At 35.1% G+C, this 72089-nt stretch overlaps 4 protein-coding genes and 1 long non-coding RNA gene across 6 annotated transcripts; 3 read left to right on the top strand and 2 right to left on the bottom strand.

The window, feature by feature from the left end:
* Positions 1 to 113: 113 nt before the first annotated feature.
* On the bottom strand, positions 114 to 1350 carry LOC113360974. 2 transcript variants are annotated; one of them, XR_003364894.1, is made up of 3 exons: positions 1279 to 1350; positions 972 to 1049; positions 114 to 856 (listed from the first exon to the last, which is right to left on the bottom strand). It is a non-coding gene; the product is annotated as an uncharacterized LOC113360974 (long non-coding RNA). The 2 variants fall into 2 exon arrangements; XR_003364895.1 differs by having other exon boundaries at positions 972 to 1036.
* A 28809-nt stretch (positions 1351 to 30159) lies between these two features.
* Positions 30160 to 36223, top strand: LOC113359080 (zinc finger MYM-type protein 1-like). Its single transcript, XM_026602771.1, has 5 exons — positions 30160 to 30603; positions 30991 to 31252; positions 31376 to 31799; positions 31893 to 31913; positions 35974 to 36223. Exons 1-5 carry the CDS (start codon positions 30160 to 30162, stop codon positions 36221 to 36223), a joined length of 1401 nt encoding a protein of 466 aa, XP_026458556.1.
* Positions 36224 to 36370: 147 nt separating this feature from the next.
* On the top strand, positions 36371 to 36931 carry LOC113359079 (F-box/kelch-repeat protein At3g06240-like). Its single transcript, XM_026602770.1, has one exon. It carries the CDS (start codon positions 36371 to 36373, stop codon positions 36929 to 36931), a length of 561 nt encoding a protein of 186 aa, XP_026458555.1.
* Positions 36932 to 39818: 2887 nt separating this feature from the next.
* On the bottom strand, positions 39819 to 44030 carry LOC113359078 (peptide-N4-(N-acetyl-beta-glucosaminyl)asparagine amidase A-like). The gene is made up of 4 exons (XM_026602769.1): positions 44025 to 44030; positions 43663 to 43779; positions 42193 to 42214; positions 39819 to 41572 (listed from the first exon to the last, which is right to left on the bottom strand). Exons 1-4 carry the CDS (start codon positions 44028 to 44030, stop codon positions 39819 to 39821), a joined length of 1899 nt encoding a protein of 632 aa, XP_026458554.1.
* A 14212-nt stretch (positions 44031 to 58242) lies between these two features.
* On the top strand, positions 58243 to 59823 carry LOC113359077. The gene is made up of 3 exons (XM_026602768.1): positions 58243 to 58668; positions 59207 to 59526; positions 59610 to 59823. The coding sequence occupies exons 1-3, from the start codon at positions 58243 to 58245 to the stop codon at positions 59821 to 59823; spliced, it is 960 nt and encodes a 319-aa protein (XP_026458553.1).
* The last annotated feature ends 12266 nt before the right edge of the window (positions 59824 to 72089 follow it).

The following is a 72089-nucleotide window of genomic DNA, read 5'->3' as shown; positions in this document are numbered from 1 at the left end:
ATATAAGCCATTAAGCCCCAAAAGTAAGCAAGAGACATCAAGATAACCTACATATCAAGAAGCAGTAATCCATCACTTTTGAAGTTTAGTACAAAAAATGCATATGAAGAAAGTGTCAGAAAATGTTCGTCCAACACTAAGAACTTCCGCCTAAGTTACAGAGCTAATTCTCACATTATTGAAAGTTATAGAGTACAAGGACTGTGCAGTTAAAAAACAAAACAACACGACCATTACTGGACTAACGGAAAACAAAAGACATAACGGCGAAACAAATAAGTTTTTAGGTTACAACTTACATCTTATCGGACCTTTCAGAGGACATGCACTAAGCAAAACTGCAAACGTGGTCCAATCCGGTACTAATCATTATAAGTTTCTGCATTGCGTCGAAGAGCTTAATTGCAGATTTCCCTCACATGCGCATAAACATAATACAATCCACAAGGTATGCACTTCAAATGATTTCTCTAAACACACACATTTACAATCAGTTCCACTCTTCCTTGTACGTTCCCACTAAAATATTTGGACTAAAACACAAAGCATGGACAATACTACCTGTATCATGTGAATACAATTTCTTACCCTGCTATTTTTTAGCCAGACCCCACAACAAAGTAACACCATCTTTACCAAAGACATGTACCAATTATTCTTTACATCTTAAGAAACCGAATCCCTGCCTGGCATGTTATCAAAATCTTCAAGAGCAATCTCAACCTTTCCACACTTGGTACCCATCAATTAGAACAATGCAAGAAAAAAATCCTTCTCAGGCTTTTTATCGAACAACATTTGAGCAAGTTCAATTGCTCCCCTCCTCACATACCCGCTTGTCAATTACTCCTCCATTCTATCAAAAACGTTTTCAAGCTAAATCAAATATGAAAACATTTAAAATCACCATATAGAAGACCTCCTAAAGTCCTCCGATAAATTTGAACCACTCAATGGAAATAGAAGCTTACAATGTCTCCAATTCTTTGATAGTGAAAATGGTATGTCCCCAAATGTCTCATTGAAAGACAAATCCCTGGCATGAAGAACTGACACTCAGATTAATATAACGAAGAAAATGCGAGATGATGCATTAATATATAACTTGTTATTCCTCTAGTTGTTCTTTGACATCAAATAAAGAACCAAGTGCAACATGAACTTAATCCTACATTAGAGATGATTACAATATGAAGATTTCAATATAAACTAGAAAGAACTGTATTTGGATTTCTCACAACTTATGAAGAAAAATTCCGCGGTGACATAGAGTTGTACCGGAAGTTACAGTAGAGATCTGGTTAACAAAAAAAGCCTGAAGTTTTCTGATATGTATTTCACCCGACCAAGAAGAAGAAAAACGAGGGGGAAAGAAAAAAAAAGGATGTGCACGGTTAAGTTAACATCTTAAGGGACTAGAATGTCATTTTGCACCGATTTTGTGCCAACCAGGAACACCCAGTTGACTCTGTCCGTCAATAATGGTTTGACCCAAACCTTGTCTGTCCACAAGGGAAAATGGAAATCCTTGGATTTCCATGACGATAGCTCAAAAATTAAAAGATGTCAGCCAAGGAAAGTGGAACGTGAGCAGTTGCGGGCCTTACTCCCTTCTCCCGGGAGATCGCATTGACACCAGAAATAACTTTGAGCCCCGCGCCTTCGGTTTTTGATCCCGGCGGAAGTAGTACAGTTTAGTTTCCTATTGTTCCAACTGGTGGATATTACCGTCTAACCCAATCTCAATCCGGGCAGGCTCACCTCCCAAAAATAATTACAATACTTGTCAATAAATTGGAGGGGAAGCCTAGCACTTCCGATTTTGTTGGGTGTATCTTGCTCCCAGTTCTAGAGTCAGCATACAAAAGCCAAGTTTAATGGAGAGTCCTGGAAATTAATTGGAGGCATCCCGCTAAAGGATAAACAAGTCAACCAAACTTAATTACAAGAATCGGAATCCCTTATCCAAATATTTTACGTAATGACTAATGTTCCCTTAGGGGTGTAAATATTACCCGAAAAAACTCAGCCTGCCCGTACCCGCCCAAGCCCGCCTGTACCTGAAATTGTCCAAAACCTGTTATGGCCCGTTGCGGGCAACCCGGCCTGGCCTGGATTAATTTATTGGGCGGTCTCGGGCTTTGCGATTAATTATGATGCCCGGCCTGATACCCGGCCTGGTGCCCGGCCTGAAAGGCTTCTATGTGCCATTAATCATTTAATATCTCTTAAAAAGACTTAAAAGTTACAATTTTATAATTGTCAATTTTGTGTCAAGAAAAATAAAATATATAATTGTTTTTACTTATAATTAACCTTTTCAAAACATTAATGGTAATATATTTTCTTATTAGAAAGTTTATTGTACTCTAATTAATTATTTATCACAGGCTAAAATTAAAAATTTGTCAGTGTAATTTAAATATAAAATAATACTATCACTTACGATATGTGATGTTGGAAAGGAAAGGATATTGTATTTAATACCGTTCATTTGAAAATTTAAACTTAAAAAAAAAAATCAAAATAGTTGCATGTCCGGCCCGATCTGGCCTGCCCGTATAAAAAGCGGGTTTGGGCGGTCTTTGGGTAGCAAATTATCTACTTGTACCCGGCCTGCCCGGCCTGAATTTATTTACGGGCTCACAAATATTAAGCTTGGCCTGCCCGGCCTGTCTTAGTTTTTGGGTTGGGCGGCCCGGCCTGCCCGAATTTACACCCCTATGTTCCCTTATCTAATTAGTGATAATCTCACTTAGTTAGTGTTAATCTTATTTAATTAAATTTCAAGATTTTTCTTTCCAATTTTTTTGTTTGCAATTTTATTTTATTTTTGTCCAGATTTATATGAAAACTCGTCATGGTATTGAAGCGTTATTGTAAAGTCGTTACTGTTTCAGTGATGCCTTTAAAGAGTCGTTATTGTTTCAATGACGATATTAAAGTGTCGTTATAGTAGAATCGACATTGAATCAATAACGACATTGCAAGGTCGTCAATAAATCAATAACGACACTTTAGAATCGTCATTCAATAACATTTTAATAGAATGGCTCTGAAGAGTCGTTATTGTTTCAGTGACGACTCTAAAATGTCGATATTGTTTCAATGACAATGCTACTAAAACGACGCTTGGAGTCGTCACTGAAACATTAACGACTCTTTAAAATCGTCGTTAAAGAATAACTCGTGATTTTTAAAAATAAATAAATTAATTATTTATTTATTTATTTATGGTGACATGTGTCATAATCTTATGGATCAGGGGTAATATTGTCTTTTCATTATATCTAGACACCCCTTATCCACCTTCCAGGGGTGGGGATAAGAATCTAGGTCCCCTAATTAATTCCCGGGGCTCCCAATTAAACGAGGCAAAAAAGCTACCCAAGTGAGATGATGATCAGATGAATAAGTAAGGAGTGAGGAGATCTTTGACGAGACTTTCGATGGGCTTGAATGATTTGAAACCCTGCTTTTTGCTTACTGCATTATGTAGTTTCTCGCCCAGCAAACGGAGAAGCCCCACAATCATCTACAGTTTTGAGTTCTGTATCAGATTCATGAACTCAGTAATGACAATACCCCAACTTAAATTAGCTTTACAAAACCAATATATTATCCTACTTAAGCTAAAAGATCCTACCAAGGTAGAAGACAGAAGATCTGACATAAGAATTTCAACCGTATGAATAAAAGAAATGAAACTTGGAATCGGTAATACTTTGATCGAACTCGACATAAAACTCGATCAGCATAGGAACAGATTGTTGGGGATTTGGCTCGACCCAAGCCCATAAGATTAGTCACACATGGGATAAATGGAGTTGTAGGTGGAGAATAATAAGGTGTGGAATCCCTACATAGTACCGAGGCCTTTTCGATTAAAATCCCACACTTGTCTGGCCAAAGGTGGTTAAAGTGGGGACAGTATCGGTACTATGTAATGTCCGTAGGATCCATCAAATGGTATCAGAGCTAGGGATACTAAGAGATCGAGTAATTATGGATGTCAACCCTAAGGAAGGATTAGGTACGCCAGGTGGAGTTAGGTGGTGCGGGAACACTTTAACTCGGGTGGAGTATGGCAAGCGGAAGCTAGGGCTCATGGTGGAGTTAGATCGTGTCCCTCTCTAACTCCGGTGGAGCAAGCTCGAAGTGGCGGCCAAGGCTCATGGGCGCATACTGACTGTAATCAGGTTCGACGGTAGTATACGTATGACGATCGTATACGGTAGATTGAGTTGGCATGCAGTACACCTAAGTGGTGCCAATCAATGTGGAGTTGTGGACATGAAGGAGCAAGGTGTACCTCAAGATGTTGCATAACGGTGATCGTACGACGATAGTTGGTGAGATAGCTTGGATCTCGCCAAGGTGGATATTGTTGGGGATTTGGCTCGACCCAAGACCATAAGATTAGTCACACATGGGATAAGCGAAGTTCTAGGTGGAAACTAATAAGGTGTGGAATCTCCCTACATAGTACCGAGGCCTTTTCGATTAAAATCCCATACCTGTCTGACCAAAGATGGTTAAAGTAGGGACAGTATCGATACTATGTAACGTCCTTAGGATCCATCACAGATACGAAACAACAAATCCATGAACTACTAAATTAACCAAGATCTAAATGTAAGTTTTTTGGCAGACACTCCAGACCCAGTGATGAAGCCAAGCATATCTCTATAAAAGACAGCGATACTATAAACCACTATACAAAAGAAAGTGACATGCCGCCAAATTTTTTCAAACTCACCATCGTACTCCCTCCATCCATATATGAAGGGGCAGAACGCATATTCTCTTAAAAATAAGGAAAAAATTGATATTCATAAATTTTATATTATTTTTTCTAATTTACTCATAACTTATCCCAATAAAAAATACTAATCAAACTAAGCAATTATGGGCAAGACAGGGAGGTTGAGCAAAAGATTAAGGTGAAAATTGAGATTCGAATCGAAAATGATATTGGTCATGAGATTAGTAAATCGATTCTGAGTAGAGAGTACCTAGTTAAGATTAAAATGTCCATATTGTAAGGAAACGTGGGTTTCCTAGTTTAGGTTAAATTCTTAGTTTGAGTTAATTACCATATTAAGATGGGATACTTAAATTGATCATGGTTTCCTAATATGAGTCGGTTTCCTAATTCAATGAGTCCAAGACTTGGGAACCAAGTTTGTAACTCCTATATAAGGAGCTCTAGGCAAAGTGTTTTAGTCATGGAATCCTCAATGTAAATCTCATAGAGATGTGAGAGGTTCATCCCACCTATTGAGGTGGTTACGTGAGAGACCTAATGGTGGAAGGAGTACATCATTATGGTGTTTATGGGATACTTATCGATGTTGGAAGATATGTCGTTATGGATTATTCATGTGGAGATGTGGTAAGACATCTTGTTAAGGAGAAGATTATCTTGGTGGTGCTGGATTAGATTATTGGTGTTGAGCTGAAGGTGTCCATGATAATCTATATCAGGGTGTGCAGAGAAGATCGTCTCGTTGTGGTAGATAATGTGGTAAACATTATCTCGTATGGGTGAAGACGCTACTTTGGATCTTATAGGATACTTGTGAGAGTTCTTGTGTTCGGTCACGTTGTGGTGAGTCGATGGATTGATTTAGTCAATCAGTTGTATAATTCTCAGTGGTGATCCTGTAATGAATAAAGATGTCGTACCCGTTTGGTGGATGTAGACAATATTACACACATTGTGTATATTGTTGAACCACGTTAAATCCGTGAGTACTTTAGTTCTTGTTGCTTTGTTTATGGATTGCATCTATGTGGTTCTCTTTTTCTTCTTCTTATCCTAGATCATAGTAAGGTTCATGGAGTAATCCGAGAGATCAAGTGTTTCTTGTTAGCTAATATGTTTCCGCAAGATTAACACGTAGATGGCTCTGAACCCCAACAATTGGTATCAGAGCATTAGGTTAGATACCAATTGCCCCAACAATTGGTATCAGAGCTATAGTTTGGGTAGATGATTTGAAGAGAAAGTTTTGGATTTTCTGGTTGGAAGAAAATTTTGAAGACGAAGGATTTGGTTTTATCAAGTATGTGAAGATTTGATGTTACAGCTTCCGAAGATGTAGAATTTGATGTTTTAAAGTTAATATAAGATTTGATTTCATCAGTTTTGGGAACAAAGCAAAGTGAAGTGTACTTCGAAAGGAATGGGATTATATCAGGTGATCTACATTCGATATGGTCAAGAATTGTTGTCTTGATGTTTATGGTGATCTACATTTGAGATTTGACATTGATACTTATTGGAGATAAACCCTATGCATGGCTTCAAGTAAGTTTATTTATTCTCTATACTTCGTACTATTCTTGGAACTGTTTGAAAGACCTGCGTAGATTGGTTTTCAATTAATCGGTGTTTGCTTGGCAAGACACAAGAAGGAAAGAATATTGTAGTTGGGATACAAATATTGATTTGTATGTTTGTGGAAGTAAAGACGGAATATAAGCATGTCAAAGTCTCATTGTTGTTCCAAACCAATGAAACAATAAATTGGTTATCAATCCTCATCAATTGGATTATGTTGTTGCTTGCATTTAACCTGAAGTTGAAGAATGTGAACATGGATTCATACTCGTTCTGCCTTAGTTGTTTGTTGCAATAAGGATTTGGGGAAATCTCATAGTAGGTTTCGTTTTGGAAATATTTTCCGTTGGACAGGGTTTGATATGTTCCAGAAGTGAAGAGTTTGATTTTCAGTCTTAGTATTTGAAGCGTATACCTACAAATAAGTTACAGTACATGAATCATTGGATGATATGTGATATTGTTTGTGGTGGAGCTATGGATTCTTATTATTGTATAAGAAGCAGTTTGTCGACACAGTTTGTTAGGGTTTATTTGTCTGTGTTGAAGTTTGACATTGTTTTGGGTAGAACAATGTTTTGGAGTTTCTCTCGTACTGTTTCCGATGGATAAGCTAGATAGTTTGTGATCTTTTGATTCTTGTCGATGAAGTTCAGTCGAAGAGTTATTTTTGGTTGTTGATGTAGTATTTCGGTTGCGGTAAATAAGAGTTCGTTGCTCGGACTCATAAAGATTTTTAAAACAAAAATATATACACAATATTTGTCACAGGATCAAGAGATACTGGGACTCAGGATTTCACCAATTCTTATACTCATGCGATTCAATTATTAATTCTAGACAATTAAAGCTTATATTGATAACAAATATCGACTCTTACTTTGCCAAAAATAGATTTTGTAAGTATTATATGTAAATCATAAGCATGATGCATCAAGAATCTCATGGATTAAGCATACATCATCAGACAAAATCACAAATAATCAATAAAAATCATAATTCCATTCATAATAGTGCAAATAGTCATAAAAGAATTAAATAAAAATTACTCATGCATAAAGAATGGTTTCTTCCATCATCCCAGTATTGGGGTTTAGCTATTCATATTAATCATACACTCAAAATATTAATTCAAAGATCAAAGTGTGATTAAAAGAGTCAAAAGTTGTAAAACAGTGGTTCTGTGACCCACAGAATACGTCCAGAAAGAAACGATACCAGGGAACTGCAGTAAAGTAACGACACTTCGCTGCTGCTGTTCACGCTCCGGAAAATAAGACTGCTCTGTGCAGTCTGTTCTTCGTGTTCTTCAAGGTCCTCTAATGGCAGCAGCAGCAGGTGGGAATTGCTGTTAATCCTTCTTCTTCGCTCCTCTGCGTCCCCAAACCTTCCCCAAACTCTTGATCCCCTTATATGAGACTCGAACAACTCCTTTTATACCATCTAGATCCACCAAGTCCTCACCAAGAATCTCTTTTATCTCCCAATATATTTTTTTTATTCTTCACGTAAAGTCTGGTATTTCTTTCCCTGTTAAACTCTCTTTACGCGTCAATGCTTCATCCAAAAATCTCTCCCTGTTTACTGCGTACTATTCTAAAGATAGAAAAGAATCATGAGAAGATATTCTCCTCCAATATCACGCATGTAATCTTCCAATAGGATCCGATATTCTCGCAAAGATATTCTTCCTCTCTGTTTTAGCTAAGTCCGGCTATTCTAGCCCAAATTCATTGATCAAAACAGACGTACAAGGCCTGTTAACTCCATTCAAGACCAGCCCAATGGTTTCCAGCGATTGAATCTCGCTCAAAGCTGCTCAAATTCGAAGTCCAAAATCTGTAACCATCTGCATGCATTTTCCCGCCAATTTTTGAGTTTAAAAAAGGGTGTCCCCCTAACAACTGTTGGGTGTCCCTTTAGCAACTGGGGTGGAAACATCCTTTTTGGGGGGAATAGTATTTTTTTTGGGTTCCTCCGGGACATTTTTGGGGCGCTTCCGGCATACTTTCGGGGTACTTCCGGTTCACTGTTTACAGAGGTCCAAATGCCACATATTCAGTCACTTTCGCCACAAAACCTTATTTTTCCAAAAACACCTACAAATAAATAAAATACCATAATAAGTACAAAAATGGGTACTAACAATATATACAATTGGGCTATATTAGACACATAAATGCGTCTATCAAATACCCCCAAACTTATTATTTGCTAGTCCCGAGCAAATCAAATAGAAAATAAAATCCTAACTCATTGTCGCAGGCATCGTCGATTGCATTTAGCGTATGCAACAAGCCTTTAAACCCCTAGGTGGCCCTAGTGGCCGAGTTATAGTCTCGGGAGGGATTACAAGAGATATACCCACAAAACCTTAATACTCCAGACCCTAGCTATCTACAACGAACCTTGGAAGGCACTAAAGAATCTCCTTGGTTGGCATACTTATTGACTACAAGAGGAAGTACCCTGATGCGAAATTCCGATTGATGTACACGAGTTTGCACTCAAGCATACTAAAATTCATATATAAGTGACAGATCTCTACTCAGATAGTTGCACTATGGACATCATATTCGGAGTCAAACTAATCACATGGAAAGATTAAGAGATGGATATAGAAAAACATAGATGGTTTTGATGTTTACTAAGTAAAAGGTGTTTCCCATATATGTCTGAAGGCCTCCGCCAAAATGAACCTATCCTAATAGATTGAGATACTAGTCTGACTAATATCAACACACTGGCATATACAAGGGTACCAGTGGTCGATAACCTAACTCTAGGTCAACACAACTGGCATATACAAGGGTACCAGTGGTCGACTTTATTGAATTTTCCTTTTGGTCGAATGGTCTGGTCTCATTTTTTTTTTTTTTTTTTTCAACTTTTTTTTTTTTGGTAACTCAATCACTCTAATTCAACCTAGCATTGGTAACAACTTGAATCGTGGGCCCCACCTATCACTTAGAAACATATTTGAAAAGAAAAATAAAAACAGAAGTGAAAAGGACTCAACGAGATATGGTGAAACTATCATGTTATTTCTAACACCTGAGCTCTGTGCTTTTATGAATAGACTCTTCTAGATGTTTCCATCTAATCAGATTGGTTCCTCAACTCCTACAACCAACATGCTTCCATCCACTTAGATTAGTTAGTGCCTACCTCAATACGCATAAATTTCTAGGCTCTGGAGTTTATTTATTGCAACTAAAAAGTTTCTCCCATACCCCCAAACTTAAATCTAACATTGTCCTCAATGTTCTAAAGATGAAATTAAAAGCATGAACAAGGAGAAACTGTTACCATTTGAAGCAAAAGAGATAAGGAAAGATATTACCGTGTTGCATGAGATTGGGTTACCTCCCAAGAAGTGCTAAGTTTAATGTCTTCATCCAGACTTAGGAAAGATTAGTCACCTCGAATCATATAGTAACAGTCGAAATAACTGTGGTCTTCAAAACCAAATAGAGATGACCAAAGGAAACTGCAATGAACCAAGCAAGTGAACAAGACTAGCATGCCCTTACTTAGTTTCCTGATTAATAAATTTATATCTAATTGTGGTTCAGGTTCAGGTTCTAAGAAAGGGTCTAAATAAAAAAAAATTCATTGGTTGCGTTTCTTCATAGGTGGGATCCGAATCATTAGGTAGAGTCTGGAAAAACTCAAATATGATCTTAGAAGCGCACAATAATAACCTAAATAACTGAGGATCCTCTAAGTCAATAAGATTTGACTTACAAAATTGACCACAATGAGAGTAGTGGTCACTCTTAAGCAAATGTGTTGATTTTAATTTCCTAAAGCATTTAGGTTTAGTCTCACAACTTAATTTTCGATACATTTGGAATATAAACGTTCCCACATTTGGAAGAAAACTATTTGGTGGGAAAACAAAGTCAATCTGGGTATTATAGCCTGGGCAAACCACATCAACCAGAGGATGGGTTTCTAACGACTGAACTTCTTCTTGGACATCATTAGGTTCGGGAAAACGAGTATGAAGGTAATCTTGTAAAATTGTCGAGGCACAGATATCAAGTCATAAGTGAAGGGACTTTCTGAGAGTTAAAGGTAAGGCACTAAGAAGGTGATAATCACCCCCCAAACTTAGAGTTTTCAGTGTATCTAGATAGACTAGTTACAATCTCTCTAATTTTTGGATCATTAGATTCTTGAAAATGGTCAATTGATTCTTCTAATTTATTATCAGGTAGTGCATCTTTACTCATCTCTACGGGTATATATTCTTCATCTAATACTATTGTTTCTAAGTCGGTAGACTCTAAAACAGCATTTTCGGAATAAACCCATTCCTCTAAACCACTATCGGCTTCGTAATCAAAAGGAAAAACTACATCGTCTAAAACGGTGGTATCCCTAATCAAATCCTCGTCCTTTTGAATAGGTGAATAATCATAAAAATTATTTGGATTTGAACTAGAAATAATATAATCATTATAAAGCTCAATTGGATTAATAGATTCCTGATCACTATGCCTACATATTTCAGATTCTTCATTACTACTATCCTCATCATCATAATAGTACAAAGATGATTGAACCTTATCTAAATAAGTAGTGTCTTTTATTCTAGACTCGTCCTCTAAATTAGGAAAATATTCACTATTGATATCAAGGGTAGAATTAGAAACCCTATTTTGGAAATTTAGATTATTTCGAGCAGCATTAGCCAACTGTTCATTTTCTGCCTCTAGACGTGCCTGAATTTCACTGAGCATAACACTTATACATTCACCACTCTCGTTTATCATCTCAGAATATCGTGTACACTCTTCTTTTGAACTATTCATTGCAACTAAACGTTTATACGTCCTTTCAATCCGTTGGTGGGTCTCTTTTAGAGATGGAACAGGTTCAGAAATATCATAATCAGGACTAGTTTCCAAAAACGAGTAACCAGTACTATAGTGTTCCTGATTTTCTTGCTCGTAAGACCAATTCGCGTGTGGATAGTAATTGGTCTCACCATGGTATGAACCATAACCTTGAAAAGGTTGGCGTTCCCAACTACTATTCCCACCATGGCCATAAAAATGATGATGTCCGTATTCAAATTCAGATCGATACTCATTTTATTGGCTTCTATCATACCAGTTCGACATTCTTAATTGCAAGGGAATTCTACACAATCACAAACAAGGCCGACTTGACTCCACCAAAACAAACCTAAAGATTTCTAGCAAACAAAAATCATGATGGCTCCACTTAGATTGTTTCTAGACCAGCTTCTATATTTCGAAAGGGAATTCGTTGCAATTTGAGCAAACCCCTGTGGAATCAATCCGAGTCAAAGTAAGTTGAATAGAGGCGAGGGAAGCTTAGTAGAGCTTTGATACCCAAGGCCTCGCCGCATTAGAAGGCGGCGCAGTCACGCATTCAACTCACAGAAACCATCATGAACTTTGAAGTGTGCTTAAAGAGCAACCAATATTTTTCGAACGAGTTTCCTATTAAGCTCGTTACTCTATCGGTCTCTTTCTAGTCAAAATTTTAGGCTTAGGTTCGCGTTTGGTTTCGTTTTCCTAAGACGGGCAAGAAGGGAAGGGTGATGAAATCCAAACCCTTATCTTGTATTGGCCAGGCCTTGCCCTTTACTAGGAATTTAAAAAAATTCCAAATTCGTCCTCAATCAATGAATCACCTTAAGGAATACAGTAACTCGCTTACAGGAGATTCGCAAGTGTTTCGATGGACTTACCTCTCGTACCAGACGGGGGATGAACCGTTGAAGTCGACTAGGGCCACGACTCCTATGTCATGTACGAACCCGAGGGGCCGAGACGATATTGTAATCGTCGTCTTTCCCTGCAAACAGTTTAATTTTTTTCTTATTAATAATAAGACCCTTCCGTAGGGTTAAAAAAATGTCCAAAAGTCCAGAATAAAGTCCAAATAAAAAGTCCAAAAATTACAAAAATTATGAAAAATAAAGCCTATTTACAAATTCTAAAATAAATAATAAAAGCTATATACAAAAAAAAAATAATAAAAATTAAATCCTAAAAAAAAATTATGCCTTTTTTTTCTTCTCTTTTAGCTTTTAGCTTTAAGCTTTTTTTTCTCAAGTCCTTAGTATTCCACTTCGAACTTGTAAATCAAAGACACAAAAAGAAACGTAAAAAGGAACAAATAATAGTAAAAAATAAAAAATAAACCTAAAAACAAATCTATAAACAAGTCCGCGTCGGCGGCGCCAAAAATTGATGTAGTATTTCGATTGCAGTAAATAAGAGTTCGTTGCTCGGACTTGAAAAGATTTTTAAAACAAAAATATATACACAATATTTGTCACAGGATCAAGAGATACTGGGACTCAGGATTTCACCAATTCTTATACTCATGCGATTCAATTATTAATTCTAGACAATTAAAGCTTATATTGATAACAAATATCGACTCTTACTTTGCCAAAAATAGATTTTGTAAGTATTATATGTAAATCATAAGCATGATGCATCAAGAATCTCATGGATTAAGCATACATCATCAGACAAAATCACAAATAATCAATAAAAATCATAATTCCATTCATAATAGTGCAAATAGTCATAAAAGAATTAAATAAAAATTACTCATGCATAAAGAATGGTTTCTTCCATCATCCCAGTATTGGGGTTTAGCTATTCATATTAATCATACACTCAAAATATTAATTCAAGATCAAAGTGTGATTAAAAGAGTCAAAAGTTATAAAACAGTGGTTCTGTGACCCACAGAATACGTCCAGAAAGAAACGATACCAGGGAACTGCAGTAAAGTAACGACACTCCGCTGCTGCTGTTGACGCTGCGGAAAATAAGACTGCTCTGTGCAGTCTGTTCTTCGTGTTCTTCAAGGTCCTCTAATGGCAGCAGCAGCAGGTGGGAATTGCTGTTAATCCTTCTTCTTCGCTCCTCTGCGTCTCCAAACCTTCACCAAACTCTTGATCCCCTTATATGAGACTCGAACAACTCCTTTTATACCATCTAGCTCCACCAAATCCTCACCAAGAATCTCTTTTATCTCCCAATATATTTTTTTTTATTCTTCACGTAAAGTCTGGTATTTCTTTCCCTGTTAAACTCTCTTTACGCGTCAATGCTTCATCCAAAAATTTCTCCCTGTTTACTGCGTACTATTCTAAAGATAGAAAAGAATCATGAGAAGATATTCTCCTCCAATATCACGCATGTAGTCTTCCAACATGACCCGATATTCTCGCAAAGATATTCTTCCTCTCTGTTTTAGCTAAGTCCGGATATTCTAGCCCAAATTAATCGATCAAAACAGACGTACAAGGCCTGTTAACTCCATTCAAGACCAGCCCAATGGTTTCCAGCGATTGAATCTCGCTCAAAGCTGCTCAAATTCGAAGTCCAAAATCTGTAACCGTCTGCATGCATTTTCCCGCCAATTTTTGAGTTTGAAAAAAGGGTGTCCCCCTAACCACTGTTGGGTGTCCCTTTAGCAACTGGGGTGGAAACATCCTTTTTTTTTGGGGGAATAGTAATTTTTCTGGGTTCCTCCGGGACATTTCTGGAGCGCTTTCGGCATACTTTCGGGGTACTTCCGGTTCACTGTTTACAGAGGTCCAAATGCCACATATTCATTCACTTTCGCCGCAAAACCTTATTTTTCCAAAAACACCTACAAATAAATAAAATACCATGATAAGTACAAAAATGGGTACTAACAATATATACAATTGGGATATATTAGACACATAAATGCGTCTATCAGTTGTACACCATTTGAAGTCGATCGGAGCTGGTTGAAGTGCAAGACCATTGTGAGAAACAGGTTGGTTTATTTGTGTTGCGGATACGTTCTTATTTTGGTAAAGACCCATTGTGAGGAATTAAAAAGGTATCGCTTGGACACTTCAAGAGTCTGAAGAATAAAGATACAATACTACAATGTGTATGGTGGTGTGGCTACGGGAGCTAGCGCATACTACTTGGAGAAAACACGGTGCATGAATTCGAGTGGGCTACAATTTCGGCGTGTTTTTCTATCAACCTTTTATTATGCGTTGGCTATTTGATTTCCTGATGATCGGTGTGATACTTTCTGTTGGAGAGAGCAACATTATAGCAATGATAATATTTGGGGATTTTCTCATCTGCTATAGTTATTGAAATTGATTTCAATAGTGACAGAGCCTGTAGAGATGAAGGTAGAAATTTCTATTGAGAAATTTTGTTCAGCAACGATATAGTTTCCTTCAAGTTATAAAAACAACAACGTCTTGAATTTCTTGGAGCTTGAGGAAGTTACCGAAGGTTTCAGATTATGGCTGGGTGTGATTGGGTCTTTGTGTGAGGACGGATTATCATATTTTGAATGTTGGTGTACGTTTGGAGCAAGATTGGAAAAGGGATATGCACAAGAGAGAATGTGTGACATTATGTATTGTTACGAGGGTAGCAGTGAATTCTTCGACGATGGTCAAAGTTCTATCCGAGTCCGATTATGTTGTGGTTTGACTGTCATGAAGTCGAAACTACATGATTGCTTAAGAAATTGATAAAAGACTATGTTGAAAATTATGCCTGTAAAAGGGGACATTGTTGTCAAAGCCCGTTGAGATTGCTGAAGTGGTGTAGTAAAACGATTGATGTGTCAGTTGTTGAAGTCTCTGTGAATCTGGATACGTGTTTGGTATGTATGCAATGGTTGGAGATATTATGAGCTTTTTTAAAGGAGTAAAACTGAATTGAGGAAATATGATCGTAGAATCATGATCCAATCGGAATAGGCTCGTAAAGCAAGATTCATAGATATGAGCTCGAGATTGGCACCCAGTGGAAATGATCCATGGATTGGTTGTATTTGGTGTCAGTTAGAGTCATGCTCAATATGCTTTGGTACATATAAGATAGTTAGTTTCTTGGAAGCTAACATGGAGGCTGGTTTATTATAAACTAACCTGAAGTATCTCGTTAACTCGCTTTCGTGGACATGCTCGTGGAAAGGAGCAAGTGTGTGGTCAGTTGTTTGAAGAAGCAATTGACTTGGATGGAGTTTAGAGACAAAATTGAACATTGTGGTTATGCTAAGGTAATGCTTAGGCAGACGCATGGAGGCTACTATGGTAGTTTTATTTTATAATCGATTAGTTATGGATGTCAACCTTAACGAATGTGGTGCGCAACTTGGAGTTAGTGTCTTAGAAGAGCGGAACATTAACTTAGGTGGATCAAGGCAGGTCAAGACGGAGTTGTGTTTGTAGTATGGAACAAGTTCGAATGTGGAGAAGGCTCAAAGGAACATAATGACTGTAACTAAGTTCGATTGGTAGGATATGGACAACGATCGTGTATGGTCTGATTGAGTTGGCATGCAATACACTATAATGATGTCAATCAATGTGGAGTTGTGAACAGAAAGGAGTAAGGTGTATTTTCTCAAGATGTTGCATAACGGGTGATCATATGATGATAGTTGTTGAGATAGTCAGATTTTTCACCGTGGTGGAGATTTGTACAATCACCGGTAGGTTGGATTGTTAAGTCTGAGTTGGTGATGTTAAAGTTTGGTTTGCTCTCTTCTGGTGGAGGTTCTACGGAACAAGTTTGGGTGAACTACATTTCGGTTTGATTCATATTGAGGATATGTAGACAACCAGTGATGGTGCAATCGATGTTCAGAAGGTGGAGGGATAAAAGTTGATCGTCTCATGCATGAATGCATGATCCGAGGTGGAGAATTGTAAGGAAACGTGGGCTTCATAGTTTAGGTTAAATTCTTAGTTTTAATTAATTACCATATTAAGATGGGATACCTAAATTGATCATGGTTTCCTAGTATGAGTCGGTTTCCTAATCCAAGGAGGCCAAGACTTGGGAACCAAGTTTGTGACTCCTATATAAGGAGCTCTAGGCTAAGTGTTTTAGTCATGGAATACTCAATGTAAATCTCATAGAGATGTGAGGGATTCATCCCACCTATTGAGGTGGTTATGTGAGAGACCTAATGGTGGAAGGAGTACATCATTATGGTATTTATGGGATACTTATCTATTTTGGAAGATATGTCGTTATGGAGTATTCATGTGGAGATGTTGGTAAGACATCTTGTTAAGGAGAAGATTATCTTGGTGGTGCTGGATTAGATTATTGGTGTTGAGCTGAAGGCGTCCATGATAATCTATATCAGGGTGTGCAGAGAAGATCGTCTCGTTGTGGTAAATAATGTGGTAAACATTATCTCGTATGGGTGAAGACGCTACTTTGGATCTTATAGGGTGATTGTGAGATTTCTTGTGTTCGGTCACGTTGTGGTGAGTCGATGGATTGATTTAGTCAATCAGTTGTGTAATTCTCAGTGGTGATTCTGTAATGAATAAAGAGGTCGTAGCCATTTGGTGGATGTAGACAATATTACACACATTGTGTATATTGTTGAACCACGTTAAATCCGTGAGTACTTTAATTATTGTTGCTTTGTTTATGGATTGCATCTATGTGGTTCTCTTTCTCTTCTTCTTATCCTAGATCATAGTAAGGTTCATGGAGCAATCCGAGAGGTCAAGTGTTTCTTGTTAGCTAATATGTTTCCGCAAGATTAGCACGTAGATGGCTCTGAACCCCAACACACATTACCTGGAGTTGAAGCAGATACATTTGTATCGATTACTGATGTTTCTCATTCGACAAAAGAGAAACATACTCGTGTTTTATCATCGAACGACCAAATTTAAGTTGATTTGGAGAACAGTCAAGAATCAAGCGGATGGATGCTTGTCAAAAATCGTTCGGTTTTGTCAGGTTCAGGAAGCACAAGCCTGACATACAAATATCTGAAATGGCTTTTACTCTGCTTAAACCAAGACTAGTTTGCATAGTTTCCGAGAGAGCTCTATCTTTTGTTGTTATTTTCCAGGCGAACTATTTGATTGATCATTGATATAATGTTCTACTTGTAGTAGTTTATAATTTTAATCACAATGTATGGTGCTATGAATATTATCAGTTTTGTGCAAGACATTCTTTCGGAAGGGTGAATCTGAACCTATGTTTGCAATATGTTGTAACTGCCAATTTGGCATACATTTTTCTTCTTGCATTTGGATGTGTAAACTATGATTTCTCCATTCTTTCCTATTGTGAAAATTATGTAAACAATAAAGAATAGCAAGATTTGTAAACAGATTACTAGTATTCCATTAGGTAACTTCGTGAAACGAAAAATGCTTCATCATGATTTTCGATTTCTAAACTCAAGCCTATATTTGGTGGTCTATCATTGGAAAAGTCTTCGAATAAAATGAATGAAGAAAATACATACACTTTGATTTCCGGGAATTAAACCTTGTTAAGTATTAATTGACAAATGTAAAAAAATCAACAGTCACACATGTGTGCACATAATGCTGATGAAAGCTATGCACAAAGAATTTTTAAAATTTGAACTACTGGAAACATTTAAAATATGGAGTTGTTTTTTATAAGACTTATGCTATAAACCAAAATATGAATGTTTTGTTTTTAGTATTCTCCAAGATCTTATATTATCTCATTTAGAAAAATAATGAAGAAGAGAACTCTCATATTACTTTTATCTGTTTAAATTCTCTTAACCAAAGTGTCTTTGTATCCGGTATCCTTATAACATTTTATATTTCAACATAAAAAAAGTAAGCAAAATGTGTAGTTATATTGTTTTATGCTCTTAAGTTATAGTTGTATTATTTCTTCGTAAAGCAAGAATTAGATGACAGACAGCAAAAATAACATGAGTCTCTTCATAACTTTTACTCCCTAAGGCTTACTATAATGGTCTTCCAACATTCAATATCCAACGCAGAAAACGTGGTTTTTTCCTCCCAATTCAACAACCGCACAACGCTAAACCAGATGCTTTATGGGTGCGATGTGTGAGAGATAGATACTTCCACAAATATTTCTTTTTATACAGTGTTTGGGACCGAAAATCTTATAATTTTTGGGGCGGTGTTGACTATTTCATCCTAAAAGATACTCCCTCCGTCCCAAATAAGATGAGCTAGTTGTAATTTGCACAATTTTTAAGGCAATGAGGAAAGGGTAGTATGTATAAGTATTTTTTACAACTATACCTTTATGAATAATAACTAGTAAAATATAGAAATGATTTATCTCTTAAACTATACCACGATTTTTTGTAAATTTTATACCGTTAAAAACATTTCAAAACACCTACATAACGAACATAAACATGACTATCAAATTATACATATTTCTCATAATAAAAATAATCAATTTAAAAGGTAATTTTAGAAACTCTTGATCAGAGATAAAGCTCATCTATTGACGAACACAATTTAAAACCAACTAATTTATTTAATTTGGGATGGGGAGAGTAATATACAAGTGTGTATCACTGGATCCCCTTTAGCAATATACTAAGATCTCCTCTAACTTCTAGGGAAACTCATTTAATATCTTCCAAATATAATATACAAGTCTGTGTCTTCCAAAGATAATATACAAGTGTGTGTCACTAGATTCGCTACTGAAATGGACATGGTTCATGGCATTTTCAAGAGATGAGAAATTTGGGATTTTTCTGGTATCACTTAATTTGATACCAAAAAAATCTCCGTAGTGTAAATATTTTATGACAATCAAAACACTCGATCTGTCAATAACACTGTATATGCATGATTTTGTTGCTCATCAAACTGTCTTGACGTTACACTCTCCAATAGCTAGAAACTATTGAGTATCGACACTTCCATCCTTTTCAACAGCTATAATTATTCTGTATCTTTCAGGGAAGACTTTCAGGAAGGAAAGACAAGGCTAAATCTTTTATAGCATACATATATATATATATATATATATATATATATATATATATATATATATATATATATATATATATATATATATATATATATATATATATATATATATATATATATGTCCAATATTGGTGTTAGATGTAATAGATTAAAATGAAAAAGTGATAGTAATTTTTTCTCCAGAAAAGAAGCGTCGAATAGTTTATTCTTTATAATACATGAATCGAAGCCCAAAACTTTTTGATGCTAAAAATCATGGAAAATTCATTAGTTGGTAGTAACTGGAACAACAAAAAAATCTGCACTAATCTTTAATCTATTAACAATGCTAATTACGTGCCATATTCACATTATTTTTGTAAAATGTTATACAATTCTTACTTTAAGAGATCCCATTTAAAGAATATACAATAATTTTATACTTTTATATATAAAGTCCAATTTAATGTTAATAACGCAAAAAAATACATTTACGTACAATCTTGAGATATCGGAGTATACTAAACTACAAGACGCTTTAATCTCGACGTATCTTCAATGTTAGAGTTGTGGAACCGTCACAATTCTTGTGCATTTAGATAAATATCAATGGTTTGTGGTTACTTGCTGGAGGTAATTTTGTTGATCATTATTTGGAAATTACTGATAATTATAACATCTCAAATTTTTGGTGAAAAGTATAAATCTTGGAACATTTTAATTCAATACCAATGATTAAAATAAAAAAAATCTTCCTCTCCCTATTGTTACAGAGAAACCCTACTTCGATTTCTCCTCCTCCATTCTACTGACTATTTTTTTTTCTTCATATTTTGTTTTTATTTCTATCAAAGTTGATTCAATGGGATCCCTAGAATAAATAGGTGATTCAATGATAGCTAATTAGATGGATCCGATAAAAAGGTTTTCGGTGGATGCAATACTACAAAGTTGTAGCTTATTGATGTTGATATTGAATACAAACCAAAAGAGGTATGGAGCTAATCAAAAACCATATAGTAATTGTTTTAATTGATTGATCATGAGAGTTTTTTGGGTTTCTAATTACATGATGAGGTTAATTGATGTATGTTGTGGTTGTATTTTGTGTTTTTATGTGTGATTGATGATTACTTCGATTTGGTATCATGGTTAGGGTTTGATGGACAAACATATAGAATTGCTTTTTGTTTTTCTTTTTCAATTTAGATTTAGATGAATGAGTGTTGCTGATTTTAATGTTTGGGTAATTTTTAAAAAATTTAATTTAGATGAAGGGACGCGTTCGGGTGACAGGCCCTTATCTCACAGAGTTTAACAGGGTGACGACGATCGTTGGATCCTGATATCTAGACGGATAAGATTTTTTTGATGATATGGTTAATTCGGGTTATCCCCGTGACCCATGTACAACATTTGTACGATTTTCTCCGTCTTCTTTTCATCTTTACCTAGAGAAGTCTCAAGACTCTCAACCGAGAAGAACATGAAATTATTGTTTGTGATCTATAAATTGAATCAAAATTTTGTAACTATCAAGTATCTAGTGTTTTCCTGATACAATTAAGAAAAAATTGTGAAAGAAAATGCTAGATATCAAATATGGCAAACGGATCTACAAATTGATTCCAGTAAATGATAACAAAATATCACTTTGTTTGATTTGATTGGTAGTATTTTTGAACGATGGTATAAAAGTAGCATTAATCCCATAAACATGATGCTCTATTAAAATGATGGATTGGCAGAAGTAATTCAAGTCCAACAAAAGATACTGAAACAACCAGATTTTGAATGACATGGAAATCTTTACCTTCAAAAATTTTATCATATGAAATTGTTTGAACTTTTTAGTAAAAGTTCAATTTATTGACTTGGGTTTCTCTGCTAATGTACAACAAATTGTTACCTCTCAAACAAAAACTTCAAATATCAATAGCAAAATCTAGAGAGAAAACGGGTTGTGTTTGATTATCATGTTTCGAACTTTGGTTTTGATTTTTAATGTAGGATTTGGGTCCGATTCTTTCTTATTATTAGACTTATGAATGCATCAAGTATGATCAAGTAATAAAACTCCTTGATTTGGTCATACCGATTCGAGAAGAAAAAATTCATCACGGTTGTGTTCTTCAAAAGTATCGAAGGAAGAGAAAAACAACATTCAGAAAGGTATCGAAGTTATTATGGGTGAGGGAACAACCCGATTACCCAGATCATTACGGAAAAATCTCAGTCGTCTAGATATCAGAATCCAACATCCACCGTTACCCTGTCAAACTCTGTGAAATAAAGCTCTGTCAGCCGAACGTGCCCAACCTTATAGCGCGTTTGATACACATCCAGAAGTAAGCAAGAAGTCAGTTTGGTTGTAGAATTTCAGAAAGACTTCTAGAAGAAGAAAAATTGACTTACACGATTCCTCTAAATATAAAGAGAGATTAATTAAAATATTTAAGCTCCAAAAGAATATTTATTCAAAGAGTACTAGAATTTCTTACACGATTTATTGGCTTCCTCCCCGTGGAGAAACTACTACATTATTACAAAATAAAATTAAAAGATGAAATAAAAACTGTACCATTTTTCTCGGACTCCCGAACTCACCTTTTCCTGGTATCCACAACGTATTTATAGATTTCAAGGAAACCACTTTGTTTTTCTATTTACCACCACATATCGCCCAATTAGAATGCGCCACATGTCAAGACAATGAAAAATCCTCCAATAAGAAGGTCACGCGTCAAATAATATAATTCTTGAGCAGTTACAATTTTCTTTATTTTAGAATTATTTATTCTTTATTAATCTCCCTTATAAAGCATAGTGTGGACAACTTAGGAAAGTTAAAGAGTGGTCCGGATTCATTTTTGGGAAAGCTAAATCCATGGTTGTGGTTTGCTTTAATCAAAATTAATCATTACGAGTGTTTTTTTAATTAGTGTCTCATTAATCTCTCGTAATGAATGATTTATTAAATTTTCATCATTTAATGTCCTCTTAGTTAATCAAATAAATATGTATTTTTACATTAATAAATAATTTTAATAAAAATTATATAAATATAAATTAGTGGTTAGAAGTGGAAGAAATAGTGGCTGGTATAAGTGGTGGTGGTGGAGGCGATAATATCAGTGGTGGTGGAAAAAATAATGACGAAGGGTGGTTTAACGGTGGTGATGTTGGTGCATAGTCGTGAACATTATTAGTTCTGTATATTTACAACACATGCAACATTGTGTCGTGAAAGATGTAGTTGGTTATCACGATTGATAAAAACAGATATCATATTTTGTGAAAATATGAAAATTTGGCTACAAAAATTTGTGATTAGCCAGATTATAAAAATTTGGCTATCACAGGTCCTCAAAATTTCAATCTATTCAAAACTTTTTGGTCTAGAAATGTGTGATTTTCTCAAGAACCAAAAATTCGTTCATATTTGTTTAGACTTAATAGAAATAGAATTTTTATTTTATATTGATTCAAAAACAGGTTAAAATAAAATTGATTCCAATACAACAAAGTATATAACAATAAAAAATATAATTGAATAAATTAATTAACAACCTAAGTTTGTTCAATTAAAACTTTACTCATGGTGTGTGTGATTTAAAATTAGAAGTACGACAAACAGCCAACGGGAGGACGCGGCAGTTGTGGTGGAGAAATAAATGTGGTATTAGATGAGTAGCAATAGGCTACGTTAATTTTGTGTCGCTACAAAATGAGTAACATTACAAATTAGAAGTTGTGGTTGATGGTCTTATTAATAAAATAATCTCGGTTAAAATACGTGAAAAATCAAAAAAAATAAGATAAACCAAAAAATGTCATGTTATATAATTACTACAAACAATCGGGCACAAGGTAAAATCAATACACAAAAAATTACTTATTATCGGGAGGTGTCGTTATGGTAAGGGATGTACCCTAGGTATGCATACTTTTCTGCGTATTTCTTTGTATTGTATTATACAATGAAGCTTTGCTAAGTTAGGAAGATAAAGACGGGTCCTGATTTTTCCTTCCAACTGGGAAATTCACGGTTTCTGTCAATCCCATGAATACACGTTTCTTTGAGAAAAATTCATTACATATTCTTTTATTCTCATCTCAAAAGTCAAAATCAAAATGGAAATATTTGATTAACTGAAAATAACAAACCTACCTTCCCATAAAATTGACCAATTGATTTGTCGCTCACATTCAAAACTCTAATTCCTTAATTTGGAGCAAACGGAAATCAGAAATAAAGTTGGGAAGGGAGATAGATTGCGGAGTAGAAAAAACTCAAATCCAAGAGTATATTTCCGCTCAGTATTGATTCAATTTTCTCTTAATCTTCGTCCACCAAAACGTACATCTGTGACCTTAAACTACTCTGAGCTAACAACATTTGAGAAAATCCTTTATATATATATATATTATTTCATGTATGATTTTTTGGAATTTCTATCATTTTCTTGAATATCATTTGTTGTATTGTATATTTAGCTGAAGCATACATTTTCAAAGATAACCTTATTGATTACAATAACCTGATGGTTGAAATTTAGGAGTGCCTGTATTTTGTGAATAGTCAGGTTATGAAAATTTGGCTATCACATGTCGTCGGGGTTTCAATTATTCACAACTTTTTTGTATAGGTTTAGACATTAGAGGAAATAGAATTTTGATTTCATCTTGATAGATAAACAAAGAGAGAAACTTATAAGGTTATTCAGATTACACATTATAATTTGACAATAGATTGGTATTTACAAAATAATCTTACATGTATACAAAAGCCTCTGTTCTCCGGGCTTATGTTTCAAAGTACAGAATAATTTGACTAGAAGTTATTTTCAAGAAATAATCTAACATGATTATATGTAATTTATATAACACCCTTTCCATTATGAAAAGATAAAGAGTGGCCAAGATTTGTTTAGGTAAAAGCTAAATCAATAGTTGTGGTGGTTTACATCATAATTGTATCAATAATTTCTCATAATAAATATTTTATTAATCCTACATTATAAATATCATATGATTATCTTCATAAATAAGCTTTCATTAATCTTACATTATAAATATCTTTTTACATCATAAATATCTTATAATAATCTTTATAAATTAACTTTCACTTAATATTTTATTAATTTTTCATTATAAATGTCTTATAATTTTTAAACAGATTTTCCTTTAGTGGGGAAGAGTATGATGGAGAGTGAAACATATTACAAGAAATTGGATGGGAGCCTTGCAACAAGATGGGCACCAACCTATTTTTGAATGGCAACCCTAAGTTCCTAACCTAGGGAAAAGAAAACCTCACACTTTAACATTAACAACATTAAATATTCATCGTTAAATAAATATAGTTTCATTATTAAATATTTTGTTAATGTTTTATGATTATCTTAATAGATACTTTTATTAAATAAATAATAAATTCGTTAATAATCATATCAGTCGGGTGGTGTTTGCGGGTGGTGGTCCATGGAAGCTGGTGACGATGGTGATGAGGTAGTGGTGGTGGAAGTGCAGGTGGTCAGTGTGGTAATTCGGTAGTGAATAATTCTTATTCTATGTCGTTAGAACAGAAGTAAACTATTACGGAAGTTGTGGTTGATTTTTTTAAAATGAAAATGGAAGTTGTGGTTGATTTTTCTAATGTGAAAATAAGCTGATTATAATACAGAAGAAACAATTGTACAGGCTGACCGCAATTTTCCCTAAAAACAACCTTAAAAGAATTCAAGGATGTTAGGGTAATAATCTACTATTTGGATAGTAAAGGTTTTCAGTTGGTCCCACTACATGTTTCACTCGGTGGTTTCTTCGAGACAGCTATTACGGTCAACCTAGCAATTCTCAAAAAAAAAAACATCAAAAAATATTGTCACTATATATATCCAACAAAAAATTACAACGGTTAAAACTGACATATTCTTCTTTTACTTATTATGAAGACCGTGCCGTTACGACATGGTGAAGTTCTAGTCATAACCATAAAGAATAAGATTCTTTCCATACTCTTCACATATTTAATTCCCATCAATTTCTCCGTGTAGATTTCTTACTTAGCACTTTTATTTTATTTATTAATAAATAAAATATCTGCAAATATATTTTTAATATCTTGTAAACTATGTCGACATAATGGGCTCCACATTTTCTACACACGCCTTGCCATGTTTATCACACTCCCATATCCAATTAATTGGACCAAATGAAATAATTCTCCATCTTCTTTCTTTTGGGCCTAGCCCATTAAATTGTAAATCACTTCATTTCCTCCATTTTACGAGCAAACTCCACATTTTGATCTATTGAGATTTTTTCACCAAAACACCTACAAATACACAAAATAAGTACTCTCTCTGTTTCAAAAAGACTGACCTCTATTCCATTTTTGTTTGTTTCAAAAATGTCTCCAGCTTATCTTTATAGTCATATTTTTCCAATAAACTCTCTAATATACCCTTAAATTTTTTATACTCGGAAATTCTTTTCTAATGAGACTCAATCTAAAATATTAATAAAATACGTATAATTAAGGAAAAAAATATAAATCCTTCATTTATTTTTGAAGACAATATATATTGTTCCAAATTAAATTCCTTATTAAGATTATACTCCATAAGTATACAATCTTTAATCTTTATAAATTTTTTTATCTTTTTTGTTTTCCAAACACCATTTAGGCAAGTAACTAATGGTACGAATGTAACCTACTGTGGTCTCCTTAATATCTTGACAAAATCAAATCGGACTGTCTTTTTGAATCGAAGGGAGTACAAAATAAGTATTAACAGTACAGACAATTGAGATCAATGTAGACATATAAACGTGTCTACCAGTTATATACACGGCCAAGATTTCATTAATTATCGTCACCGTACTATTTTACATCACAATTTCGGGAAACTTTGAGGACAGGGTGATGACCCAAAATACAGAGTTGTTTGTTTTAGCGTACTCCAATATCTCATATTATCTTCAAGAAGTGAGAACCATTATATTTTTTCTTTATTTTAATTTTCTTAACCAGGAAAGCGTCTTTGCTATCTGCGTGTTACTGTTTTCTAAGTTAAAAGATGTAAGTATGTGCATGGTTTAAGTGTTCTTATACTCGTAACTTATATTGTTCTGGTAATTTTGAAAGTAAGAATTGAATGATATCCAACAGAAATTAACATGAGTCTCCTCTTGAGCAAATAGACATGACCTCCTTGACAACTTAAAAAGAATGTGGCCAAAAAATTAAGCGCGACTAGTTGTGGCATCGGTTATTTGGTTCTTTCCTCACAGAGCAGTTCAATCCCAATCTCAATTCAGGTCAGATCCGAGAAAATTTTTGATGGGGGCAAAATTCGAAGGGGACGTGGGGACTAATAAGAAGCCTACATTTATTCTTCCATTTTAGGCAGTTTCCAACGGATTTTAATTAAAATTTTAAACTCCCAAATTACCCTAGAATGGAAGTTCAGTCTCACAACTCCCGTTTTATAAGATTTTCAAATGAATAGAAAAAGAAGATTGTAGAAGTACCTAGCTCTCAGGCCTTGCATCCATAAAGATTGTGGCATTAAAAAATATCTTGTTTGAATATAAAGATGCAATATATTTGTAGTTGGTGGATTGGATGATTAGAATTTTCATTCAAACTTTTGGAAATCCATTACAGATGCAAATATAAAGAGAAAGGATGAAGTCCTTGTTCTGAGAGCAGCTTGAATCAGTGTAAATCTGCCAGCTAATTGAATAATTAAGCTTACTCTGCCATAGTATAAGATAGACCCATTTGCTGCATACGCACGCATCAAGTGTAGAAGAGGTCAATAATTATCAATGCAGAGCAAGATTCGGTAACAAATTACCGTGCACGCCAGTTGTTTAAAGTAAAGCAAAACAAAACAAAAAGATCATTCGTCCAGAGAATAGTATACACTTGATTTTAGAGGACTCTTGTTGACTTTTAATGAAAAATACTGCATAAATATGTGCAATTAATGAAAATCAATTAGCAATAAAATGAAAATTCTAAAAAACCTAAATACTGTACTTAAGTTTCCACGGTCTGATGTTTGGTCCATTCCTAATGAAACTTACGCGAAAATATTTCATAATATCATTTCTTCACATCCCAAGTAGAGTGCTCCTTGACTTTGTCAATTGGTTTTTTAGTGTACTCAAATATCTTATTTTTCCAGAATTCCAACAACAACAACAAAAAATCTCATAGTTCTTCTCTCAGTATAAATTTTATAAAGAAATAAATTATTTTCGATATTCTTATATCACTCTTTTCCAAATCAAGAAGTAAGTATGTAAACTTTTTAAGTGTTTTTATACTACTCTGGCATTTATGGAAGTAGGAATTAGATGATAGCTAACAAAAGTAACATGAGCGTTTCCCTGAGCAAATAAAATATGACCTTGTATACAGATTAAATAAAATGTCCAAGACCCTAGATGAACCGACATTGCTTCTCTCCACTCGAGGTATGCGCTGCTACTAGGATCCTCCGGAAGTAAGGGGTGGACGCCCATAATTTTTAACTCTAAGATCAGCAACTTAAACGCGTGAATTTTCATTGATAAAGTTTTGACCTTCGGAATAACTATAAAAATAAAGTCAGTAAATAAAATCTAGTGTAAAGTCATTGAATGATGATATAATTGACCTGAGCTCGAAACTCACTAGTACCAAATTCTTTACTGATCAAAAAATATAGTCAATAAACAAAAAAGCAAAACAATATTGGAAAACAAATTATCATGTCAATCGGTAAGAATGAATTCTTTACCAATCAGGAAAAAAGAAAGTCAATAAACAAAAAAGCAAAACAATATTGGAAAACAAATTACCATGACAATTGGTAAGAATGAAAATAATTTTAGATTTGTAAAACCAAATCATATATTCTTGGCCTATAATTTGAGAAAACGAGTCAGTGAAATCTAGTCTATTTCTTATGACTGAGGAAACATGAGAAAAACAAAACAAAATATATACATATGTAAAAATGTTGTTCATCGATAATAAGAAGAAAAATTTGGAAACCGGAATACTAGCGCCAACAGTTACAAGTTTCTGGACTTCATTTTTTAGTATGTTCCAACATTTCATAGTTTTCCAATTGCAATAACAAATTCTCATATTTCTTCCCTATTAATTTTTCTCTTAAATAATGATGAATAATAAAGCAATAAAGACTGAAATAACTTGTTTATTTTTTTTCACCACAAACATAAGCGGTTATCAAATAAAATAGACATACTGCCGTAACACATAAATGCAAATGATTGATAAATATTCGTTGTTTCATTTATGCACATAAAAATTAATAGTATATATATTATTCCCTCCAATGTATTCCCTACAATGTTTCGATCTAGAAAATTCTGTAAAACTGCAACACAGGGCCGGCTTATACACAAGGCAGTATAGGCAGCTGCCTAGGGCCCAATTTGCTAGGGGGCCCAAAAAGGTTGGGTCATACTACCTATACATACGTCAAAGGAAAAAAAAAATTCTTTAATTCCACGAGGAGTCGAGGACAACAAGCACAACTTCCTTCCTCTTCTTTATCTTTCAGAAACACTAAATCAGATCTTATCATCTCGATCAAAAAATTCACAACCAACATCATCCATCATCTATGATCTATTTGTGTCTCATAAGGTAATATTAACTTACTCTTGCAAATTTAGAATTTTGAATGATTAATGATTGAGTAATTTTGTTAGGGTTTGAGAGTTGTGAACCAAAATTTGGGGTATTTATAAATTTTGATTGTAAAAAGGAGGTTAAGGAACAACCAACAGTTAACAATCGTGGGTTTAGGCGTTAATTAGAATTTTGACATGAATTTATCTTGAATTGTGTTGTTAATTAGAAATTTAGAATTTTGATATGAATTTATCTTGCATTTAGGAAATTGCTAAGCCTGTTAGGATTCTCTGCAGTGTACTTTTTTTACATGAAGTGGGATTTTGCCTTTTGCCAATTTTAATATTTTTATCATGTATTCATGTGTACTGACACCTTGGTAAACAATTCATTTGTTTATCTGTGTACAAGGTAATATAAGCAATCCAAGCCGACAAGGCGAAAACCATGACTGGAAAGCAGAAAAGTGGTCATGCCAAAGCGGTAATACGACAAAGAAAAGATGTCGTAGAAAGGTCTCAAACCGGAGATATGAATAATATTTGGTACCAAGAATCGTCCAACAGGACCAACATATAGTAAGCGACAATGAAAGCGGCGAAGACAAAACCGAAAATATTAACAGTGATGAGGAGTATGAAAACTTGGTAAATAGTATGTTAGAAGAGGATGTTTTGCTGAATGGTAGGGTAAACGATGAAAATGTGCAAGAAAAACTAAGTGACCAAGAATTAAGTGCAGGTGAAGATGACAATATGCAAGATGACTTGGATGAGGTTCAAAATAGAGATTTTGGACCGATAAATATTCATGATCCAGGGAACTGGAAAGAGATTAACCAGAACTTGAGAGACCTTTTGGTAGAGCATGGTCCTGTCAGAAGAAATAACCTTGATTTTATTTTTCCCAAAGGTGCAGAAGCTAGATGTTTTGAGCATCACCACTTCATAAGGCATTTGAGTAATGGGGAAACCGAAGATAGAAGATGGTTAGTATATTCAAATGTTTTGGATCGAGTTTTTTGTTTTTGTTGCAAATTATTCAAGCAAGGTGGACGCAATTATCAGCTGGATACAAACGGCAGTAGAGATTGGCATAATATGGGTGCTAAGCTTTCACGTCATGAGTTATCTACTAGGAACTATACTTCCATGCATAAATGGAAAGAATTGGAAATTAGACTTCACAAGAATGAAACTATTGATAAGGAGATTCATGAACAAATCAAGAGGGAGAAAGAATATTGGAAACAAGTATTGATAAGAATTTTTGATGTTATTAGAACCCTTGCTAAAAATAATTTGGCGTTCCGTGGAACAAACGACAAGGTTGGTTGGTGTAGCGAATAACGGTAATTTCTTAAGCTTTATTGAAATGATTGCCGAGTTCGATTTGGTAATGCAAGAACATCTTCGACGTATTAAAAACCATGAAGTTTATCATCATTATCTTGGTCCTTCAATCCAAAATGAATTAATCGCATTGTTGGCACGTCATGTGAAAGATAAAATTGTTCAGAAAATTCAAGAAGCAAAGTATTTTTCTGTAATACTTGATTGTACTCCGGACATAAGTAATGAAGAGCAAATGTCTCTTGTCATAAGATGTGTATATGTGTCCACGTCTTCGACCAAAGTTGAGGACTACTTTTTGGGATTTGTAAAGGTGGACGACTCGACGGGAAGAGGACTTTTTAATAAACTGGAAGAGCTCTTGCAGAACCTGAACCTTGATATTCGTAATGTTAGAGGGCAAGGGTACGATAATGGAGCTAATATGACCGGAAAGAATAAAGGGGTGCAAAAGAGACTACTAAAGGTAAATCCTCGAGCTTTTTATATGCCATGTGCTTGTCATAGTCTTAACCTTGCACTTTGTGATATGGCCAGTTCATGTCCTAGAGCAGTCTCCTTTTTCCAAGTGGTGCAACATATATAACTTCTTCTCAGGATCTACAAAACGTTGGACGGTGTTTAAGAAACATGTAAAAGGTCTTACGGTTAAACCATTATCAGATACTCGGTGGGAGAGTCATATAGAAGCTATCAAAGCAATCCGATTTCAAGCTCCCGAAATACGAGATGCCTTAATAGAGCTGTCGACTTCGGCTGATTTTGATGCGAAGACAAGGGGTACTGCTTATTCCATATTGACACGAGAGATTGATAATTTTGAGATTATACTTGGTATGGTTGTTTGGCATAGAGCACTATTGCGGTTAACTCAGTGAGCATTAAACTTCAAACCGAAGATATGAATCTTGATGATGCCGTTACTAAACTAAAAGATCTTGTTTCTTTCTTTAAGGATTACAGAAGGAATGGATTTGAGGGGGCATTGGAAGAAGCTAAAATACTTGCAACATCCATGAATATAGAGCCTATTTTTTATGAGGTACGAGTACGAAAAAGAAAAAAGCACTTTGATGAAATCGATGAGATAGAGGAAGTACAACCACCACTGCAAGGTATGGAATCCTTCCGAATTGAATACTTCATTTTTATAATGGACCAGGCTATTTCTTCTCTCAAACGTAGGTTTAAACAATTTCAAGCATACGAGGAAACTTATGGATTTTTGTTTAATATAGAAAAATTAAGGTCTCTTGATGATAGTACCTTACGGAATTCTTGTGTGAAACTTGAAAAGTACCTAAGCTATGAAATGGAATTCGATATCAATGGGGATGAGTTATATACGGAGTTGAAGGTTTTGCGAAGTTTTTTGCCTAACGAAACAAAAAAGGCTATTGACGTGTTGAGTTTCTTAACAAATATGGGTGGCTGCTATTCAAATGCGTCTATTTCATATAGAATTTTATTGACAATCCCTGTTACAGTTGCATCTGCAGAAAGAAGTTTTTCGAAGTTAAAGTTGATCAAATCCTACCTTCGATCAACGATGTCTCAAGAAAGATTAAACGGACTAGCGATGTTATCCATTGAAGCAGATATGCTAAGTAGTATTGACTGTGATAGTATTATAAATGAGTTCGCATCCGTAAATGCGAAAAGGTCGATCTTTACGTCCATTACTAGTATTGTATCTTCTTGAACAAAATGATAAATGTTTGGTAATATTATACTCATATCATCATGTGTTATCAGGTACGTCTTTTGTGCTATCAGGTAAATATTTTTGTGTAATGCATCGGTTATTCGGTGGTCCAAAAAAGGCCCAATTTTTATTTGTCGCCTAAGGTACCCAAATACTGTAAGACGGCCCTGCTGCAACATGGAGATTTACTCAAAATATGGAGTTATGTTTGTAGTATGCTCTAATATCTCATATTTTCTCATTTTTTACTCAAAATATGGAGTTATGTTTGTAGTATGCTCTAATATCTCATATTTTCTCATTTTTAAGAAATTTTCTCCCATAATTTTTCTCTTTGTTTAAATTCTCTTAACTAATAAATTGTGTTTGCTACTGTATCATCCTTTTTAAAATTAAAAGGTAAATATATGCCCAGTTTAAAATATTCTAATGTACACTCATAAATTATAATGTTCTGGCAATTCTCAAAATAGGAATTAGATGACAAGCAACAAAAATGACATGAATCCCACCCTAAGCAAATAAACATGATGTCGTTCATAATTGACAAGAAAATGGCATAGCAAGTTGAGTACGAGCAGTTACGACAATCATATAAATTGCATTTGAATCCAATTAGTTGTGATTGGGATGGAGCCAGAAACTCTACTAAAGGGAAGCAAAATATTTTTAGGAGTGCAAGATAGGAAAAATAAGCTTAGGAGTCCAAAATTTCAGAAAATTTAGATAAATTTAAGTTTGAGATCTAATTTAGCAGGGTGTGCATTGTTTTTAACTGTCCTCGCCACTGAGTTGTGACACTAGAAGTAATTTTGGATCCCACACTCCAACGGTGGGTCCCCTATTTAGTCCAAATGGGGACTCCAAGGACTTGGTTGCACTCTTTTCATGGGATGTTTTTGCCATCAATAAGTCTGGATCCATCGGGATAAAATCTCGTGGAATCCATCGCGTTACACAAAAATTATGGGGTCCACAGTAATAAAAACCCCACCCCCTAATTTTTTTCTTATGGGCCCAAGGGTTTCTCTCACTCGATGTATTTTTCAGTGGAAAATAAACGGTGTGTATAGCACAACCGTTTTACCATTCCTTGTGATTGCTTGTACTGAATCCAGCATAGAATATTTAGGAGGTCGGTATTTATGGGACCTCTGAACCCGGAAGTGAGGGGTGGCCAAAAATATGAGTTGCAAGTTGCAACTAGTCATTTAAGTTTTCATTTTAAAACTAACCATAATTTTGAACTCTTGATTAGCAACATGAGAACTTCATAAGTTTTCTTGCGTATGGTTTAGAGTTTTTGAGCTTTCGAAAATACCCGTACACTATAATCCAAGATTCATCTATTACAATAAGATTGGTAAGCCAAAAATTTACAATAACATGATCTTGGGGCAGAAAAACAATCTTCGGACCGGAGTTGCAACGGTGAGGGAAATTAGAGTCCAAGTACGGAAGGCCTGGTCAATGCTCTCTACAAGAAAACTTGTATTTTGGTAAACACCGCAGAGCATCTTTTTTTAGTAATTTGTCATGGAAATTGAATTATTTTAAATTTGCACAATTTTTAAGAAAAACACGAGAGAGGATAACTTTCTAGTAAGTTTTTCTTATTTATACTTTTGTATTAAAATTTTTAATCGATATATCCCTCACTTTCACGAACTAAAAGGCGGATATCTCTGAATGTTATATGCATAAAAATATTTTTAAAAAACCTAAAAAATGAGCAAATTTTGACTCGATAAATTAATAACTTTGCTACAATAATAATGTTTTTTTCGGTCCCAAGGTTACTAATTTATCGAAGTTTTAATGTATATGAGGCTTCTTGTAATAACAAGTAAAGAAGTACTAATCAACTAGTAATATTTGTTAAATGTACTATTTTTAGCTGGTATTTGAATTTGGGTTTTGAGGATTTTTTAAGTTCTTTAATTTGTAAATGAGAAGTTGTCTCACTTTTAATATATTTTTCCTTCTTTCTTTCGAAAATACTTGTTCGGATCTATGTTCATATTATCCAATCAGCGGAACTTGCAGTTCGCCAAATATATCAAACTTCGTTCGGTTGATAATTAAGATAAGCATACTGCCGAACTGTTCTTAAACACCTTCAGGGTGACGAAAAAAATGAAGTTCGACTGATAATTATTCTCAATTATAAGCCGAACTTCACTCTGTAATTGCAAATACTAGGTTTTTTTTTAATGATTAAACCTATTCTATCAATAAAAAACAACTAAATAAGATATGGATTTGTAGAAAATATCTTCTTATCCTCATATCAGGAGTCGATTCTTCACTCGGTTGAATTTCTGATTCAATTTCAGTTCCAACACATCAACTTCTTCTTTTTCTTCAATTGACGGATTAGAAGAAGAATTTGAACGCCTACCTATACTTGTTTCTTTTTGTGCGAGTAATTTATAACTATGTTTAATCGACGATCAAATTTTCATGAATCGATAATTAATTGTGGCAATGAAAAAAATGTCAGTTTTGATTTTAAAGCTAGAGAATAAGAGAAAATGTTTAAGTTTAAGGCTTATTTTTTATTTCTGATTTTAGTTTAGGTTGGAAGGTATTTTAAGTAATTTAATCTAATTAATGGGTAACTTAGTAATTTCATCACGGCTTGGACACCTCTTATAAGCATATTCTAGATGGTACACCGTATCAGTATGCCTCAAAAGTCTGAACAAGATTCTAATTTTAGAAGCATTTTTTTGGGCATTATCCTTTTTTGGTGGGGGACTACTATGTGATAAGAATATCACCCTATAATTGTAAGGGGTGTCCTAAAGTGTGGAAATGACTAACCTATCCTTAAAATAATTTAATTTAAAATCCAGCCTAATAACCACTTATATATATATATATATATATATATAATTACCTCCCCCTCTCACCGCCGCCCACCACCACCCACCATCACCTACCACCTCCGACTACCACCACCACCTCTATATATAATTTAATTTAAATCATTAACAAAGATATTCTCACAAACCCATTACTTCTCATTTGTTTTTGGTTGAAAAAATGAGAAGTAATCATCAAAATCAGTTGAAAATGGAAGTTGCAGAGAGAAGCTCGGTTAGGAATTATGTGAAAAACTTTGTCGAACTAGCCGAACTCAACTTTAATGAAGGTTTTTTCTTTTTCAGAGAAAAATTCGCTTACGTCGCAAAAAAATGTCTCAGCCGAACTTTTTGTTCCGTTTCGTCGCAAAAAAGTTCCGTTACGTCGCAAAAAAGTCGGCTATGTCACAAAAAGTTTGGTTTCGTCGTAAAAAGTTTGGTTGCGTCACAAAAAAGTCTCAGGCGAACTTACAAATGGGTTCGGATACCTGTTCTTCAGATATCGTAGCCAAACTTTATTTCCAAAGTTGAAATCAGTTTATAAATTTTTCATTTTCTCGAAAGTTTTGCCAATTCAAGCAACATTAACTAAATTTGAAGTATACCTAAGTATCCAAAACCGTCATTTTGAAATCTACCATCTTAAAAAAGAAAAACAAAATCCCCTTCATCTCAAAAATTATTCTTTCAAAAACACCCAACTAATTAATCTAAGCTCACTAATTAATCGTTACGCTAACACTAATTAATCATTACACTAACTAATTTAATTATCAAGGGCAAGTTTGGTATTAAGAAAAAGTTTAGATAAGGGGTGACTTATTATTACTTATAATATCCACCCTAAAAATTGAAGAGTATTCCCCCTCCATTTTTGACTAGTCCCAAAAAAACGGTTCTAATTTTATGTCGATGATTTGGCCGGCCCAGCCCAAGTTACAACGATAAAATGGATCAGTGTCTATTCTTTTCATTAGTCACTACTCACTAGCCCAACGTTCTCTCCCAATTTCGAAAACTAAAAATCGCAGCGAACCCTAGAAATCAGAAGAACAATGTCACGCTATCTACCCGAAGAAATCATAGCAGACATCTTATCAAGATTACCAGAAAAATCCATACAACGATTCAGGTGTGTATGCAAATCTTGGGTTAAGTTATTTAGCAATCCTGATTTTATCAAAATTCATCTCAAATATGCTAAGGAAATGAACACAACCAATCTCTTAATTAGAGGTGATGATAATTGTATGTATATATCTAGAGACATTGATTCTTCTTCATCATCAAGAACTTGTTCTAAGGCTAATGAGATTGATATTAATTCTTTATCATCAAAAACTTGTTTAGGGTCTTGTAATGGTTTAGTGTGTTTGGATGGTGATGATGCTTTGATTTGCTTTTGGAATCCAACTACTAATGAATATAAGAGAGTATCGAAACCAGAATCTTATTATTCATCCAAAATTGATGGGGATCCATGGGGCTTTCTATGTGGGTTAGGTTATGACTAACAATGACGATTACAAGTTTGTCATGATTTCTAATCCTAGAGGTGATGACGGCCTTAGCGCGAGTACAGAGGTGAACTTGTATTCGTTGCGGTCGAATTCATGGAAAATTATTGAGTGCAATGTATGTTATTATCTTGCTACACCTCAATGTGTCGGGTGTTTCTTAATGGAGTTCTTCACTGGGGACGAACACGCATAACTTCCACTGAAACTGGATTCGCAATTCGTCATAGTATTCTCTCTTTTGATGTTGGTACCGAGGCATTCAACTTAGAGTTGCGAAAACCCGAACATTTGGATCGGTACTATTTTCCAAAATTTGGGATATGTGTGTTGGGAGATCGCCTTTGCATGTTTTTTGAAATGATCCTTGGCAGTGAGCACTGTCTTGATGTGTGGGTGATGAAAGAATATGGAGTTAGAGAATCATGGTCCAAGTTGTGTACCGTTGTTACCAACAAATTACTTGAGGTTGAGGATGAGTCACCCGTTATACCAATGCATATTTTAAAGAATGGTGAGTTTCTATTGGAGAAGGATGGGGATCAGAAGACTTTAGTTTTGTATGGTCCAGTGCATAGCAGTGCAAGGGTGCTTGAAATCAATGGTGTTCCAAATTGGCTCGGGACGGAGACTTGCTTAGAGAGCTTAGTTTCGCCAAAGTTAGGTAATCACACAGGAGCTGAAGAAGACTTGCAAGAACAATGAATAGCTGAATATCCTCCTGGCATGGTCAGTCCTATTACTAAACCCTTCTATACCATAAGGATACGTTTCCCTGATCATTTCGTAGGTTCTGTAACTCTGTGACGTTTTCCACATTGGATTAAAAAAAAATGGGTTGAAAACTGGGAAGATTGTGTACAATAAGAAGATGTAGGATTTTAGATAGGTATTTTGTGCCTGTTTAAAATTTGGTTACCAACTGTTTTCTGTTTTGACATGTTTTATCTGGAGAAATGTTTTGACTCGAACGCTGAATACATACATCTTGTTGATATGATTTCATGATTGCAGTTACTTCACTTTCAGTGGATTCATATGGAGTGTTATTAGCATAGCATATTTGTTATGTTCTGTTAAACATCTATAGATTGAACTCTAAAATGACAGGTAGCTGTTGTTTTAAGTTTACCTTTATCGAACTTTAGTTAGAATGTTTGACTTGCTCGGTTTTGTGGTTTGGGTTTGCTTACCTTTTTTTTTCTTACATTGAAGTAATTCTGTCTGATTCACAAGATTTGTCCATTTTTGTAAACCACTATCTAAGAATGCTAATAGTATTGACCTCATGTTATTTACTAGGGCAGATAATTCTAGGCAACCAGAATCAATGAACATGTTTAGGAATGTCTTTTAATTGGAATGCCTTCACTCGCGCCAATAAATTGGTGATCTTGTAACTTTGCTGCTTTTGATATTGAGTCCAAGAAATTCAAAGAAGATGTTCTGAAACACTTTTTATTAATAGTCCATCAGTTGCTCCTGCCTTTTCTTTGCATCTATATTCTAGAATGAAAGCCTTTTTTTTATGGAAATGTACACATGTGACATGACGCTGTGCTTGTCAATGATAGACTAGCTTTAATGAATTGTAGATGTTGATTGAAACTAGAAAAGACATTACTGTCATGTGTCGACCGAGGTAAGATATATTATTAATGTCTGGTACTGGACTGATACTAGTTAAGATGTCCCAATTGCTGGTGCTGGCCTGTTAACTGATGTAAGATACTCCAACATTTTTGGTACTGACCTGGGTTGTTTGGCATGTGCTAAATACCTTTCTCTGTTAGGCACTTCCATAACCAACTGGATTTGTGAATGGTTTGGGCTTAGTTTCAGAACCTAATCAGAGGATCCGATAAAATTTCTGAATGTACAGTCACCAGAGCCTATGAGCTCCTCATCTTTTGTTGTTGATAGTCCTTTACTGTTGTCTCTCGCTTAGTTTGTACTTTTAGCTTAGCATTTGTCTTGCACTGTAGTTGGTTTGTGGTTGTAGCTGTCTGTGAGATTTTCTTGTTCTATTAGTGGTTTGTAGTCATGATCTCACAACTTTTTTAGCAGCTAGCTTAATTTGTAATTACTGGTTTTGTTATAATAATCTTTTTCCATTTCTCTCTTTGTATTTTTAATTTCTGGGCTTTAGTATCAGCTACATTCCTTACTGCTTGGCTGTGCTAGTTTTTTTAATTTTGAGCCTGACAGTGATCCTGTAATTTACCTGGTACAGCTGCATTACTGATTGAAGTTACGTGCTATTGCTATTCTTTGGTTCCCTGAGCTTAACCATTTGGTGTTACTACTCTCTACATTGTAGTCTGCTTGTTACAATTACTTTGCTAGCTCTACAATCCAACTGCTTAAATTGTAACTCTCCGATTGCTCTAATCGGGGTTGTCATTTTCTGTTGCAACCTCTTATCTTGCTTTCTGTTAAGAGTCTTATAACCTCTATTTCTCTTGGAAGCCCTTTTATCTAGCTGCAGATCTGCAGTATTATTTTTACTTTGTTCTCAGGCTTAGTTAACTGTTACAGTGGAATTACTGGTTGGTTTACATGCTATTGAAATTCTTTCTTTCCCTGGTTTTGCTCTTTCTTGTTTAAATATTGCCTTTAATATTTGATTCTTAAGGCTGACATTAACATTTGCTTCCTCCAACTACTTTAGTAGCTCTTTAATCCTTTGGTTCTTACCTGCTCCTTGTCTAGTTTTAACAATTTTCTGTTGCAATCTTTATCTTGCTTTCTATTAAGTTTTTAGCAGACCCGAGTGGTCAGTGGAGTTTATTCTGAGCTTTTAAGGCCTTGGGTTCCCTGCTTTCCTTCCTGTTAGTTGATTGTGTGAATTTTCTTTTCTCCGAGATTAGTATTCTGCGTAAACTTATATTTCTCTCACTCCCAAGTCCCACCTCCTCTCTAAGCTTTAGAAATAAACTTCTTGTTCTCTCCTTGGTTTAAACTTTAAAGCCTGGTAACTGAATGTTACATTTTAGTTCTGGAATGTTCAGGGCATTGGTCCCGTTTTACTCAAAATCGTTTGTGCCAGACTGAGTAATCCTGAATTCAAGACTTCTCAAAATCATTTAAAAGAGTTGTGTGATATCATTTTTTTGCCTTGACTTGTGCCAATAAATTGGTGTCCTTTGCTGCTTTTGATATCGACTCCAAGAAATTCAAAGAAGATGTTCCAAATTGCTGGTTCTGGTCTGTTAACTGAAGTTAAGATCTTCCAACTTCTTTGGTATTGACCTGTGTTGTTTGGCAACCTTTCTCTGTTAGGTTCTCCCATATAACCAACTGGTTTTCTGAATGGTTTAGGCCTAGTTTCAGAACCTAATCAGAGGATCAGGAAGTGTTAAAAGAATGAAAATCTAAACTTATATCAAGGCATCTTCATTTATGTTCCTCTATTTAAAAGTATTTCCAGAGGTTCTGGATTCACACCACAAAACACAGTTTACCATATCCACAGCACCTTACATTGTAAATTAGGACTATAAGTTACTACAGATAAAGCATTAGTTCAAACAGTAATTTTATTCTGGCAAAAAATGCCAGAAAGATTAGGTTCACACCACACTCGCACAAACTAAGCAGAAACCGATGACACCACACAAGTAAGAGTAGTGTTGTCCTGTAAAATCTTACCATTTGCTGCAGTCACATTTCTAATATAACAACCATTCTGATCTTGGTAACTCAATACCTGGGATGTGGTTCCTGTCCCTGACAAAACAGCATGATCCTTAATAAGCATCCATCCACCTGAATCTTGACTATTCTCGACAGAGATTTCAATTTCCTCATTTGATGATAAAGAACGAGTATACGTCTCTTCCAGCGAATGGGTAACATTAGTGATAGATAAAAACGTATCCTTTTCAGCTCCGGGCAAGGTCGAGATCTTGATTTCCAGTGGGTAATTTCTACTAATACTCGATTTGCTAATCTCCTGGCCAATCTCATTCACCGTTGTAATCTTTGTTTTCACCTTAATCTTCTGTTCAACCTCCTTCTCTTGTCCATAGTTATCGAACTTGATTTTATTCTTGAATTTGAATTTCTCCTGGATTGTAGTCGTAAAGTTTCCAGCCGATGAATTAACCCAACCAGAGTACTCGAATTCTCTTTCTCCTTTAATGCTGAACTTCCCATTGAGACCTTTGGATTTAGATTTAATCTTGAACTGAATCGGAGGAGTTAGAGACAAAACCGATTTCGCCTGAACAACGTCTGACCCATGATCTAACCAAAGATGTAGATTTGCATCAACAAGCCAAAATGAAATACTGTCAGTAACACCAAGACCAAAAAAATGATTCTTTCCATCTAATAACAACCCGAGAAACGGAGTCAAATCAATATCATAAGTAGGCAGATTCAACGCTCCGATCGCAACAACAGGCTCCCAGAACAATGGGTTAATCCCACCAGTGAAAATTACAGGAAATGGAGTCACAGAACCAACCGTAACCCCATCCACCGTCACAAACACTTGCCGGAAAGCTCCATTTCCTCTTTGAGTAGTCAAATGATTCGACTCAATGTATTCATTTGGTGGATTAGAATACCAAAATTCATCATTCCCATGATATGAAACATAAACTTCTAAAACAGCTTTTTTAGTATTCTGTGGAATCTGAATCGTTTTGGTATGAACATCAGATTCATTCTGAACCCTAAACCAAAAACCTTCACCCCCATCATCAGAAACTGGAATTATCAAATCTGCTGATGTCTCATTAGCATTGTACATGCCCTTGACACTAGTCTCAGATAAACCCCCAATTTTTCTATTCAATTTGAGTGCTATGGGCTCAACTGGATTTAGATCTTGATCTCGATAATACAATAATGAAACATTAACATGATAAATACCAGTAAACTCATCATTAACAAGATTTTCAAGCATCACAGACAATGTTAAATTAGATTGATTGAACAATGATGAATACCTAGTAACATCTTTCCTAACCTTCCAATAGATTCCAGAAGGATTTGGTTCAGCTGTGCTTGTTCTCAGAATCTCAACTCCGTCAAGCCAAACACCTGAAATTCTATCATACTGTTCACCTTCAACACTCACACTGTACTCTAGGAAAATCTGATTCCATGGACCGGTGCAATTAGAAGGTGGAGAATAGATTGTTGAAGCCGGTGGTAATCCGTATGTGTTATTGAAATCGTTTTGAAGAACAAGGACTGTGCAATTTGGATTGATTGGATTTGGTGGTGGTGGTTTTGTGATTTCAATGTACTCTGTTGCGTTTGCTGTTGTATTGGATGATTGGAATTTTGTCAAGGATTTGTAGTAATGATCAGGATGATTATTAACTGATGATGCTGATGATGATGAGAAGTAGATGAAAGAGCAGAGGATGAGAAGGAGAAGGATTGGAGTTGATGATGAAGACATCATTTTTTGTTTTTGGATGAACTGCAAATTTGAAATTTTAATGGTGAATATAAGTAGACGATGAAGGAAGGAAGTGATCTGTGTTGACTTGATTTAGCAATAATACTAATTTAACTGAATAAATTTCTTTATCTCTAATAATGTGGAGGTGGTTTCAGAGAGGGTATGTGTCAAACAGAATTTTTAACCTTTCCAAATCCCCAGAAGGTTAGTAGAAGAAACACTACTGAGTAAAAACATTCTGAAAAGGGTCAAACCTCTCCGTCGACAACAGTGACATGTTTGGATAACAGAAGTAGAAACTACTTCAAGAAACGAAGTAGAAGCACTTATAAGATGTTTGTATGTACATCTAAAAATTGTTTTTCGACTTATGGAAATTGAAAAGTTAAAAATCAGTTTAGCATTAATTTTTTAGAAGAATTTCTAGAAGTAGAAAAATCAGTTTTTCCTGAAGCAAAATATTTTTGGTTCTGGCTTATATATTTTTGGCTCCTGCTTCTGGTATCCAAACGCATTATTATACTTCTCTGGAAAAAGAAGTCACCTTCCGGAGCATAAGCATTTTGCTTCTCAAAAAATTAACATTTTTTACTACTAAAAATTGTTTTGAAATACCATTGCCAAATTGACTTCTTGCTTTCTGAATTGTAAAAATCGAAAAGCTATTTCTCGTGTCTGCATCCACATACTGTATAGCCTATAGGCGTAGAGTTGCTTGTTATATACCACTTTGTTTCAATAAAGTGGTATTTTCTTTTAATTTGACTTATTTTTGGGTAAAATAAAAGAAAATATGAAAGTATCGCTATTCTCTGAAATAAACGTAGTATAAATGTACAATGACCTTTTTGACTTTCCAAAGATGATTACTCCATAAAAATGGGAAGACAACAAATTATAAGATTTCATCTTGCACAAAAAAATTACAGCACCACTCGCAAGAAAAAAAAGAAAGCGAGAAAAAAAAAAGCACCAAAACCAAAAAAAATACTATTATTACAAAGGTTCAAACTCTTAACCCTATTATTCACCTCCATCCAAAGCATTATAGTGGCTTATTTGAGTAGCAGATGTTTCTGCAGAAGTCAATTTCAGAAACAAAAAAGTTACTAACTTGTTTTCTTTCGGGTCTTGCGAGGGAGAAAAGTCATGCGATTGGTCTTGCGACGCTGATTTAGTCAAATATGAAATTCTCTCCATTCTCTTCATCAATTCAATCCTTAACTCTGTAAATCAATATTAATTTCATGTTTATTAGAAGATTTTAATCGGTTTCCATATCCTTTTATAAACTTTTGGTATTTTGTATCAAATCGATTCATATGGTTTTGACCTAATTTACTTTCTTTCTGAATTTGTTTTCTAAATCGTTAATACCTGTCAAATGAATACTGTAATCTTCTAGTTTCTTTGAATTTTTCGTCGTTTTAAACCTAAGCTTTAATATAATTTTTATTCTCTAATTTCTCTTTTTGTGGTTTTATTTTAGGTCATGAGATAATGGAGGGGCAGCCATAGAGCTTCAGATTATCATCATGAGATTCGTTTATCAAATTGGTTCCTGGGAAGTTTCAAAGATTGAGAAGACGGGTCTACTTTAAAAGTTGGTATAATGCATAGTTCTTCCTCTAGTTCTATTTCCGTCTGGTTCACTTTAAGAAATGTCAGAACAATTTAGCCTTTTTCAATGGTTGAGTCGAACTGAGTTATGTGAGATCCTACTGTTAGTAGGGATTTGATTAAGCAAATAATACTTCTATTAGACAACGGATTTCTTTTTTCAAGTTAAGAATATTTTGGGAATGATCTTATAGGGTGGTGCTTTCTATAGACATTATGATTATCACTGTGAAGGTTTCATTGGGAAGTTGGGTTTTCTATCTCAATGTCTCTTATCTGGGCTAATACTATTTTAAATTTACATTAAAAGTAGTGTTTACTTTCATCTTTATAACTAAGAAGATTTTTATAATCCAAAGTAGATAGAAGATAATTAAGGTTACTTAAGTCTTACCTTCTGAAGGGTGGCTCTTTGCAGAAGTTCTTTTACATTTAGAAAGCTCACTTCATAAATCTTCTCTATCATTGTGATTCTCTGTGAAGAAGGAATAAGTATAATGATCTGAGCAGCCTATGCATTTAATTGTCTTATCTCAAAGATAGTGTTGTCAAACTCATTTCAGTAAGCATGCTGCTCATTTACTTCATTGTCTAGTTATTCTTCTGTGATTGATGTCTAAGTTCATTGAGAATTGCCTCTACAAATACTTATTTGTCTCTCCTAATTTAAAGAGTTGTCTGAATCAGAATTGCATGTATAAGCTTCATTGCTTCCTAAAAGCTAGTATAAATATCCTACACTGTGTGTCTCCTTACCTTCATCCTTATCCCTTAGTTCTGATCATATCCTCATTAGTCTACATTGTTTCTAAATTCTCAGAACCTTTTAGTTAGCTTAGTTATGGCAATTCCTGCTGATCAAGTCAGAGTCCTTGACCTTGATGAGGATGTTGAGGAATTTCCTTTTAGGTTTGCTGCTCTATTATGTGATGATAGTAAAAGTTATCATAAGACTTCTGTCAAGCATCACCTAAATAGAGTCTGGGCTATCAACTCCCCAAACCTTAAGCTTGCGAAGCCTTATATTCAGGGTAATGGAATTCAAAACTTGTTTGTTGTCATGTTCAAAACAAAGAAAGACTTGGAGGTAGCTTATGCAGCAAGACTAACCTTGCTTTTTGGTCAACTGTTTGCAGCTCAGCCTTTAGGTGATGTAGAATCTATTTTTGATTTGGTTTGGGAGAAAACATTAATGCCAGTAGAAACCAATATCCACTATGATCTGGTTAATAATGGAAGAGTTGGGGAAGTTTTCGATCAGGTTGGGAATTTTGTCTCAGCAGAATTTCCAGCTGGAAGTTTATATGAAGCTAAGTTGATGGTCCCTCTGAAAACTCCATTGACTAGGAAAGTTTTGTTTAATACCACTAAGAGAACTTATTATATAACTGCGTTTTACCCTAAACTTCCATTTAGGGCATGCAAGAAATGCTTTGTTCTGTATCATAATGAAGAAAAATGCAGGGAAATTCAAAGGAGAATCTTTGTCAGGACTCTTCCGGCACCTACTCCTAGGGCATCTCATGTTTCTGTACCAAATTTTCAACCTAGCTGGTTATTGGAGAAATCTCGAGGTCGAGGTTTGTTAACTTCACTGCTCCAGCCTCCTTTGTTGCTGCCTCCTTCGATCATTCAAAGCCTCCAGCATTATCAGTTTACCTTCAGCCTTTGCAGAACTCAAAAAGACGGGTTCTTCCTTTCGTCTCCTATTTTTTCATCTGCTATTCCCAAGTTTGCTCCTCTTACTATTAGAGAACCAGTTACTCATGTGACAAACTCAACTAGGAACTTTGTTGGTTTCAATCAGTCTCACGATAGTATCACTTTTGATTCTGATGGACTTACACATGATAGGAAAGGAAAAAGACTAGGACCTCCTTTGAACCTGTTGTTCATGGATCTTGTGCAACCTCTTCATCATTTACCATGATACCCACCCCTCATTGACCCACTGTGTCCTCAGTTCCTCCTTCAGTCATAGTTTTCAATGCTGGTAGCTTTGGATATTCTGTTGGTCAAGAACCTGCAGATACTAATTTGATGTGGTCAGCATCTTCATCGACTTTTACTTAGACTGTTTTCACTTCCTTTAACTTCTTTTTTAGCTCTGCAACTGAAATGAATTATACCTCTGAATATCTTATGCACTCTAGTTCAGATAATGGTTTTGCAACTATGGTTGAGCAGACTGAATTACCTTTAGAAGCTTTGATTCTGGAACCTATGCCATTGGAAATGTTACCTCCGGAACCTGAAATCACTGATGAAGATTTTGAGAAGGAGGTTGATCTCATGATGATGGATTCTGACTCCATGGATGCGGAACCCTCCGGTGCTCATGATCTAGTAAGTCTTATTATCTTTTCCAGTTCTTTTTTACCTCTTTGATCTGCTTATCGCATTAACAGATTTTGTATTCTTTTTATATACCTTTAAACTCCCTTTATTTTAGCCATGAAGTTTATTTGCTGGAACATGAATGGATGCTGTTCTGATAAAAAGTAGTTGCATATATTGAGCCTATTTAGAAAATTTAGATCTAATGCTATTTTCCTGCTCGAAACTATGGTTGATGCTGATGTAGTTAATAAGTACACCCATAATTTACCTTTTAATACTTGGTATATCGTACCAGCAGTAGGAAAATCAGGAGGTCTGGCCTTAGGATATTTTAAGAACTCTAACATTGAAATCACTTGAAGTACTTTTAATATGATACATGTTGTACGCCAGATATAAAGAACTGTTTTGTATCTTTCATCTATGGTTCTCTAAATTTTCTGGGTGTTAGAAACCAATTGAATTACTTACATCATCTAAATGAAACAATCGATAGGCCATGGTTATTATTAGGTGATTTTAACTTCATTTTAAATGCTTCGGAAAAGCAAGGGGGAAATGCTGATAACTCTTTGGCTCCTGATTTTGTTAGGAATTCTCTAACCCAATTAAAATGAATGAAGTTTTTGCATATGGAAATCCTTTTACTTGGTGTAATAGAAGGTTTAGAAATCCTTCCGAATTAATTTTTGAAAAACTTGATAGGGGGTTCATAAATGATAAATTGGTTTTGGTTCTTCCTCATTCTAGGGTTACAAATTTGGGTAGAATTTTTTCGGATCATTTGCCTTATATTTCTGAAATGTTTTCATCAACATCAAAGTTATCCTATTCCGTTTAAATTCTTTAAATGTTGACAGGCTAGTCCAGATTTTAAGGATGTTTTTATAAATTTTTGGGATAAGGGTATCAAAGGTTCTCCAAGTTTTATTGTTGCTGGTAAGCTAAAAAATCTCAAGCATGATCTTAGAAAGTGGAATTTGAATACCTTTGGACATATTAAAACAACTATAAGTAAGTTAAATTCAGAAATTGAAAAACTTCAGAGTATGAGATATAACCCTACATTAGGTGAACACATTTTGAATTATTATACACAACTAGATTAATGGTATGAAATAGAAAACTCCGTCTACAAACAAAAATCGAGAATTGATTACTACTCTCAATATGATAGGAATACAAATTTCTTCCACAACACTGTTAAACTGAGGAATATGTATAACACCATTCACACTTTAAAGGATAATCAAGGGAACTGGCTAGAAAGTATGGAGCAGGTTGTTTCTCTCCTTTCTAATCACTTTAAGGGTATTTTTAACTCATCTTCGCCAAGCTCTGCTGACATCAATGAAGTGCTTAAAGATGTTAAGCCAATCATAACAGATGAAATGAATGCAAGCTTAGTAGCTATCCTTACTATAGACGAAGTTCACTCTGCTGTTAATGATATGGCACCATGGAAATCCCCGGGACCTGATGGTTTTCCGGGGTTTTTTTCCAGGGATAATTGGGATCAAATATCTGATGAAGTTAATAATCATGTTCAAGCCTTTTTTCGCAGCAAATTTCTTCTTAAGCAGTTAAATCACTCTTTCATAGCTCTTATTCCCAAAGTAAGTAATCCTTTTACTCCTACATGATTTCAGGCCGATTAGTTTAACAAATTCTGTCTATAAAATTATATCAAAATTTTAAAAAAATCGCTTAAAACCGCTTCTTGATTCCCTCATTTCTCCTTTTCAATCTACATTCATTGCCAATCGGCAAATACAAGATAATATCATAATCAATCATGAAATTCTGCATTCTTTTAAATATAGGAAAAGAAAAAATAACAAAGATGGGTACATGGCCATTAAGTTAGACATGTCGAAAGCTTTCGACAGACTAGAATGGCCCTTCATTTTAACTGTGTTTAAGAGACTAGTTTTTTCGGATGATTGGTGCCAAATTATCTCACACTGCATTAGTACTGTATCTTATTCTATCTTAGTGAATGGCTCACCAGGTGAAGTTTTCTTTCCTTCTCGTGGTATTAGGCAGGGAGATTTCCTATCTTCTTACATCTTCGTAATCTATATGGAAACTCTTTCCCAGTTACAGCTAAAAGCTGAAAAGGAAAAATTTATTCAGGGTTTTAAATTGAGAAAGGATAGCCCAGAGATTTCTCACTTATTTTTTGCTAACGATTGCATGCTATTCTCCAAAGCCTCTCTCACTTATGCTAGAAACTTTATGAAAATCATCAATAGATTTGCAAAAGCATCAGGACAAGATATCGACTTAGAAAAATATGGTTTTTTCACTAGTAGTAAGTTGCATCATAAACATATTAAAATGCTTTCTAAAACTTTAGGGATTAAATTTCTGAGCATCTTTGAAAAGTATCTTGGTACTCCCCTATTTGTTAAAATAGATAAAACAAAGACTTTCCAATTCCTTATTGACAAGTTTTATCCAAGACTTGGAAATACTAAAAAATCTAATCTTAATGGGGCGGGAAGGACTGTGGTAACAAATAATGTTCTGTCTAGTTTAGCAGTTTACCATATGTCTTGTTTTCCTTTCCGTAAAAAGATTACGTCGAAAATTAACTCAATACAAAGAGATTTTTGGCGGTCTAAGAAGAATCCAAGAAGGGAAACCTACTTTCGTTCTTGGGGGATATAGGTAAGTCTAAAATTGAATGGAGGTCTTGGAATTAGGAGCACTTTTGCAACTAACAGAGTTCTTATTGCGAAATTGGGGTGCAAAATTGTAAAATACCCAGATCAGTTGGTTGCAATCTTCCTTAGGGACAATTATTTCCCTAAACAGAACTTATTAGAAATCGATAAGGCAGCTGACAGTTATTCATCCATCTGAAAGGGTGTAGTTAATAGTTTGGTTTTCTTAAAAGAAAACATTGTGTATAAGTTCAATGACGGAAACTCCACGAAAATCTGGACTTCTAATTGGGTGTCTGGTATTTCTTCGCCTCCTGTTTCGATCAATGCAAATTTTGGTAATTATAATTATGTCAGTGAACTTATAGATGTGCATGATAACTGTTGGAACCTTGATATTCTTTCGTCTCTGTTTTCTCCTATGGATGTTATTAGGATTAGAACAATTAAAATTAATGCTAGAAAAAAAGATGAAATTATATGGGCTCATACAACGAATGGTAAGTACACGGTTAAATCATCTTATACGATTTTTAAGAATGAATCCTTTTCAGTTGAGGAAGCTTCTTTCTGGAAAAAAGTTTGGACTCTAGACTGTTTACCTAAGATTAATTTCTTTATGTGGAAGATTTTTCCGAGAATGTTACCTGTTAACTCTGTTCTCAAGCTTTATAATTAATCCTGATAAAGATGAATGTTGCCCTCTGTGTAGTAATGAAGTTGAAACTGTAATGCATCTATTTTTCCTTTGTCCTATTGCCTCTCATATATGGTTTGCTATTTCGCTCCAACATTTAGGGGCTACTGATGCATATTGTCTTTAGAAATGTGCAAGTAAAACTGGATAAAGTAGTGTTGGATGTTAAAAGGTCTCTAAACACTTATATTGTTCCCCCTATGCCCAGAATTACCGCTAGAACGGATGTTAAGTTTCCAAGTCAGGATTTTGATCATATTATGTTTGTGGATGGTTCTTATAAATTTTTTAACATGGGTGTTGGTATTATTCTGTGTGATTTAGTAGGAAGAATAAGGAGGCTCAGAGTGGATGTTGGACTGATTTCAAGTGTTGTTCGTGCTGAGACAACTGCGCTTATTTTGGCTATCTCTTGGGCAAGAGATATGAATCTTTCTAAAATCCTTTTTGTAAGCGATTGTCTTCAGATGGTGGATTTTGTAAATGAAGGCAAAGGCGATCTGGATTGGCGGTGTCTTAATCTTTTAGAAGAATGTCGAATTTTCCTTTCTAGTAGTTTATCTTGTAAGATTGTATATAATAAGCGTGCTAAGGATAAGATTGCAGACCGACTTGCACGTCGGGCTAGGAAGTTTAGTTTGAAAAACATTTGGGATTCTTCTCCTCCTTTTTTGGACAGTATTCTGAGGGAAGTTTCCTTAAATGAAGTTTGTAATGGTCTTTTCAGTTAATTGATTAGTGTCTTTCTCAGCAAAAAAAAAAAAACTTGTTTTTTCCATGTTAAAATAAATTCACCAAATCTACTTCTAGATCTCAAAAAGCTACTTTCGAGAATAGATCCAAATACTCTACAAGTACGGAGTGGAATACTTTTGATACACTCACTTCCTTTGCGGAAATGCTAGTTGGCTCCCTATTTTCCACCTCCCTATAATCTAAATGCCACATCCATATTGAAATCCGCATTCAGGTTCAGGTGGGGTTTAGATAGGGTTTAATTAGGAGGAGAATAGGAAGGAGGAAATTAGAAAACCAAATAGCATTGCGGCTTTCTTTGGGGAAATAATGTCACTTTTCCTCAAAAAAATCTCTTGTGACTTTACTCTGCTTGGAGTTACGTCAAAATCTGAAACTAATGCGAGTATATGCCGAAAAATGCGAAAGACAACAGAATTATAAATATCCGATATGTACTAAAGAAGTGGACCATCCACAAGAAAAGAAGAAAGCCAAAAGAAGAATAAAGAAAAAATAAGGTATAGTGCAAATATTTTAGAAAATGTTAAAAACCAAGAGAGATGGACAAAAAGTTAGGGAAGTAGGAAAGTAGGTACACCGATTTATAAGACGTGCACAAGGTTTGAAAATAGGATGTTAATTTATGCAAATGTTGATGACTCATCGCGATCAAGCGAAGAACTAAATGCTATTTGATGATAGTGACAACAATATGCACATCAACATATAAGAACGACTTTTGTAATAACAACAAAGACTTGGTAGATTTTCTACCAAGTCTGAGCATACCAAGTAGAAAAAAAAAACACTACTGATTCAAATGAGTAATTGTTATTATAAAGGTTGGAACTTTCGACTCCACTATCCACTTCTCCATCCAAGACACTATAGTAGCCGATGAGGACGTGCACCTGAATTTATGTTAGAAAACGGTATTTCAAAACGACTTTTTAAAGTAAAAAAAAATTATTTGTGAAGCAAAATAATTTAGTTTTGTTTTCGACTTCTGCTTCTTCTTTAAAAGCGCTGGTATTTGAATGCGCTTTTCACTTTTTTTTCTTTTAAAAATCGTTCTGAAATAATATCACTAATCTAGCTTCTTGAATTTTGACTCTAGACGACAAAAAACAATTTCTCAAAATACATCCAAATACTCTGCAAGTGTATATTCAAGAGTTGAATACTTGTGACAAACTCATTTTGTTTCAAAAAGATACTTTCCTGTGACTTTCCTAAGATAATAACTCTCTATTTGGACTTTGGAGTATATGCTGAGAAAACGAGAAGAGAGGTTACATGTTATGGATCCTATTGGTAAATCGGCAGGGGTTGCCTTAGCTTGGTTGGATACTGTTAAAATAGATATAAATCAGGTGTCACATTTCTACATCAATGTTTGCATATCAGATAAAATAATTAGAAAAGATTGGTTACTGAGTTGTCTTTATGGACATCCACGAAACAAGAAGATAACTTGGGAATTTTTAACACAGATGTCTTCAGCAACCAATCTCCCTTGGATGGTTGTTGGAGACTTAAATCTAACGTTGCACAAGGAAGAATCTAGAGGATCTTGTAGAATAAACATACTAGAAATAGAGAAATCAGTTGAGGCAGTTAACCAGACTATATTAGTAGATGTGGGTTTCTATGGTTATCCCTTCACTTGGTCGAATCACAGAAATGATACTGAATTAATTGAGAAAAGACTAGATAGGGGTTTGGCTACTAAAGATTGGCTTGATTTATTTCCATATGCTAGAGTAGTTCACCTAAGTGCTATTTCTTTTGATCATAGTACGATTATCCTTAGTACCAAGCAAGTGATGAATGACGGGGGTAAGCCATTTGAGTCTTTTGGTACTTGGTTAGAAAATGAATCATGTATTGATGTTATAAATAATTCCTGGCTAACTCATCATGAAGGTTCTCCTGCTTTTGAAGTTGTTAAAAAATTGTCTAGTGCTAAGAAAAACATTAGTTTGTGGAATAAAACTCAGTTTGGTAATATATAATTAAGACTTGAAAAAGCTAAGAATGATCTAGAATGTGCTGGTAATAATCAAAGCTTACTGAATAAATCTGAAAATTTTAAGTCTTCAAGTGGAAAAATTGTATGCTTCGAATGAGTCTTTTTTGAAAATTAAAAGTGGTGACAAAATGTTGAGTTTAGGTGACAAAAATTTTTACTTCGGGTTTTCTGCTAAAAGAGCTAAACAATAGTTTCATTTCTCTGATCCCTAAAACCAAAATTTCAGATGAAGCTTCTCATTTCAGACCAATTAGTTTGTGTAATACGACTTATAAAATAATTTCGAAATTGCTTGCTAATCGAATGAAACCTTTATTAGACAAACTAATTTCACTATTCCGGTCTGCTTATGTTCCAAATAGGCAAATTTCAGACAACATTGTGGTTGCTCATGAAATTATTCATACTATGAAAAAGAAAAAAGGAAAAAAATGGTTTTATGGGCTTAAAGATAGATATGTCTAAAGCGTTTGATAGGGTTGAATAAAATTTTTTGTTAGCTGTTTAAAAAAAAATGGGTTTTGGGTCTGACTGGTGCAATCTTGTTAAACAGTTTATTGAAACAACTAGTTCTGCTGTTCTTTTGAATGGATCTCCAGGTAAAAAAATTTTTTCTACCAGAGGAATTAGGCAAGGAGACCCTCTGTCTCCTTACCTCTTCATTTTGTGTATGGAAGCGTTATCTCGCTATCTTATGCTTGCCCAAAAGAAGGGGCTTATTCATGGTATTAAAATTACCAAGAAGGCTCCTCTTATTAATCATCTGCTATTTGCAGATGATTGCCTAATTTTTGGCAATGCAGACTTAGCTGAGAGCAAAAATATTCTCAACATCTTCACTAAATTCTGTGAAGGATCTGGGCAACTGATAGATTCTCAAAAATCTGGGATTTTCTTTAGTAGTAAGGTTCCCAACAAGTTTCAAAGGATCACGATTAAAATTCTTAACGTTCGTAAAATAAAAATGAATGATAAATACCTGGGATCTCGGCTATTTACTAATACTTCAAAAATTGTTTGCTTTGAACCAATTGTTGATAAAATAACCAGTAGACTAAAAGGTTTGAAATGCATAAATCTATCTGCTGCTGGTAGGGGTGTGTTAGCAAAATCTGTGATTGAAACGATTCCAAATTACCAAATGAACTGTTTTAGAATTCCATAATACACGTTAAAAGAAATTTCTGCTCTTCAGAGGGATTTTTTCTGGGAGGAAAAGGATGGCAAATCCAAGGGGTTATACCTGAAAGGTTGGCGTCCGATGTGTAAAACCAAGCTAGAAGGGGGTTTAGGTTTCAGAAACATTGAGATTATGAATGAGGCTATGATAACTAGGATTGGCTAGAGATTGGTGTCTTATCCTGAGTCTTTATAGGCAATCATTTTTAAACTAAAACATCTCCCTAGTGGTGATATTCTTGATAAAAAAGCTTAAAACCAAAGTGACTGACTCTTGGTTGTGGAAGGGAATTGCAAAAAGTTTTCAGAATTTTAGGAAATATAGCTTTTGGGAAGTTAATAATGGATAGGATATTAATATCCTTATCCATATGTGGATTCCAGATGAAGACAACACTTTCCAAACTCTGGATTCTTTTGGGAATCATGGTTTTGTTAAAGTCTGTGATATTTTTAATGAAGATTATACTGACTGGGATATTAATAAGCTGAAATTGTGTTTTGAGGTTGAGACAATACAAAAAATATTAACCTTAAAGATTAATGCCAACAAAAAGGACAGATTCTGGTGGAGTCTGACTAATTATGGGGAATTTTTTGTTAAGTCCTTGTACAAACAACTTAGTGTGGACTATGATCAGAGACCAATTAATTCTGATGTAAAGTCTGGCACTTGGAAGAGAATGTGGAAAATGGGTGTGATGCCGAGAATTAAAATGTTCTTGTGGAAGTGTTTACATGATATTCTCCCTGTGCGAGAAAGAGTTTATAAAATTTTACCTGATATTGATACTAAATGCAGTCTGTGTAATGGGAATGCTTAGCGTGTAGATCACCTTTTCAAAAATTATGAGTTTGTTAAAAATGTTTGGAAACACTTGCCTTATAAAACTAATGGCAGGAAAATGAAAAGTAACACTATTCATAACTGGATTAGAACATGGTTTAAACAAAAACATAAAAAAGGTCCTCATGATGATGTTAGCTGGGAAAATATTTGTGCTATTACTATGTTGTTTGTCTGGAAACAAGGTGTGATTCGGTGTTTAATTCTTGTAAACCAAATTTCAAGTATACAACTCTACATATTATGACACATATTTTGGCAGCTAAGAAGGTGGAGGTTACTAAGAAGACTGTTTTTGAAGAAGTAAAACAATGGCAGGCTTACTGTTCTGTGTCTCACAGTGAAAAGGATACTAATGATTACATAATTATGTTTGCAACAGATCATTCAGGAAAGTTCAGAGGAGCAAGGTGCATCAGTGCATCCAAAGAGGTAGATGGCAAAGATATGAAGAGGTCCATGATTATTGTGATGTAGTGGTTAGCTGAGATCAATTGCAAAAAAGTCGCAGTGTCATGGTATATGAAGGAGTTCTTTGATGACTCTACACAGTTGGAAGGAAAAGTTAATATTAATAAGTATATGATAGATAAGAACTTTAGTAGTAGTTTTAACAACTTTAAATCTTTTGAAGTAAACATAAGTAATACTATAGAAGTAAATGATGTTATGATGGGAATGTTTATACTTAGAGTTCTTTTTGAGAAAGATTGGTCGTGGTCGGATAAAGAGGAGAGAAACACGAAGAACTGGCTTGAAGCTATAGATAGAATGGATCTATCTAGAAACAGAACAAGTTCTACATCAGGTTTCTCACAAGAAAATGAAGACAGTCTTAATAACTACAACAAAAATGACACAAATAGGGATAATGGTTTCAGCAGGGGGAGTTTAGGAAGGCAAGATTATGGAGTTTACAACACTGCCAACACTTTCAGTAGAGGCAGAAGGAACATACATGATCTAATGGATGGAGGAATGAAGGTTAGCGTGGCCAGAAGTGGTTCAAAGGATGGCGCGAAAATGAGACAATTCAAGAATTCTGATTATGAAAAAGGGAATGGGAGCAATGACGTGGGAAACAAGAGTTCTATGTAAACCAACAATGTAAACACTAGGTATAATCCTCAGGATTATAGCCAATTTGGACATGTAACTACGTTGTCTAACTCCGTTTTAAATGATAATTAAGTTCTTTCTTCACCAAAAAAAAAGGAAAAACAAAAAAAACACGAGAAGAGAACAAGATTGTAAGTATCCGATATGTACCAAAGGGACCACCCACTAGAAAAGAAGAAAGCCAAAAAAGAAATAAAGAGAGAAAATGGGGTACACAATTAAATGTCCGATTTGGAAAAAAGTTAAAAACCAAGAGAGACAGGGATTAGGGAGGTAGTATAAGACGTGCGTAAGGTATGAAAATAGAATTTTAAATTATGTGAATGTTGATGAAATCAAATGTGAAGCAGTGCTGATTTTATTGATCATAATCACAGTAAAAGAAAGGTCAACTGCCGTTATGGCTTTGCGGCATTTCCTTTTGAATTGCGTTGGCAAGAGCATGAGAACTTGCAAAACCTGTAGCTCCACATGACATTAATTCACAAAACAGATCCTCTCCCTAGAGATTCCCAAAATGACAATATCTGCATAGACAATTAACAGCTGAATCAAATGTCAGGATCTCGGTTGTGCATGGTTAAACACGATGACATGTGCTGCTCATGCAAATAGCTACGTCCTAAAGTCGTGTCCGGTGTCTCACTCGACGTGGGATCACAAATGTGGCATCACACAAATATCCTATAGGCATCCCTGTCTGTCACATTCTACTTATATTTCAAAGTCCAAAAACATTTTCTAATTAAAATAAAATAAATAGATGGTGCAGAGTTGAATTTATGTTATGGTAATCTCGGGCGACTTTCCTTCCTAGCATCATTATACTGTTTGGAGCCAGAATATCTCTGGCTAATGTGAATATCCGATTTATAGACGTGTCACGATTTTTTACTAGTTTGGACTTTGAACTAACAACAAAGAAGACTATTGTGATTTTGATTGATGCCTGACACACTGTTGGTTTCAGCTGTAATGCCACGCATTTACATCGCACTACTGCGTTATTATGTACATACCATTTTCTAGAGAGCTTTTTAATATTAGCATAGCGGCGAGAGTCGACTGATCACGACTAACATTGAAATGTATGTGCATCCTTGGAATAAAACATTAAGGAATCTATAATTGGTTAAAAGACGTGCTCTGTGGCGTCATACCAAGATGACCTCCTATAGCATTTCAGCTGAATTAAAAATCCATCAAGACCGCTCTGGGATGACATTAGCAGGAACAGGATCGCCCAATTCTGGGGTGAGATGATAAGCCAAGAAAACAAACAGTCAGGTTGGCCGAGTGGTCAAATCCCACATCTGACAAAGCTTTTGGTTTTTGGAGGTTTCAGTTCCTCCAGCTTCCGGCTCTGTTTCCTCGATTTCACCCTCTTTGATTTGCTTGTTACCATTTGGTAGCTCCGAACTCCTTGCTTTTGACGTGCACCTCGTGTTACTCTGGCTTCCTCATTTCGCCTTCTTTCTTCATAACCAAAATCGGCGCCGTCACCTAAAACCTACGTAGTAGTGTGATCCAAAAATTCCCAAGGAACACAAATCAACTGCTAGATAGATTCGTGCTTAACCAGGACCTATTATTTCCTTGTTTATTCCTTTTCTTTTAGTTTTCTTTTTCTTTTTCTTTTCTGCTCTGCTAGACAATCCCCTCCCATCTTTTCTATATAAAAGGTTCCATTTTCCGATCAAAAATAAGCAAACAAAAGAAGAACCATATGTAGTATACCTTTTGAGTTATGTTAAACTTCTGATGGATCAGTCTACGAAGGAGCCCAATGGGTCAGGATAAACCTACTCGGATATTATAAATATCCAAACTAGAGAAACCAACTATTATTTGGAACCATCATTTGGGGCATACAAGAAAATTTTTGGGCATATTGAATAAGGCAAAAACAGGGTTGGAAATATTGTTTCTAGGATATCCCTTATCCAACCTATTTTCATAAATGCCAAAATACCCCTGACTGATTAGTGTTAAATTAGTGTTAATTTGATTAATTAGTTAATAATGATTGTAGTTAGCTTAATGTTAATTTAGGATAATAATTTTATTTTTAAATATAGTTAGTGAGTTATTTTAGAAAAATAAGAAGAGGAGGAAAAAAACTTTTTCTTTTTTCTTTGAGATCTTTGTGATTATTGAGAGATGTGTGATCCAAATTCGAGTCAGGAAGGTGAATCTTCATCATGTAAAGCTAAGAAAATACATATCAATTACGATGGAGATACAGAGATGGCTTATTTGTTGGATTATGAAAACGATTTTACCCAAACTCAATCTCAAACTCAACTTTTTTCTCAAACTCAAGATGATGATTTTGTGGAGCCAAATCCTGAAGATGAGTACATGGATGAGGAATCCAATGCTAATAATACACAGGTATGGTTGTAGACGTTGTTTAATGTCCGCTTTGTAGCTTGAATTCACCAAAAAGTTGTATTTTTGTATCTAGTTCGGCGCAACAGGGTTAGGTTCGGCAGATATATTGTATGCCGAACCTTGATAAATAAGAAAATTTCGATTTGTGCGACTGAACTATTAATACGCCGAACTGTCATTCAATTATTTTCACGCCAAATAATTTTCATGGTTCGGCTTGAATAGGATGTGCTAATATCAGCCGAACCTTAAACAAAAAATTTATGAGTTATAGTGTAATGTTCGGCTCACACATGATCCAGTCGAACATATATTTTTTGTTTTCATAAATTTCAAGTCTTATGGTTCGGATTATAATATTGGTGCCCAATAAGCCGATTCAATGTATGACAAGTAGTTCGGCTTTATAAGTCAAACACGAATGAGCCGAACTCTGAGCTCGGCTTTCAAATAGTACTGCGGGTCAGCCGAAGCTAACCCAAAACCTGTGTGATATTGTTGTAGATTGTTCCTGAAATGGAAACTATAGAGGATCAACCACTGCATGTTGATGTCATTAATGAAGATACTAAAGATCACTTCCAAACTGACTTGGTAGGTAACGTAATTTATGTTTTTATTAATTTTCAAGTATGTTTTATTCAAAATCATCAAGAAAACTTAGCTTTTGTAATTGTGGATATGTAGACGTGGAAAACTAAAGATGAAGCTGTTAAATGGGCTGAGGAACATGGTTGGAAAATCAATTGCGTCCTAGTTAAAGGAGACAAAGCAGAAAGGAGCGGTTTGAGATGGTTTGTGAGAGAGGCGGGAAGAAAGTAAGCAAGAAGAAAAAAGGTGAGGCGCATATTGGGAAAACCGGGAAAAAATATAAGACTAAAACAAGGAAGATAAATTGTCCCTTCAAGATCCTCTTCAATTGGAACATAAATGAAAGAGTTTTCAAATTGAATGAAGATATGGATTGCCGTCATAACCACCCACGTCCAAAGGATCTTCATGGACATTATAGAGCCGGAAGACTCAAAGATAGTGAATATACGGAGGTAGATAAAATGACACGAGCACGTATGCCACCAAGAAAAATTCTTAGCAAGTTGAAGGAGGATGATAAGAACAACAAGACTACGTTGCAACAAATCTATAACGCGAGAAGTACTTTGAGAAGAAAGGATTTCCAAGATAAGTTGGTGATGCAACAATTATTGTGGTTGGCGCAAAAGAAGAACTATGCTTGCCAAAAGAAATTGGATGAATTCGGCCATGTGACGCACCTTTTTATTGCCCATCCGGAATGCGTAAAGTTGGAGTTATACTTCCCACAAGTTCTCATATTGGATTGCACTTACAAGCCCAATAAGTATGAGATTCCCTTGATGAATGTGGTTGGTCATACGTCAACCAAGTCACCTTTCACTGTTGATTTTTTTTTTCATGATTAGTTGAAAGAAAGCTATGTTTGCGCATTGGAAAAAGTGAAGTTAATCTTTCGGTAGGATGCTCTTCCAAAGGTCATGGTAACCGACCAATAGGCGGCATTGATGTTTTCTATAAGGAAGGTATTCCCGAACGCGCAAAACTTTCTTTGTACCTTTCATTGGAATAATGTTAGGGAAAAATGCCAATGGATAATTCAACCACTCAAGTTGAAAGAGCTATAAGTGATTGCTAAATTACCGGATGGAGAACGAGAAGTGAAAAAGAAAAAAATTCAAGAATGCATATGAGGCTAATGAAAGGATGTGGGTATATTTCTCCAACGATTGGAATGCTTTGCAATGGTCAATCACCGAAGAAGTGTACGAAGAAAATGTTGCAAAAATTTCTTTGTACCTTTCATTATGGAATAATGTTAGGGAAAAATGCCAATGGATAATTCAACCACTCAAGTTGAAAGATCTATAGGTGATTGTTAAATTACAGGATGGAGAACGAGAAGTGAAAAAGAAAAAATTCAAGAATGCATATGAGGCTAATGAAAGGATGTGGGTATATTTCTCCAACGATTGGAATGCTTTGCAATGGTCAATCACCGAAGAAGTGTACGAAGAAAATGTTGCAAAACTCCTTGCGAATTGGAGCGTCAAATACCCGGAAATCATTATATATTTACGCAAGCAATTCTTGGATAATAACAAACATAGATTTGTTAGTGCATTTAAAAACCATCACAAGCACTTCTACAACCAAGCTACAAGTATGGTAGAGTCGGATCACTATCGTTTGAAGATGAATCTATTTGGGTGTGTGGACACGTTCGTCACGGTGTTTGACACAATGGAAGACTATTTCATGAGTGATGTTATAAGAATTAAAACGTTATTAGAAAAAGTCTAATGATGAAGCATGATGATCACCCGGATGATAAGTGGCTCCGGGGACTAACCCATATGGTCTCTCATTTGTGCCTTGAACTTATAATGAAGGAAGTGGATTTGATGGAAAAAATGGATGCTAACTCCCAAGAAGAGTGTGTTTGTAAAATGAGGGAAAGCATGGGACTTTTGTGTCGGCATGATCTACTTCGATACAAGGATTGAATGATACCTTTTGAGGATATTGATCCTCATTGGAAACAATTGAGTTGTGATCCCATGCCCGACGAGGACGATGATGTAGACTTTTTGGGACACACCTTATGGGAAAAGGTTAGACGAAATGTATCGTGGTATGTTCCGAGCTCAGAAACAAATCTTACGACACAACATGATGCCAATCCTCTATCCCCACACCCAACAAGGTATAAAAGAAACGGAAAAGGGGATAGAAAAAGGTAGGCCACCCTCAAAAGAAACCCGAAAAGAGAAAAGAGCAAAAGAGTATGCTCATTCCAAAACAAGGGGTCCTACCACAAGGGATCCATCCGGGGACGAGTACCATGATACTGAGTACGAAGAAGAGAAAAAGGCAATATATAAGTTAGACAAGGTGGATGAAGTGAAACTATCAAATAAACGTGGTCGACCAAGCAAGGATAAAGGTGAAACAAGTAACAAAGAAGTTAAGAATAGTGGTCCTTTATGTCCTCCCCCATTGCAAGGAGACGTCAAGCTTAAGAGTAAGATGTTTCCATCTCAACAAATGGAAACAATAAAGAGTACTCTGGTGCCCAAGCAAAAGGAGAAGAAAACCATATATGCGGATGGTAAAATGAAAGGTCCTAAAAGAGATAGTTTGGGAAAGTATTTGCGACCTACTAATATGATTTACAAAAACTACTTGCTCAACCTACCCAAAGCCATTCACGAGTATATCATATCTATGGACGATGTCGAAGGGGATGGAAACTGTGGTTTCCAAGTCACCGCGAAACAACTAGGACCTTTTAAAGATGGCAACCATCTGGTTGAGCAAGGGGACGAAGTGAATTATATAAGGAAAAGATTGTTATAAACGCTACTCCGAAACAAGGACTTCTACAAGTCAATGATGAGAGGTGGTGGAGACCATGGGTCGCACAAGAGTTCATTAGTTTTGAACGGTATTTACATGGAGATATCGTTATCAAAAGTGACCATTGGATGCAAATGCCGATATGTGGGTTTTTGATTGCAGAGACCTTCAATTGCGTTGTTGATTCTTTTACGAGGGACGGAAGTTGTTTCACCTACGCTCCTCTAATAAAACCTTGCCATGAGGATTTTAAAGATAGAAGACTTGTTATTTCATTTGTTCAAGGCTGCCATTACATCGGTCTCAAGCTTAGACCCATTTCCCAATACCTCCATTGTGTCCTTTATCCTTTTGGCCTATTCTTTAAGAAAATTACTCGATGGATTGGTGTGCAAATTACGCTACGTAGACGGAGCTTTGGAGATGTTTGCATCCACCGCTTCAATGCAGACTAATAAGTCTAACAGATGATGAGGATGAAGATGATGAAGAAGATGTTTTTGAAGATGATGAAGAAGATGTTGTAAGGTTAGGATCACCCTAATACTTAATCTAATACATTGGGTGGATATATATTCTTTTTTTTTTCATTTTGTTTTCATTGGATTCCTAGGATGTTATGGGATTATGAATGCTATATAATGTATCCTAACGCGCATTTTATGAATTGAATACATTTTGTGGTTTCTTAAATTGTTTGTTGGTGCAAAGATTTAAAGAAAGTGAACTACGAGTGTATGGTTCGGATAACCCGTAAAAATATATTTCAACCGATCCTTCCAAAATAGACGTAATATTTAATAAGTGTCATGGTTCGGCTTAAAGATGATGATAGTTGTGTGCCGAACTGGCATGATTCACATTTTCGCAACATACAGAGTAATGTTCGGCTTATCAGATAATATAACTAATAAGCCGATCCTGGATTGATTTCCCAAGTTTTTTGGTTCGACTTATAAATGATGATATTTGTGTGCCGAACTGGCATGATACACATTTTCGCAACATACATAGTAATGTTCGGCTTATCAGATAATATAACTTATAAGCCGATCTTGGATTGATTTCCCAAGTGTTTTGGTTCGGCTTATAAATGATTATCTTTGTGCGCCGAACTATCATGATGCACATTTTCGCAACATACAGAGTAATGTTCGGATGATTAGTAATATTCTCTAATAAGCCGATCCAGTAGATTCTAATATACCTAATTCGTTTGAAATCATAAAATCACCATTACAAATTAACCACTACAAAATCACTAACTATTACAAAATCACTAACCATTATAAAGTAAACATTACAAGATTCTAATAATCAAAACGATTTATGAGAAACTTCCTAAGGATGTGATAGTGAGCTTGGTATTTGAAATTTTTTCCTTTCCATTTTCGCCATTCCTCTAGAGCTCGAACAACAATGTCATCATTTGTTTCACCTTTAAGCCGATATCGATTGACAATTCGAACCATAGCTATTAAGTCCCCAACTTTCTTTTTAATTGTTTAGATTCGACAAAACAGTGATGCCGCATCCCGGTTGTTAGGATTACCTATTTCATTGGTGAAGGCTTCATGAATTCTGACCAAGTAGTACATACTCATTACACCCTTTACCCGTCGCTCAGCAGCACCTTCTCCGGATAGTACGTTAAGTAATGTTTACAAAGAGACAAATATTCTTCTAGAGTATACTTAGGACTAGAGGTTGGCATTTTTGAAAAAGCGGGGGTACAACAACCACACCCAATATTTCGCTTAGCAATATGTATGGACAAACTCTAATATACTTTAAAGAGAATCAACTAGACTCAATCTTAATAAAGTATATCAAAGAGTTATATTATATCGATCTCTCGATTTAATCCTTGCTCAAGAAAATATAAATCTACGAGTCTGATTAAATATATGAGAGATAGCTTGGATGGTACCAAAGACCAATATCCAAGTGTTAATCAATTTAAATCAACAACCAAAGGTCGGATATTCTAATTGATTGAAACTAACGCACAACCTGTGATATTTCAATTATAAAGATAAACAATATAATGCGGAAATATAAATAACACAGACACCATAATTTTGTTAACGAGAAAACCGCAAATGCCGAAACATCCCGGGACCTAGTCCAGATTGAACACACACCGTATTAAGCCGTTACAGACACTAGCCTACTACAAACTAACTTCGGCCTGGACTGTAGTTGAACCCCAATCAATCTCATATTGATCTAAGGTACAATTGCGCTCCTTACGTCTCTGATCCCAGCAGGATACTACACACTTGATTTTCTTAACTGATCTCACCCTAAGAGTTTCTACGACCCAAAGTCGAAGACTTTAACAAACAAATCTGTATCACACAGAAAAGTCTACAGTAATAGATAAATCTGTCTCCCACAGAAATACCTAGGACTTTTGTTCCTTCTTTTGATAAATTAAGGTGAACAGGAACCAATTGATAACCTGGACTTACATTCCCGAAGAACAACCTAGTATTATCAATCACCTCACAATAATATTAATCGACACGGCGAAAGAAGATATTGTAGAATCACAAACGATGAGACGAAGATGTTTATGACTACTTTTATATCTTGCCTATCGGAGATATCAATCTCAAGGCAATCTTTGCGACTGTACTCGTATGATAGAAACATCAAGATCAGATCACACAACTACGAGAAAGTAGTATCGGTCTGGCTTCACAATCCTAATGAAGTCTTTAAGTCGTTAACCTGGTTTTAGAGAAGAAACCAAAGGTTAAAGGAGAATCGAGTCTAGCTTACACAACTAGTATCACACGTAAGGTCTGGGGATTAGGTTTCCCAGTTGCTCGAGTTCTCCCTTATATAGTCTTTCAAATCAGGGTTTGCAATCAAAGTTAGCTTGGTAACAAAGAATTCAATATTCACCGTTAAATAAAAAACTGATTAGATTCAAGCTAATATCTTTCAAACGTTAGATCGAAAACCTAGCTTGTTAAACACAAATGAAATGCACGTTTCTAGGTTTGTGTAACCGTACAACAACATGTACATTTGTTGGTTCAACAATAGTTAACCAAATGGTTAGCCATATGATCACTTTCATATCAACCATATTCTTTTTCACCATAACTATTTCAAATGACTCAAATGAACTAGTTAGAGAGTTGTTCAATTTCAAGGAAATCTTGAGTAACTACACAAGACACAATCGAAGCAAAAACGATTTGATTCACTCAAATCGGTTCATGAACTTATAGCCCTGGTTTTCAATTAGCATTCCTTAGTTTATATAAATATAAGTTCACAAACAATCGTCTTTAGATATAAACAACTCAAGTTCGCGGACTGGGTTCGCGGACTTAAATTCCCGGAAGGAGTTCTCAAACTCCAGCAGATTTTCTCGGGTCAAGAACTTCCGCCAGCTCGCGGACTGAGTTCACGGTTATTTTTTCGGTTCTCTTGATAAAAGAATTTTGCAAACTTCGGTTCAAGGAATAAGGACTTATACATATATGTTTTTCCACAATAATGCTTATATCCAACATTGGTTATATAATCTAAACCCTCATTTCAACCATTGAATTTTTTTTAGAGGACGTTATATAGTTGTTATTCACAAACCATTTTTCGTCAAAGAAATTTTCAAAGTGATTGAAACATAACATGACATAAGTCACTAGGTAAAATGAACTTGGCCAAAGCGAAATATTACCAACACATATCCCGAGAAATAGATAGGCGATCTAAACTCGGCTCGAAATAGCAAATGTGTATAATCAACGTCTATATAGCAAAACGAATTTTGTCTCAAGATAGGAGATAGAGTAGATAGACTTTTTAGTGATAGATAAGTTCAAGTCTCCACATAATTTTTAGTCGACGAAGTTACACCAGTTCCTTGAGTAGTTCTTCGTCTTGTATGATGATCCGACATGGAGTTCTTGAGCTCAACTACACTTTCTATCCTGGTCCGATACTTAGCTATAGTAGACTAGAAGTTAAGACTTATAGTATTGATCACTAACATGGACAAACATACTTGAGATAGCGATGCATGCGAGTTCGACCAAGCAATGCTCTAACAATCTCCCCCTTTGTCAATTTTAGTGACAAAACTATCAATACATATGGAATACAGAAAAGATAAAGAAACTTATGTAGCTCCTATTCCACATGTATAATCTTCAACATTACTCGAAATCTTCGTCACTTCCAAGTACTCCAATGATCCCAAAGGTTTAAGTTCAGCATCATCGTTGTTGAAATCCGTAGCTATAACAATGAGAAAACAGAATTCTCGATCATTGTTATGCAGGGTCATAGTATCATTACACAACATCAAAGTTCAATTATATCAGAATTTCGACAACAATACTATGGTGATATGTATCACTCCCTCTTAGTCAATAATCCATCTCACATGGAAACCACTCCCCCTTACATAATGATCCGAAAACCATATGTATTTGTAGTGTCAACTACATATTAATTCTCCCCCTTTTTGTCAATAAAATTGGCAAAAGTACAAGAAAGGGATCCTGATGAAATTTCCAAAATAGACATTTCATGACCAAAATAAAGTATATATCAACTTGTTCAGATGCAATCATAAAGCCGAGGCTAAATGCATTCATCAAGGATTTTAAAGATACGAGATAACCCCTATAATATTCCACAACCGCACTCCCCACAAAGATTTGGCAATTAAGCACAAGTTCAATTAAGAACTCTCTCCCATAATATGTTATTCCCGAAAGAACAACAAGAGCGACTTTAATTTTGAAAGAAAATAAGGATTTCTTTGGACATAACAAATTACATACGAATATGAATTTGAATCCAAACACATTTAATTAGATTAACCACAAGAGAACCCATAATTAATCTAATCAGAAATATACAACCAAATTTACCAAAAAAGTGATGAATTTAATTGTCATGCTCGACTTAAGAATCTATGGAGCAATAACTAAGTTAATCACAAGAAAATAATCAACTCAGTAAATAGTGCTCAACATAAGATAACTTACGGAGCCTCACAGTAATACATAAAATATGGATCAGGGAAGATCAATACTGCGGAAAACACAAGGATTCATTCTATTTTTCATCATTATTCGCACAATGACATACAATAGACATAATCCTTGCAAACAAAAGTGCATCCTATCTTCCATCAATAATGACATAATAGGCTTAACTTTTGTATTTGTCAAAAGTCCATTCATTCTTTTATCAATACATAAATATCGACTTACGAAAGACTTTACTTTTGACAAAATATGGGACAATCATAGTTCACGGACGCAAACACACATATCCCATAATAAATTGCAACATATAAAACCATAAAGATTAATACTGCAAAAATCATCTTCCAAACAATTTCTACAATTTAAACAAATAAACCTAAAAACATGAAGATGAAAACGTTGGACATAGCTATGTGTAATCACAATAATGGCTATTCCAAACTCTAGTTATTCTTCTAAATAAAAACAATAAAAGAAGATTTTACTAGGCAATAAGACCTTTGAAGAATTCTTTATCGTCCCCGAACTCCTTGTCGTCAACAGCCATTGGGACATAAGGTTCATTAAGGTAGGAGTTGATATCAATAAACCTTCTTGACTGATGTCGAACCAGGGCCTTATGAATCTCATGAGTCTTATACACAAAAGCCTTAATTTGTTGAATCTCCTTTCGCATCTCCTTCATCACATCAAGAACGTCAGAAAACTTCTGAGAATTTGAAGGAACAACTCTTCGCTTCCTCACATTCCTTCTCTTTCTTTTCAAGGTAGGAGATAACGGAGATTTCTATTTTTCCTTCATGATTGATGGCTTAACAATCATATTTACATCTTTTCCATCAGAAGAGATGACGCTTGGATTATCCATAAGCGTATGGGTTTGTGAGAGGAAATCACAACATAAACTCAACAAGTAGTCTTGAGATAAAAAGAGGTTTCAGGGGAGGAAAAAGGAATGTAGGGTTACGCAACCTTTTAACAGGTTCTTCCACACACAACTCTGAACCCTAAAGAGATTAGAGTTGTCAAGAATAACCCTCCTTTATTGATAGACACAAAACTAAGAAAAGAACAGAAACAAACTTTTCTTAAAGCCTGAGAGGTACACAATCTTGTCTCTTTTGATCAGGCACATGAGACAGGATTTACCAATCAACACAATCAAGTTGTGCTGTGGTGAACAACAATTTGTTCACCATGATCCTCTTGAGAGTAATCCACGGACCTCTGTCTATCAAAACGATTTGACCATACTTTCTTTTCTAATGGTCTTGTTTTGTCCTTGGAAACTAACTTCTTAGACGAAGATAAAATCTTACATACCTCAGCAGTTTTCTGAGCGAGTTTACGCTTATTTACTAATCGATTTGCTCTTCGTCGAAGTTTGTTTACGTGCCTCAATTAATGTTTGTACTTGTAACACTTTGATAGTTCATGACCCTTTAGAGAACAAAATGAACACGTCAATCTTGGATAATATTCAGGCATCTGAGATGTGCACCCAGCTAGACATATAGTGGAACCTGAAACATTACAAACATAGTTTCCAAAGAATTGGTCAATTTTTTTCTTCCAGATTGGTTGAGTTTTATTCTGAAAGAATATCGAGATTGATGTATGTATTACTACAATTATCAAAATCAATATTTTCACCAAGAAGTGCAACACTTGATTTCTCGTCTTCATTAGAATCATAGTTATCAAACATTTCATCAAGAGTTGCAGCAAGACCTTTGTTCCCAGTGTATTTCTTCCGATTTGGACACTCGTTTGCAAAGTGGCCAAATCCCTTACACTTAAAGAACTGAGGCATATCCTCATCATCAGTTTAGTCTGTTTCGTTGTTTTTAAGAGGAATACTGTTATGAGGTTTAACTGATGCTTTAGGCTTATCTCTGGATAACCATTTACTTCTCTTCAACAGAAGATCCCTTAAATGTCTTGTGATCATCGAGACCGACTAGTCAAGATCTTCATCTGATGAATCAGTCTCAGAGTGATTGTCTTCAGAGATATACACTTTTTTAGTTTTGTCAAGTAATTTTGTGTCCTTTATTGAACGCAACATCCTTAGATTTGGATGAATGCTCGTGATCAAATATCTTAAGATTCCCAACCAGCGTATTTCTGGAGAGATTATCAAGGTTATTTCCCTCAACGATGGCATGCTTCTTAGAGTCGTATCTAGATGGCAGCGATCTGAGAATTTTCATCACAATGTCCTTTTCAAGAACAGTCTTACCCAATGCAAAAGATGCATTAACAATTTCAGACACTTTGTGATTAAACTCATCAAATGTATCTTCATCTGCCATACGAAGGTTTTCCCAATCGGAATTAAGGTTTTGAATCCTAGCTTCCTTTTCACTGGAGTTACCTTCAAATACGGTTTCTAAGATATCCCACGCATCTTTAGACCTAGTGCAATTTGACACATGGTGCTGAAGATTTGGGGTAATAGCATTCAAACCGTCGGAATTTTGCTTTGCAGCAAGTACCTCGGCAGGGCTGTATTCACCAATGTCCTTGGGAACGTTTACATCTACAACTGCCACAACAGGAGCATTATAGACATTAACTACATATACCCATGATTGAAAATCACGTGCTTGAAGAACATCTCGCATAGCAATTTTCCACCATAAGTAATTAGAGCCGTCGAAGACTGGTGGTACGCTAATAGAGATAACACCTCTGTCCATATAGTCAGATCGCTACAAACACAGACTTGTAAGATCTTTAAACGTGTTTGCATGCTCTGATACCAATTTGAAAAAGTGGGGGTACAACAACCACACACAATATTTCTCTTAGCAATCTGTATGGAAAAACTCTAATATACTTTCAAGAGAATCAACTAGACTCAATCTTAATAAAGTATATCAAAGAGTTATATTATCTCGATCTCTCGATTTAATCCTTGCTCAAGCAAATAGAAATCTGCGAGTCCGATTAAATATATGAGACATAATTTGGATGGTACCAAAGACCAATATCCAAGTGTCAATAAATTTAAATCAATAACCAAAGGTAGGATATTCTAATTGATTGAACCCAACGCACAACCTGTGATATTTCAATCATAAAGATAAACAATATAATGAGGAAATAGAAATAACACATACACCAGAATTTTGTTAACGAGGAAACCGCAAATGCAGAAAAACCCCGGGACCTAGTCCAGATTGAACACACACTGTATTAAGCCGCTACAGACACTATCCTACTACAAACTAACTTCGGTCTGAACTGTAATTGAACCCCAATCAATCTCACATTGATCCAAGGTACAGTTGCGCTCCTTGCGTCTCTGATCCCAGCAGGATACTATGCACATGATTCCCTTAGCTGATCTCACCCACAACTAAGAGTTGCTACGACCCAAAGTCGAAGACTTTAATAAACAAATCTGCATCACACAGAAAATTCTACAGTAATAGATAAATCTGTCTCCCACAGAAATACTTATGAGTTTTGTTCCGTCTTTTGATAAATCAAGTTGAACAGGAACCAATTGATAACCCGGACTTATATTCCCGAAGAACAGCCTAGTATTATCAATCACCTCAGAATAATCTTAATCGATGCGGCGAAAGAAGATATTGTGGAATCACAAACAATGAGACGAAGATGTTTGTGGATACTTTTATATCTTGCCTATCAGAGATATCAATCTCAAGCCAATCTTTGCAATTGTACTCGTACGATAGAAACAACAAGATCAGACCACACAACTACGAGAAAGTAGTATTGGTCTGGCTTCACAATCCCAATGAAGTCTTTAAGTCGTTAACCTGGTTTTAGAGAAGAAACCAAAGGTTAAAGGAGAATCGACTCTAGCTTACACAACTAGTATCACACGTAAGGTGTGGGGATTAGGTTTCCCAGTTGCTAGAGTTCTCTATTATATTGTCTTTCAAATCAGGGTTTGCAATCAATGTTAGCTTGGTAACAAAGCATTCAATGTTCACCGTTAGATGAAAACCTGATTAGATTCAATCTAATATCTTTCAACCGTTAGATCGAATACCTAGCTTGTTACACAAAAATGAAATGCACGTTTCTAGGTTTGTGTAACCGTACCCAAACATGTACATTTGTTGGTTCAACAATAGTTAACCAAATGGTTAGCCATATGATCACTTTCATATCAACCATATTCTTCTTCACCATAACTAGTTCAAATGACTCAAATAAAATAGTTAGAGAGTTGTTCAATTGCAAGGAAATCTTAAGTAACTACACAAGACACAATCGAAGCCGATTTGATTCACTCAAATCGGTTCATGAACTTTATAGCCACGGTTTTCAATTATCCTTCCTTAGTTTATATAAATATAAGTTCACAAACAATCGTCTTTAGATATAACCAACTCAAGCTCGCGGACTTAAGTTCCTGGAAGGAGTTCTTAAACTCCAGCTGATTTTCTCGGGTCGAGAACTTCCGCCAGTTAACGGACTGAGTTCACGGCTCTTTTTCCGATTCTCTTGATAAACAAAGTTCACAAACTTGGGTTCAAGGAATAAGGAATTATACATATATATGTTTCCACAACAATGCTTATATCCAACATTTGTTATATAATCTAAACTCTCATTTAAACCATTGAAACATTCTTAGAGGACGTTATATATTTTTTTATTCACAAACCATTTTTCGTCAAAGTAATTTTCAAAGTGATTGAAACATAACATGACATAAGTCACTAGGTAAAAATGAACTTGGCCAAAGCGAAAGCTTACTAACACATATTTCAAGAAATAGATAGGCAAGATAAACTCGGCTCGAAATAGCAAATGTGTATAATCAAAGTCTATATAGCAAAACGACTTTTGTCTCAAGATAGGAGATATAATAGATAGATTTTTGAGTGATAGATAAGTTCATGTCTCCACATACCTTTTAGTCGATGAAGTTCCACCAGTTGCTTGAGTAGTTTTTCGTCTTGTATGATGATCCGCCATGGAGTTCTTGAGATCAACTACACTTTTTATCCTAGTACGAAACTTAGATATTGTAGACTAGAAATCAAGACTTATAGTTTTGATCACTAACGTTGACAAACATGCTTGAGATAACAACGCATGCGAGTTCGACCGAGCAATGCTCTAACAATTTTGTGCTTTGTTAATGAGATACCATATGTGGGTATATATATTTTTGATGCATTGTACTATTTGTAACGGATATTTTTCAAATATTGATTAAATCTATAAGAGTCGGCTTATATGTCGTTCAAATTACAAGTCGAACCCGACTAAACGTACCAACCCCAACGACTAGTTTTTCTGAATTTGAAAAACATTACAAGGTTCGGCAGACACACATTTTCGTTTCAAAGCCGAACCCGTAAATATTTCGACTATCTAGTGTATCTCGGCGCAAAGGTATATTATAAATCTCGTAATTCTTATCTTCAGCCATCTGTAACATATTCCGAGCTTGTATCTTCTTCCTTCATGGCGTATATCCCAAAGGCTTTTAACTCTAGCTTCCTAAATAAAAAGGAATGAGAAGTTAGTTTTATAATAAGAAAACTAAACAAATCTATAATGCAACATTAAGCTTTTGTATTACTCACTTTTTCTTCATTAGTTTCGCTGAGACGATATTGATTAACCCATCCTAATACTCTGATGTAATCTTTCTCGTATAACGGATTTGTTGGAATCTTTCACCTAATTCCAAACGCGTACGATGTTTAGGATTTCCATCTAACTGAAAATGGAATTATTTTACTTTTTTCCAAACCATCAAATAATGCACATGAGGATGATCACCAAAAATACGATAAGTCCGAATGAAAGCTCTAACAAGAAACTTATCATCTTCTACGGTGAATGGTTCCATGAATTAGTATAGAAGGAAACAATGAGTTAAGTAGACCCAGTTCTATGAATAGAATACTATATATAGAAGAAGCCACAACGGATCTATTTTTTAGGAAAAACAAGAAAAAGACGTTGTATTTTACAAAAATCAGTGTAATGTTCGGCTCATTTTAACGATTTATTTATCAGCCGAACCTGATGAATTAAGGGTTCAGCTGTTTCGTGTGTAGCCTAATTAACCGAACGACATGCGCAGAAACTTAAAATTTGTTAAAGGCTACAGGTTCGGCAACTACGAAAATAATAATATGAGCCGAACCAAGTTCCTTTATGTTGTTTCAAAGACCAGCAAACATTCGAACCAAACATATAGAACCATTCAAAAATACACTAAAACATACAATTCAAGGTACTTAACCAAACAATTGTATTTAACAAAACATAACAAGCTAAGTGTACGTAACGACTCATAACAAAGAAAGTGTACATAATAAAGAAATCTAGACATTTAAGTAAGTTTACACATCTAAACTTATAGTTCACTCAGCACGACCTCTTTT

This window comes from Papaver somniferum, chromosome 3 (assembly GCF_003573695.1).
Source record: "Papaver somniferum cultivar HN1 chromosome 3, ASM357369v1, whole genome shotgun sequence".
Lineage (NCBI taxonomy): Eukaryota > Viridiplantae > Streptophyta > Magnoliopsida > Ranunculales > Papaveraceae > Papaver > Papaver somniferum.
The sequence above is the reverse complement of the archived record's forward strand: the minus strand, read 5'-3'. Positions and strand labels throughout refer to the sequence as shown.

Coding starts and splice junctions, on each gene's coding strand:
- LOC113359080 (XM_026602771.1), top strand. CDS start 30,160: ATGATTGCCGAGTTCGATTTGGTAATGCAAGAACATCTTCGACGTATT. Junction 31,253..31,375: donor AGTACAACCACCACTGCAAG/GTATGGAATCCT, acceptor TGTTTAATATAG/AAAAATTAAGGTCTCTTGAT. Junction 31,914..35,973: donor TACGTCTTTTGTGCTATCAG/GTAAATATTTTT, acceptor GTATATATCTAG/AGACATTGATTCTTCTTCAT.
- LOC113359079 (XM_026602770.1), top strand. CDS start 36,371: ATGTGTCGGGTGTTTCTTAATGGAGTTCTTCACTGGGGACGAACACGC.
- LOC113359078 (XM_026602769.1), bottom strand. Junction 42,215..43,662: donor AAAGAGCCACCCTTCAGAAG/GTAAGACTTAAG, acceptor TTTTTTGAGAAG/CAAAATGCTTATGCTCCGGA. Junction 41,573..42,192: donor AAATGCTTATGCTCCGGAAG/GTGACTTCTTTT, acceptor CATCATCATCAG/CATCATCAGTTAATAATCAT.
- LOC113359077 (XM_026602768.1), top strand. CDS start 58,243: ATGGATTGCCGTCATAACCACCCACGTCCAAAGGATCTTCATGGACAT. Junction 58,669..59,206: donor AGATTCCCTTGATGAATGTG/GTTGGTCATACG, acceptor GTTAAATTACAG/GATGGAGAACGAGAAGTGAA. Junction 59,527..59,609: donor TTGAAGATGAATCTATTTGG/GTGTGTGGACAC, acceptor AAACGTTATTAG/AAAAAGTCTAATGATGAAGC.